The 72089-nt window shown below is 40.7% G+C and overlaps 3 protein-coding genes across 4 annotated transcripts in view; 1 reads left to right on the forward strand and 2 right to left on the reverse strand.

The window, feature by feature from the left end:
* The window catches only part of LOC131704972 (T-cell immunoglobulin and mucin domain-containing protein 2-like), a 5989-nt gene extending 326 nt beyond the window's left edge, over positions 1–5663 (reverse strand). The window contains exons 1-3 of the mRNA XM_059006776.1: positions 5525–5663; positions 1631–1975; positions 1–368 (exon numbers count right to left, since the gene is read on the reverse strand). The exon at positions 1–368 is cut by the window's left edge and continues 326 nt beyond it. Coding sequence (XP_058862759.1) covers positions 148–368; positions 1631–1975; positions 5525–5591 — 633 coding nt within the window. The 5' untranslated portion in view covers positions 5592–5663 and the 3' untranslated portion in view covers positions 1–147. The remainder of the gene's footprint in view (positions 369–1630; positions 1976–5524) is intronic.
* Positions 5664–31321: 25658 nt separating this feature from the next.
* Positions 31322–43669, forward strand: LOC117433255 (meiosis-specific coiled-coil domain-containing protein MEIOC). Its single transcript, XM_059006623.1, has 7 exons — positions 31322–33208; positions 36347–36513; positions 39098–39202; positions 39299–41150; positions 41480–41614; positions 42546–42726; positions 42955–43669. The coding sequence occupies exons 1-7, from the start codon at positions 33140–33142 to the stop codon at positions 43161–43163; spliced, it is 2718 nt and encodes a 905-aa protein (XP_058862606.1). The 5' UTR covers positions 31322–33139; the 3' UTR covers positions 43164–43669.
* A 1797-nt stretch (positions 43670–45466) lies between these two features.
* Positions 45467–50728, reverse strand: LOC117433511 (coiled-coil domain-containing protein 43-like). Of its 2 annotated transcripts, none has more exons than XM_059006624.1 (5): positions 50444–50728; positions 49007–49100; positions 48557–48731; positions 48086–48162; positions 45467–47556 (listed from the first exon to the last, which is right to left on the reverse strand). In XM_059006624.1, exons 1-5 carry the CDS (start codon positions 50672–50674, stop codon positions 47369–47371), a joined length of 765 nt encoding a protein of 254 aa, XP_058862607.1. In that variant the 5' UTR covers positions 50675–50728; the 3' UTR covers positions 45467–47368. The 2 variants fall into 2 exon arrangements, with proteins under 2 accessions (XP_058862607.1, XP_033911719.2); XM_034055828.3 differs by having other exon boundaries at positions 48086–48144; positions 48596–48731; positions 50444–50724.
* Between the last annotated feature and the right edge of the window lie 21361 nt (positions 50729–72089).

Genomic DNA, 72089 nt, shown 5'->3' on the forward strand with positions numbered 1-72089 from the left:
GGGTTACAGTAACAGCAATACTCTTTCACAATGGACTATACTGGCATAGGAAACCAGCAGCAGCAATACACAGGAATAATTGAACTTCCGCTTAACTCACAACACTCACTAAATACAGGTACATGCAATCCAATTAGAATCCAGTTATCAAAGCGGTTTCATGCAGAACGATCTCCTCTGTGCTGCTGCATTCCCCTGCTGGGTTGGGCATGGGCTGGTTTTCTGGGTTGCTGATGGTCTAGTTGTCGGGGTTGCTGATGGTCTAGTGGCCGGGGTTGCTGATGGTCTAGTTGTCGGGGATGTTGATGGTCTAGTTGTTGGTGTTGTGGTCATTGTTTTTGAAGTAGTTGAATCTCGCTTTGGAGGTTCTGTAAGCACAATTCAATTTACATACAAATGATGCCTTAATATCTGACACAGCAGCCAGTACCTTCTACACAATTGACCACCGCCAAAGACAAAGGGCCCAATTCACGTCCCAGTGGTAAAACTGGAGTGAAGACTGGAGGTGTGTTATTATCACTCCTCAAACTTCACTCCTTGCTCCCGCTGTAATTCACCAACGTCCTCATGGCGTTTTTTCCATGTCATTTGATCTGCTCTCATGAATAATTACTTAGTGTTAATACCACCCTTTATACCGTGATAGTGGGACTCTTAAATCTTACAGACAGGACACTAAAACAATGAGAAGCATCTTGAAAACTACACCACATTATTACTGTGTCACTAATTCAATCACACATACTGAGCTGTGTGGGTTACATCATTTGCTGAAGGGTATCAGCACTGATATTAAGACAGAAATGGTACCAACGCCAACAAAAACATTCTGTGAATCAGACCCAAAGTCAGTTATCTACAGGTAATGGCCGCTGCAAAGGGTACTAATGCTGTTCTAGACATTGTGTGTATTTAAATGTGTTTTAAGCTGTTTGAAATGTATGTCGCTGTTTAAAAGCGAGTTTCAGGATTTTAAAACTCCAGTCGCTTTAGAGGTTTAGCTTTTAAAAGTCCCATTAGCTTAATTTACATCTGGGATAATGACTGAACTCGCTGTGCTTAGAAACTGATTGACTGAGAAGATCTGTGAGCTTTACAATATGGGATAATGAAGGGACTTTTAACACACAGCTTCAATGGTAAACACAAGGGTTTGGTGTTGGCAGCCCTTCTCAGGTTCTGTAATCTAGTTTGCTTTTGTTATCAATGTGTGGATGTTATTTGAAATTATACTGCATGTTATGATTCTACCAGAAACCCCTGTGTGTTCATCCACAGGGTATACATTACACAAAACAACCAATCAAAAGAAATCAACAATCTAAACCCAAGCAGTCAGTAAGTTGTCAGTAAGGACTGCAGCTGAAATCTGCCTAGCAGAGGTCCAAATGCCAGTGGAGCAGAAGAACATTTTGTTCAGCAAGAAAAAAACAAAACAAGAGAGCTGTAACGTAACTGACCAGCAGGAAAATGACCCTTAAACAAACCCCATTGTCTGTGTGTGCTGAAAACAAGGCAGGGTGTTCATGTAGTCACACACAGGACCTTGAGTGGTTTCAGCAGTTCAGCACATATTCTTAATTTTAACACAAGTACTCACCAACCAGAACATGTTTATTATATTTACCTTGAACTGTCAGTTTAACAGCCCTGTGAGTGACACATTCCCTGTTGATCCCCACTATACACGTATAATCCTGAGTGTCCTCCAGTGTGAGCTCAGAAATTAGCAGAGAGGCGTTTCCAGAGGAGACTTCATCAGACAGCTTCACTCGACCGCTCCACTGTGCAGGGATGGGTGCGGAGGGGGTCTTTGAATTGTAGATTAATAGAACACATTCTCCCTGATATTGATATGCATACCATGTGACTGCTACATCCTGCCCAGGGGTGGGGGTGTAAGAACAGGGCATCACTGCTCTCCCCCCAACTGAGCCAGAGACATCAACATGGTCTAGAGGAGGGCAATCTGCTATAAGAGAGAGAAGAGACAATAAACTCAATGGAATAAACACCTACATTCTTCTGTTGATGCTATTTCGGTTGTTCGCTTGTATTTATGTTTCAGATCTTTCAAAGACAACGCTATAGATGAAAGGTTGCTGCTGCTTCCACAGTCATGTTCACCACAGTGGGAACATGACTGTGCTGCAATTGCGAGTGAAGGTGCACAAAGCTGTATGTGTATGATTTGTGTGAAAGTCCTCCCTAATAAAAGTTACAATTGAAATCACACAAACCATCCAGAATACAAGGACGTAAACCCGCCGCACAGCAGAGCCACACAGAAACAAATACCAGATCTGAAAGCCAGTTTGAGTTTCAACAAAGCACAATTGAGATTTTTTTTTAAGATGATGTAAACAACAAAGACTAGGCAAACGTCATTAGTTAACAGTGGCCAGCTCTTTACAGTGGATCAGATGTGCTGTACACCTAACACAGTCCCTAATCACTTCCTGTGTTGTTTTCCAACCTGCTCCAATGGTCTAGCAGCAATCTGACCATGTGACCTGCAGCAAAGGTACCAGGATGCAGTAGTCAAAGGGCTAAGCACAATAGAGGGTGTGAAAATGGACTGAAGAATTGGTCAGCACTTCTAGAAGTAACAACATGAGTAAGAAGAACAGAGATGCTCAGGTTGTTCATGAGGTATGATGTGGGGTGTGATGCAGCATGTGGAGCAGCTCTTGTAAGACTTGTACTTATTATTATCAGCTTCATTCAGTTTTGGGAAGCTAAGATACACTACTATTGTTATCTCTCTAGCTTTCAATCACACAATCACCAATACATTGTACGAAACTTTTCCTCTGCACCCACTGCCACTAAGTACTGTATTGTACTGTAAACATCTGGGTAAATGAGGGCCAGTATATTGAAAGCAAGGGCTTCCAAACAGGTGTGTCTCATGCGTTAATTAAGCAAATAACATCCCAGCATGCTTAGGGTCATGAATAAAAATGCAGGACAGGCCTGGTTGCCTATAATTATGGCTAGCATGGCTGCAAGGGGAGACCTCAGTGACTTTGAAAGAGGGGTGATTGTTGGGGCGCGTTTGGCAGGAGCTTCAGTGACCAAGACAGCTCAACGTGCTGATGTTTCACGAGCAATGGTGTCTAAGGTGATGTCGGCATTGAACTCCGAGGGAAAGACATCATCAGCAAAGGGCAACAGCAGGGGGAAGCGCATACTCCAGGATCGTGATATCCGTGCTTTAATTCCAAGTGCAAGGCAAAACAGGCAAGCAACTGCAGATCAACTGACTGCACATTTCAACCTGGGGCATGAGCAGCCAGTTTCATCAAAAACGGTCCATCGAGAACCCTATTAAGTGACTTTACATTGGGGTTTCCATTTTTTTGTCCACTACCTGTATATGGACTACATTAATGTTTTAGGTGGGGAATACATTCGTTTGTTTTGAAGGGCTAATCTATCATAATCTTGTTTATGTATTTTTATATTGTAATCACATAATAACCGAGATTTGTATTCAAGTTGAAATTGTATTACAGCATAAGGAACAGCGTGTTATTGAAAACAATTTAAATGGATAAGTGACTGATTCAAATGACAAAATTAAACATGACTGATGACAATAAAGGTAAAACTCACCCACGTTCAGAGAAACGAAATAAACGTGGCCGTCTTCTACAAGAGCAACATTGGACCAAGCGCTGTGACAGCCGCAGGATCAAGCCTGGTGCTCTCGCAAGAGCGCTCAGCACCATTGAAAACACATAGAGCTGCATTTACCCAGCAGGCAAGCACACCTTTTCACCACAGTGGGAACATGACTGTGCTGCAATTGCGAGTGAAGGTGCACAAAGCTGTATGTGTATGATTTGTGTGAAAGTCCTCCCTAATAAAAGCTACAATTGAAATCACACAAACCATCCAGAATACAGAATCCACAGTTGAATAAAGTTTTATAGATACACGAACAGATGTTTTATCTTCTGTTGCATCTTCTTCAGCAGTCGCAGCTATCCCAGATATAATAGATTTGGTTACATTGTTTCGCGTCAGGAGTTTAAGCATGATTTAACTGCGCAGCAGATTCCCCAGTTGGATGATGAGCTGATAATATCTCTTTAGCAATGAAGCAGGCACGGTGACGTCACCATAATGATAAACAGTAATGCCGCGGGAGTTTTGTACTAAAGCAGGGTCAGCTGCTGCAGGGAAAACAAAGTTTATTTCTGAAACTGACCATTTTAAGAAATGTGAAAGCAGAACGCACAGAAATACTTGGGACTGTAATTAGGAAGTGTACTGATGAGAAAAAAAATGAAGGGAATTCAAATTGAAATGTACAGCAGATTACTCGATGGCAGAAGAACAAACGCCATTCACTAAATTTAGCTCTCAGATTGTACCAATGAAAATATCTAAAATATATGACAACGCGCTTGCGGTGGTGTATTTAATATCGTAAATAGCAGAACAAACACGCTGCGATTTAAACTTGTTTTTACTGAACAATAAACAGTAACATGTAATCATAAGCGCTGTCTGTGTTACATGCTGTCAGATCAGGACTTCACTAACACTGAGCATGGGAGCTGCTGTTTCCCATTACAACTGTACACAATTACAGGCGCGATCACCAATTCCATACACAACACCTGCAAAATATATAAAATACAAACATGCTGAGTTCATTGCAGTCATCAGCTGCATAGATGAACCATTCAGCAGAATGAGGCAACAAACAAGTGAGTACAGACTCAACACACCTGGCTGTAAGATTGCACACAGTTTAAGATTGCACACAGTTACTGGTACACCTGGTGTTGGAAACACTGGTACTGGAGAGGAAAAGGTTGAAAACCACTGGTCTAGATGGACCCTGCATAATAACTGAAGGCTCTGGACAAAACATCTTAGAAATGTCTTCATGGAGAAAGAACAACATGAATAAACAGACTTTTGTCTTTTGCTGCCAGTATCACATTGCTCTCATATTTCAAATCTGAAGTATCTATTTCTGAAACGTCTGCTTCAAAATGATTTGTACCCATAAGGAACATGACATGACAAAGAATACAATCTACATACTGTTATAAATATCTCAGCTTTCTGCATTAGAATTGTTACAGTTTACAATTTTAGAAGTTAAAACTTACAAGAGACTAAGTCAAGTAGACAGGCGTTTGGCTAGTGCCTTCATTACTGTACCTGACTCGTTTGTTCTTTCAATGCTAAAATGTAATTAAATGCTGCCTTTTGCAATTACAAATCCATTTCACCTGAGAGAAGAGTTTGTTGCAGTTTAAAATATTGTGGAGTCTTCCCTGACATTTCACATATTTTACACTGTTAGATGTACTGTTAGATCCATAATCGTCTTACAAACAACATGTTAGTGTAAAATGCTGCTCCCTGTATAGTTTGTAATATAACAGTGTTTGTGTTTGTCCAAAGCTGTTAGTGCTCTGTAGGGAAATCCCTAAACTGCAATGTGCCCCCTACTTTAGTAGAGGTTGTGAAGCACTGCTCTGAGAGAATCACTTACCTGCTGTGAGGTGAGCGCTGTTTAAGATCAGTAGCAGTGCCAGAGCTTGCTCAGTGCTCAGAGCCATTCTCCTCTCCTCTCTCTCTCAGTTTCAGCACAAAGTCCAGCACTCGGGTTAAACTCTATTTGTGTTTGATGCTCTCAGCTCTGTGACTGCACTAAATGCATATTTCCTGTACTGTTAGTTTTACCAGAATGATCTATATGTGTATTTTTACACACCTGCATAGCGTACTGACCACCTCCTGTTCTCAGTGTTGTCTGTGGTTTCAGTAGGACACAAACAGCATGGGTTTCAAAATGGATGGAAGTATTAAAAACCTACATTTAATCTAAGTCTTTTAATTTGCTTTGGTTTAGTTCTGGACTGGATTTGGAAAGTATATTTTCCCAGAAGGATTTAACGGTTTTAATCTGTTCCAGTTTGGAAAGTCTTTCATGATCTCATGAATTCACTCTTTTGTTCTGTTAAGGTACTTTTTAAGGTATTGTACCAGTATGTAAAATGACCTGTTAATGACCCAACAGCAAAATGAAATCAAAATGTTACCCATGCACAGAACTGCGTACAACATAAAAGGAAATGCAATTAGAAAAAAAAAAAATACAGTTTCCAGAATTAAAACCGTATCCAAAGTCAGTATTGAAAGTTGCAGAATATAGTGCTCGATAAGGCCCTAATGTCACAGTTCACTTGCAAATGAAAATGCACAAAAGCAACAACAGATTTAAACAAATATACCTCACAGTATCTAACACTGTTCAATGATTAACTGTTTCACATTCCAGTAGCTGGTCTCGTTCACTTTGTTGTTGCTGCATTTCCATCAGGTGAAACTGGAGGAAGCGCTGTGTAACTGCACAATACAGACACACTGAAAAAAGCAGGCTGTGACGGATAATCAAATAAATTGTAATATTGAAGAGATGGGCTTTGTATCAGAAAACTGGTGGAGGAAACGGAAATGGCGAGTGACGGGTAAGTGCATTCATTTGTGTGTGTGTGTGTGTCTATATATATATATATATATATAATATGGGAATTGATTTGTTTCTTAATACAAGGACGGTAAAACGCGACTGACGTGTATCTGAATGTCGTATATCCCAGTGCTGACCATGTCAAGTTTGTTTTAAATACTAAATACTAAACAATAAATTGGTGCGTTGGTAATTCATGAAGCTTTTCTTGTGTGCTGTTAAGCATTAAGAGGTGAAGGGGGTGTGATTAACATGAGATATTATATTAGCTGTCTCTGCTCTATCTCCATACAAGGTGTGAAACAAGTTCTTTATCTCAAGCGTCACACATTCTGCAGTACGCCTCAGCCACAGTGTGGTCAACTTAAGCCTCACGTCATCTGCTTTAAACATTTAGGACACACGTCATGTGATAATATTAGAATCAACCATCAGTTCCGTGTGAAAGTATATTTAAACTTGAATTCATCAACTTAGTGAAAGTGAGTTTGCAATGAATTGCTATGGAATAAACCCAGCATGATCCCTCTCCGTCTACCTGCCCATATGAAAGCTCAGCAAAGTTCAAGAACAGTTTTGTGTGGTAAATGAGAGGCAAAGAGGGATTCAATAGCATGGTGAAGCACAGTAAACTGCAGGAGTACTGTGCAAATTCCTCACGGTTAAACATTTTCAGTTTCTAATAATCTGCCCTTTAAAAGCTTTCCGTTGCTGTTTCTGACACAGGAAGTCTATCCAGAAGTGTCTGTTTTGTTCAGAGCAGCACAGGGCACAGAGCAATCTGATTGTGAACACTGTTACAAAGGGAGAGCATATGGGGAAAAAAAGATTAAGCAGAATTGTATCACCCAAAAAATAATATATAAAATATAACAATAACATATGAAATATAAAATCAATTGCAAGTTGTTCTTTGCTGTTTTTCATCTTGATTTTCACCACTGCTGTACATGACCTGTGTGATCCCACATTCTACTGAGATAGCTGCTAATTATGCCTCAGGATCAGAACCTGTGCTTGTATTTATTTCTGCATACAAACCATGAGCGTCTTATATCAGGTTAGAAGTGGATGAAGTCTCAATAGAAACATCAGCAGTCCCTGTTTACCAATGAAAGGGCTCTGCCCATCATCAATGGTGCTGTGCAGTGTGTGCTGTGCAGTATGCGTGTGCAGTGTGTGTGTACGTGCTGTACAGGTATGTGTACTGTACAGTGTGTGTGTGTGTACTGTTTGTGTGTGTGTGCTGTTTGTGTGTGTGTGTGCAGGTGTGTGAGTGTGCAGTGCGTGTCTGCTGTTTGTGTGTCTGTGCTGTTTGTGTGTGTGTGTGTGTGCAGTGTGTGTGTGCTGTGTGTGTGTGTTCTGTGCAGTGTGTGTGTGCTGTTTGTGTGTGTGCTGTTTGTGTGTGTAGTGTGCAGTGTGTATGCTGTGCAGTGTGTGTGTAGTGTGCAGTGTGTGTGTGCTGTGCAGGTGTGTGTGCAGTGTGTGTGCTGTGCAGTGTGTGTGTGCTGTGCAGTGTGTGCACTGTGTGTGTGTGCAGTGTGTGTGCAGTGCAGTGTGTATGTGTGCAGTGCAGTGTGTGTGTGTGCACCATCCTTTCGTATTCTGAGCCCTGGCGGTGAGATGAGGTTCAGAGCTCTGTAAGCACATCATGCAACATATTCACACCACGCATGTGTTGCTCTTTTGCATAGTGGTTGAGATGCTCGCTTGTGGTGTGTGTGGTTACTGGTTTACACCCAGTCTCTGTCATGTTGTTTAATGTTGTGAATCGGATTCAATGATGAAAGGAAATATTAATTATTAAAATATTAATATTTGTGAGCAGCCATGTTCTTACTGTCAGCGCTGCACTCTAGGGACTGTCTACCAATTACAACACTGTCAGTACTAGGGACTGTCTATCAATTACAACACTGTTAGTACTAGGGACTGTCTACGAATTACAACACTGTTAGTACTAGGGGCTGTCCATCAATTACAACACTGTAAGTACTAGGGACTGTCTACCAATTACAACACTGTTACTATTAGGGACTGTCCATCAATTACAACACTATTAGTACTAGGGACTGTCTACCAATTACAACACTGTTAGTACTAGAGGCTGTCTATCAATTACAACTCTGTTCGTACTAGGGACTGTCTACCAATTACAACACTGTTACTACTAGGGACTGTCTATCAATTACAACCCTGTTAGTACTTGGGATTGTCCATCAATTACAACACTGTTATTACTAGGGACTGTCCATCAATTACAAAACTGTCAGTACTAGGGGCTGTCCATCAATTACAACACTGTCAGTACTAGGGACTGTCTATCAATTACAACACTGTAAGTACTAGGGACTGTCCATCAATTACAACACTGTTAGTACTAGGGACTGTCTACCAATTACAACACTGTTAGCACTATGGACTGTCTATCAATTACAACACTGTCAGTACTAGGGACTGTCTATCAATTACAACACTGTCAGTACTAGGGACTGTCTATCAATTACAACACTGTAAGTACTAGGGACTGTCCATCAATTACAACACTGTTAGTACTAGGGACTGTCTACCAATTACAACACTGTTAGCACTATGTACACACAACAGCTTATTGACAGATGACCATGTATTCAATGTCATATCATTGCAGCCTCTACACTGTTATATACATCACATCCAGCCTGATTGTGGAGCTGCTGCAGAGTTGTAAGCTGTCCTGCCCCTATCGCCTCAGTCCATTGGTTCCAGGCTCTCCCACCTGATCCCTATCACAGATAGCCCCTGCTGGGCTACAGTACATGATGCAGCAATGTCCACTGATCAGAGCTCCTTACACTATTCCTGGATGTGCTATCATTTAGTAGGAACTCAGCAACTGGATGATAGTGAGATTTAGATCCACATGATTTCAAGGGCTGGTTTTCAGAAACATGCATGCCATTGATAAAAACAATGCTCTTGTTATGCTATGATGGGGTATTAATATTTGTGTAACACTTTGTGTAGGCCAAACCCAGGCATCATCCTCTAGTGAACTGTATCCCACAGCACAGCGTTGCCCAGTGATAAGGGTGCTTGTGTTTATAAGGAATATTAACTATTGATTTAGAATCATCCCTCGTGCTTCTTACTAGCTTTATTAATATGCCTAGTCCCCTTTTCTGTGCTGAGAATCGTTTGTTTTATTATATATTTTTGTTTTACATTTCAGATATCCTGTTGTAAGAGTTTCCCACAGTAAATCTTGACTCAGCCACTGACTCACTGTGTGCGCCCCTGAGCAAGTCACTTAACCTGCTTGTGCTCCGTCCTTCGGATGAGACGCAAAACCAGCAAGTTCCTATTGGAAGGGACTCTGCAGCAGCAGTTGTGATGCAGAGTTCACCCCCCTAGTCTCTGTAAGTCGCTTTGGACAAAAGCATCTGCTAAATGACTAATTAATAATAATAATAATAATAATAATAATAATAATAATAATAATAATAATAATAATAATAATAATAATAAATAACAGATCTGCACAGTGATTGCAGTTGGAACACTGGAGTAAGAATTCCAACACATGACATCACCGCGTTCCAGGAAGCAGGAACAACTTTGCATCTCTAGTGCTGTCTTCAGCAGAGGAAGTAGGTGGAGCAGTTCCTAGAGCTCATGAGATCTGAGAATCATTGCAAAGCCTTGGTTAGCAGCCGATTCAGGATGCAGACCATCCTTCCCAGCAGTCCCTTACAGCAGCTTTGATAAGCGTGGCTGGTGTTCCGTGTGGTTTTGACTGCACTTGATTTGTCGTGTGCTGTGGCGCAGAGCTGGGATTGACCCCATTCCCCCGGTTAGGAGTGCTGTGCTCTGTAAACCACACTGCGCCCTCTAGAGGAACTCCGCTTCAACTCTCTGTATTTCTGCATCCGTCTCCTGACCGCTGTTATCTTTCACCATTAAAGAGCACATGAAAGACTGTACTAGTGTATGAACGAGAGGACACCATTCATCCATCCTAGTAGCTGATTGATCTCAAAGCATTGTCAAGTTGTTTCTTCAAGGATCCCAGTGATTCAGCATCAGCAACATGGTTAGGTAACCCTTTGTAACACTTGGTAACTCATTCCACACCCTCACCACTCTCTGTGTAAAGAAGTGTCAGCTACCCTCTGTCCTGAGTCACTGCACTTCATGAAGCTGTGTCCTCTGGTCCTGGTTTCTGCGCTGTGCTTAAGATTGTAATGAACTCAATGATCTAAATGGTGGCAGGTTTAATACCACAACCATAAAACTAGGACATTGTTTCACGGTGCATTCACAGCATTGAGTGACATTGAAAAGGGATTTATTATAAATCACCCTGACTCAGAAAAAATACCAGAGCAGTGTGAATAATATAGTTACTAATTCAACAGTATCCTCTCCATTAGTTTAAGAGATCACAATACAACCCTATGGGTGTTTTCGGGACCTGTGACTCAGGCAGCGTTTACTGGTGCCTGTGGAATCTAGGGAAACAGCACCACCTGCTGTCGTAGAGCCGCCAGTGCTCTTGTCCTGCTGCTGGTATCAGCAACATTAACCATCGCCGCGGTGCCGCAGAAATCTGACAGAATCGCGAGTAAAGCGGAGGGAACACGAAGCCACTTCCTGCCATGGAAGTTGGTTTCAGGCCACTGCAGGGCACACCAGGGGAGGCTTGGGGTTTGATACAGGAACCTCAAACTAGGCCTCCCAGTCTCCTGGAACCAGGTTTCAAACCACTGGTCCTGAAAAAGTGTTTTCGTGTTCCTTCAGCTTAAGAAAGGGGTGGAGCAGCTGGGGTTGGATGGTTCACATTATTATATTTGTTCACGTTTTTCTAAAACGAATGTGTTTTACTACATCTGCAAAAATATTAAACAAACTACAGTTCCCACAGAACACCGCGGCGCAGATTCGACGCATAGCCGCGTCGTCACGCTTGCATCGTCATCAGTGTTCAGCCGGAAGCAGCATGGCCAGCAGGTAGGTGCGATACATAAAGTGATGTTAATAAAAGCAGCCAGCGCAGTCCTGTTTACTGGTGCTCTGAGTTCACTGAATGCTATTGAGACAGGGACTGGAGTCAGGAAAGATATTATACATGATATTCTAATAGCATTCAATGAAGGTGCAGTCAGAGGCACAGATATTATATTAGCACGGGCACCAAGCCATTCTGGGGTGCGAGGTAATGAACAGGCGGATTTGATGGCAAAAAATGGGTTATTGAGAAAGGAAGTGGATATGGTACTCCGTCTGTGCCAGGCCGAAATAAATGCAATAACTAAACAAAAAATCAGGGAATTATGACGAAATCAATGGGAACACAATCCTAAGGGAAGGTTTCATTACGATATACAGCCAGGTCAGGTCAGGGAATGAAACATCTAGAGGGGAAGTGAAACTGTATGAACAGATTGAGAACTGGACATACGGCATTGAGTCAGCATCTGTTTAGAACAGGGAAACATGCAGATGGGTTATGTGGAGAATGTCAAAGGTTAGAGACTACAACATTATATATTAGAATGGAATTAATTCAGGCAACAAAGAGAGCTATTAATAAATCAGTTGAAGGCATTAGAGGCGGATAATTTATCAATACACAGAATATTGAAGGAGGGGAAGGGAAAACAAAAAGGAAAAAAAAAACATTCATTACAGTGCATACTGAGGGCTGGAAAATGGGGATGTATCTAGACGAAGACATCGTGGAAGGGCGTTAGGGGGCGCTCGTCATCTGTTATTAGATGACATGCGCCAACTCCCTCCAATCAGAAGCAGCAGCAGCAGCAGGAAGGAGAGCCAGTGAGAAATAGACCCTGTTGCTTTAATTGTAGAGTTCAAGGGATTTTTTTTTCGACCCGAACCGAGTCAGAATCCGGGAGACGGTATCCTATCACGTAGCGCTTACGGTAAGCAAATACAATGTTGTCCTAACATGTCTAACTGTTGCTATAGCTACAGGAGCGACGTCACACCTGTAACCACGTGACTGGGGGCTCCTGCAGATATGTAGGGGTCTACCTAATTCGCAGAAATCTGGAAATTGAGGGGTCACATCGCAGTTCACCTCGTAGGGGTCATGCATACCGGACTAGTACAGAGAGAAAACAATGATCTGCTTTAAATTAACTACTCGCCGCAAGCGATGCAAACTACGTATCTTAATTATGTAGTTAGGATTTTTTTTCCCTTCCTGTGTGCATTACACTTAGGATTAAAAAATACCTTCGACAAATAACATAAAAAAAACAAACTCCAAAGCGGTTAACTTTCTTGTTTGCTGTTCACATGACAAGTGTTGTAATCAGCCTATCAGTGCGTCTGCACTGGCTTTTCTGTGATCCTGTACAGAAGGTGGTACAAAGGCACTGTTGCATTGCTGTTTTGATTCAGGTTGATAAAATCTGCTAGTTTTCAGCTGTGGAGGTAAAGTACAAAAAAATGGACGACAAAGCAAAAAAAAAAGCAAAGTGTATTTCGGCCGAGGATCGTGTCGAGACATTCCCCAAAGAAACTGTGCATGCAGATGGAGCTGCCTTCCTGACGTCACACGCAGCGTGTCGGGACGCGCTTGAAAAGGCGGGACCGCATTCCCGAACAACACTGCCGCGCATTATCACTTCAGAGTTATGAGTCGACTGTAAAGCTGTCACATTATGCATTGATTTTATTTGATGTTATTATTTCTTGCCACGACAACACACTAATTTTTTTTTTTTTATTTATTTATTTATTTATGTATGTATGTATGTATGTATGTATTTATTTGTGTATTTATGTATGTAATTATTTTAAGGTAATAAACAAATTATAATTATTTCATTATTATTTTACATCTCATTAAGTTGTGTGTGTGTGTGTCTCCTCTCATTATCAGTGACACTGTGTGTGTGTGTGTGTGTGTCTCTTCTCTCATTATCAGTGACACTGTGTGTGTGTGTGTGTGTGTGTGTGTGTGTGTGTGGCTCCTCTCTCATTATCAGTGACACTGTGTGTGTGTGTGTGTGTGTGTGTGTGTGTGTGTGTCTCCTCTCTCATTATCAGTGACACTGTGTGTGTGTGTGTGTGTGTGTGTGTGTGTGTGTCTCCTCTCTCATTATCAGTGACACTGTGTGTGTGTGTGTGTCTCCTCTCTCATTATCAGTGACACTGTGTGTGTGTGTGTGTGTGTGTGTGTCTCCTCTCTCATTCAGTGACACTGTGTGTGTGTGTGTGTGTGTGTGTGTCTCCTCTCTCATTCAGTGACACTGTGTGTGTGTGTGTGTGTGTGTGTGTCTCCTCTCTCATTATCAGTGACACTGTGTGTGTGTGTGTGTGTGTGTGTGTGTGTGTCTCCTCTCTCATTCAGTGACACTGTGTGTGTGTGTGTGTGTGTGTGTGTCTCCTCTCTCATTATCAGTGACACTGTGTGTGTGTGTGTGTGTGTGTGTGGCTCCTCTCTCTCATTATCAGTGACACTGTGTGTGTGTGTGTGTGTGTCTCCTCTCTCATTATCAGTGACACTGTGTGTGTGTGTTGGCGGGGGGGGGGGGGGGGGGGGGGGTGAATCATTTTCACATCAAATGAACCATTAAGAGTAAACACCAATATAAAATATTCAGTGTATTAATGATGGCTGATCTTTTTGAAACGTCTTGTATTTACATTTCTCTGGATGATCTACCTGTAGAGTCAGTTTGATGTAATTGATTGATATTAACTTTATTGTAACATTATACTCACTTTATCACAGATTTAGTGCATTACGTTTGTTTAAATAATTGATTTATTTCTTTATAGTGTTGACGTGCTGTTCACGGCGTCGCTGTATAATACGATGCCGTTCGCCTAGGCTAACAGAGCCAGCAGTAGTTTAGTGGTTATCTGTATCACGATTAGCAGCTCACTCGCTCGCAGTAACTTTTCAAAGCTGCGCTGCGCTGTGCAGAATCTGCACAGATTTCTGCGGGTGGGGTTGAGTGACAAATCTTCTTTAACTCATTATTTTTTTATTATCTATTTTGATTAGTCAAGTACAGTTCTGTAGGCATGAAACCAACCACAGTTTAGAACATTTTACTGAATCCATCTAAACTTGACAGATGTCTTTAAATGATTCCTGATTCAAGCTTTGTGACTTGGGCCCTTTTCATTGACTGATGTAGCGTAGAGTGTTTACTGACTGACTCTCCCTCCCAGGTCACTCCTCTACCCCGCTGTGCTGTCTCCTCGAAGGATCCAGGCCCCGCCACTGCTGCCCCCTGCTGGAGAGACATTGCTGTGAGAGTCTGGAGTCCAGGATAGACCACTTTGTGAAGAGAGTGAGACTGCAGAGGGGAGAGCGAGTCATGCAAAATAAAGAAGTTTGTTTTGCTCATTTGCATTTGGAAATATTTATTTTGCATAGGGAGCAGCACAATATAGGTTTGTACTTTCATTTATGTCTTCATAACTACCTTCCTCCATTTGATGAAACTTTGTAATGTCATTTTTTACAAGAATGTGTCCCCCGTACTGTGTGTGGCTTTTCTCTCCATACTGGTTGAGTTTTACTGGTTTGGATTTAGTAGATGCTGTATTTGATATGCAATGCTGTTGTGCATGCTGTGGGTGTGGTGACACAGTGTCAGTTCAGGACAGTGAGTTGAATGGTTGTTTAGTGATCTCAACCTCTTCCCCATTAGTCCACAAGTGAATCCCAGCACACTACTTCATCCTTGCTAGAGAGAGACCCAGGACTGGACGCCAGCCTGGAAACCTGTTTGAATTGCTTCACTCTGCTCCCCATGTCTCCCCTCTCCTGTCTCCTCTCTCTCTACTTAACTATCTCCTGGTAATCAGCCAAGAATGCACATATAAATAGTTCAAATGTATATAAAACCTTATACTTCCCTATTTTCAGATGAAGTTACAATATAACTGGCATCAAGCTTATGGTAATTCCCAGTCAACTCAAACTGGCAGTTTTTTATGATGGTGTATAATTTGTGGAAGCGCCTGTCCCTCAAATCGAGACACAGCCTCCTATTGTTTAGCTGTTCCTTATCATCACTTCTTTATTTTCAGATGAAGCCCAGAACAATATAACTCACATCACGCCTCTGGAGGTATTGGGGCCCCACAGAGGTGTGGATGTTGTAGGATCGGTCCTGTTGGCTCAACCCAGATTGAAAATAGAAACAAGTACTTTAGCAGTGTTACTGGCAGTGCAGGCGTTTGAAATGGGTTGTGTTTCTGTAAATACCCTCGTCTGTCTTTCTCTTTCTCTCTCTCTTGCTCTCTCTCTCTCTCTCTCTCTCTCTCTCTCTCTCTCTCTCTGGTGTTAATGTGAGTACAGTTTCAATGATGTCATAGCAATACAGGTGTAAACACTTCAGTAGAAAAATCCCTTTTATCCATGTAAGAATTAAACAAGGTTTCAAGACTTGTGTGTGTTTAATAATCCGACACAATGTTTACAGCAGCTTACTGTTGAAATGTGTAAATTAACTCAACAGTAAAAAAAATGCACGTCTTTAAAAGTAAAAGTATGATGAAACATTATGGGATAGAAGTCAGCTGAGTTGTCTCCCTGTTCAGTAACATCCATAGGCTCCTGGAAGACAAAAGCATTAACATTGAGCTGGTTTTGAGCAATGCTCTATAGACGATCACATTTCTAATGGAATATTATTTACTTGATTACAGTAAACCTGTCCATACAGCCTCCTGAATGGAGCAGTGAGCCGCAGTTGCCTCTTGTTGGAGTAACTTTGCAAAGCTTCTGTCAGATCCTCATAGACTATTGGAGGTACTTGCCTCGTGTTTGTTTTATTAACACTGCCGGCTCTTGTTTTCGGTACCATGACATTGACCTATGACCTGGTATGGATGCGCTATTGAAGCCCTGTGGATTTTTTGGTTTCTGCTTTTTAGAGGCTTGGAGTTCTTATCGTCCCAATTGGAGGTTCAAATCCTGACTAGCAAGTCACTTAACCTCCTTGTGCTCCTTCTTTCGGATGACACGTAAAACCGAGGTCCTATTGGAAGTGATTCTGCAGCAGCAGTTGTTGATGCATAGTTCACCCCCCTAGCCTCTGTAAGTCACTTTGGATAAAAGCAAGTTAGTTGCTGGCAGGGCAAACTGATTCCTTTTGTATCCTAGCAGGTATTGTATATCTGAGTGTTACTGAGTTTCGAAGCTAAGCTTTGTGGTTCCTGATTCACTTTTCAGACAGCAGCTTAAACTACAGTATATTTCGGTTTCCTTTTTCTCTCTGCTTCACCAGAATAAATCCTAGTTCTGCTGAATTAAATCCAGCAGTAGGTTTTCTAAGTGGCATTATGTTTATTAAAATGTTTACTGCTTTCAAAGCCTTGTTGCTGGTTCACAAAAAAAGTAAACTAGTTCCTGTAGTAATTTAAATGTTTTATTAGGTATATTATTATTGTTATTATTATTGGTAAAAAATAATAATATACAGTCGATAACTATTAATGAGTTCCTGCAGCTGCACCACAATTCTCAGTGGAAATTCATATGGATGTTGCATTCCTAAACTTACCTCTTGGTTCGCCCTGGCTTGCTGTGGGACTCCTGATGTACCTCCAGATCCCACTGCTGGACTGATGCGAGTCTGGGAATATTCAAAGAAACAGGGTTACAGCTGCTGTGTTTATAGAGTATGTGTCATGAGAAACCGTGATGCACAGGTTCACAGGGGCAGAGTTAGCTAGTTGTGAGTTTGGGCTGCTGCGCTATTAGAAAAGGCCAGTGTGTAAAATAGTTTTACCTGCCATGCTCTCGTTGGAGTCCTTACTCCCGAGTACCTGGGGCGACGTCTTTGCGATTGAATCGTATTTTGTCATACTTGTACTTGCTAGAACCAAAGTCATTGTATTTATCTTGCTCTTAATTGTATTATTACTTGTACTGTGATTCTTGAAATGTATTTTTGTTTACGACTGTAAGTCGCCCTGGATAAGGGTGTCTGCTAAGAAATAAATAATAATAATAATAATAATAATAATAATAATAATAATAATAATAATAATACTAATAATAATAATAATTGAATGTACTTGCGCTGCAATGAAAAAAAGATCTGGTCACTAACTTATCATATCATAAAAATCACTTGTGGAAATGTAGCCACAAAATAGTTTTTATCTCACTGGAAATACAAATAGCAAGAAGTCATTGTGCTGAAGAACTATGTGTAGGTTGCTTATGTACTGAATACAGTTCGTAATTCTGCTGTAGGAGTCATACACTAAAATATATTCATCCACAATGTGGAGAAATCCAGCACTTAACGAAACTAAATAATGTAATGTAACGTTTCGACTAGGAGTCTTTCTCAGTGTCGTTTGTCTTTTAAATTATTACGTTTATTTTAGTAACTTTCAGCACTATTGAGAGTTGAAACCTCGGATGATGGGTTGCAATTATCTTGACAACGATCCCTCAAGTAATATTACCTAGTCTGAGATCACAGCTAATCCCGAAGGTAATATTACCTAGTCTGAGATCACAGCTAATCCCGAAGGTAATATTCCGCAATCCGAGATCACAGCTAATCCCGAAGGTAATATTACCTAGTCTGAGATCACAGCTAATCCCGAAGGTAATATTACCTAGTCTGAGATCACAGCTAATCCCGAAGGTAATATTACCTAGTCTGAGATCACAGCTAATCCCTAAGGTAATATTACCTAGTCTGAGATCACAGCTAATCCCGAAGGTAATATTACCTAGTCTGAGATCACAGCTAATCCCGAAGGTAATATTACCTAGTCTGAGATCACAGCTAATCCCGAAGGTAATATTACCTAGTCTGAGATCACAGCTAATCCCGAAGGTAATATTACCTAGTCTGTGATCACAGCTAATCCCGAAGGTAATATTACCTAGTCTGAGATCACAGCTAATCCCGAAGGTAATATTACCTAGTCTGAGATCACAGCTAATCCCGAAGGTAATATTACCTAGTCTGAGATCACAGCTAATCCCGAAGGTAATATTACCTAGTCTGAGATCACAGCTAATCCCGAAGGTAATATTACCTAGTCTGAGATCACAGCTAATCCCGAAGGTAATATTACCTAGTCTGTGATCACAGCTAATCCCGAAGGTAATATTACCTAGTCTGAGATCACAGCTAATCCCGAAGGTAATATTACCTAGTCTGAGATCACAGCTAATCCCGAAGGTAATATTACCTAGTCTGAGATCACAGCTAATCCCGAAGGTAATATTACCTAGTCTGAGATCACAGCTAATCCCGAAGGTAATATTACCTAGTCTGAGATCACAGCTAATCCTGATGTAATATTACCTAGTCTGAGATCACAGCTAATCCCGAAGGTAATATTACCTAGTCTGAGATCACAGCTAATCCCGAAGGTAATATTACCTAGTCTGAGATCACAGCTAATCCCGAAGGTAATATTACCTAGTCTGAGATCACAGGTAATCCTGATGTAATATTACCTTGTCTGAGATCACAGCTAATCCTGATGTAATATTACCTAGTCTGAGATCACAGCTAATCCCGAAGGTAATATTACCTAGTCTGAGATCACAGCTAATCCCGAAGGTAATATTACCTAGTCTGAGATCACAGCTAATCCCGAAGGTAATATTACCTAGTCTGAGATCACAGCTAATCCCGAAGGTAATATTACCTAGTCTGTGATCACAGCTAATCCCGAAGGTAATATTACCTAGTCTGAGATCACAGCTAATCCCGAAGGTAATATTACCTAGTCTGAGATCACAGCTAATCCCGAAGGTAATATTACCTAGTCTGAGATCACAGCTAATCCCGAAGGTAATATTACCTAGTCTGAGATCACAGCTAATCCCGAAGGTAATATTACCTAGTCTGAGATCACAGCTAATCCTGATGTAATATTACCTAGTCTGAGATCACAGCTAATCCCGAAGGTAATATTACCTAGTCTGAGATCACAGCTAATCCCGAAGGTAATATTACCTAGTCTGAGATCACAGCTAATCCCGAAGGTAATATTACCTAGTCTGAGATCACAGGTAATCCTGATGTAATATTACCTTGTCTGAGATCACAGCTAATCCTGATGTAATATTACCTAGTCTGAGATCACAGCTAATCCCGAAGGTAATATTACCTAGTCTGAGATCACAGCTAATCCCGAAGGTAATATTACCTAGTCTGTGATCACAGGTAATCCCTCATGTAATATTACCTAGTCTGAGATCACAGCTAATCCCGAAGGTAATATTACCTAGTCTGAGATCACAGGTAATCCTGATGTAATATTACCTTGTCTGAGATCACAGCTAATCCTGATGTAATATTACCTAGTCTGAGATCACAGCTAATCTCGAAGGTAATATTACGCACTCCATTCTGCACTTCCATTAGCTACAGAGGTCCCAGATGTGCAGTTTTATAAGAAACACATGTTACAGCAAACATGTCATTTCAATTGCTGTGCCTTTTAATAATAATAATAATAATAATAATAATAATAATAATAATAATAATAATAATAATAATAATAATAAACTGCACATTTGAGACCTGTGTTAGGTACACTTTAAAGTCAGTAAACCTGCCGGGTGACTCTGCTGTGTGTAGGCAGGAAAGGGTTCTGCCCATTAATGACAGGCTGCGCTGGGTTTTTTTTTTTCAAGAACATGTTTTTGATCTGGCTTTCAATCATGAATGTTTGGGCTACATGTGTTAAAAGTGCCCTCATAAAAGCCTCCCATAGTAAAAGCATGGCAGTGTGATAAAGCACAGTGAAAGCATTGAAGAATTTGAATATTTGATGGGAGATTCACTGATACATCTAATCAGGGGCAGATCAGACCAGCTAAACCAGGTAAACCTGCCAGGTGGGAAGTGGCAGCTGTGCGTAGGCGAGAAAGAGAAGCTGCCCATTATTAATGACTGTTTAAAATAAAGTATATGGGCAAGCTTCTGATAATAATGGATTCCAGGTCTAATAGTCAAAGAATGTGTGTTTACACTGGCAGAGAATTGGGGTCTCATGGCATTGTAACACTGGCAGAGGATTGGGGTCTCATGCCATTGTAACACTGGCAGAGGATTGGGGTCTCATGCCATTGCAACACTGGCAGAGGATTGGGGTCTCACTCCATTGTAACACTGGCAGAGAATTGGGGTCTCATGGCATTGTAACACTGGCAGAGGATTGGGGTCTCATGCCATTGTAACACTGGCAGAGGATTGGGGTCTCATGCCATTGCAACACTGGCAGAGGATTGGGGTCTCACTCCATTGTAACACTGGCAGAGGATTGGGGTCTCACTCCATTGTAACACTGGCAGAGGATTGGGGTCTCATGGCATTGTAACACTGGCAGAGGATTGGGGTCTCACTCCATTGTAACACTGGCAGAGGATTGGGGTCTCATGCCATTGTAACACTGGCAGAGGATTGGGGTCTCATGCCATTGTAACACTGGCAGAGGATTGGGGTCTCATGCCATTGTAACACTGGGCTTGGGTAAAACAAAACCCAGAAGTGTCTGTGGCACTCCAGGACCAGGGTTGCCTACCCCTGGTCTAAACAATGCAAACTGTCAGTCAGACTGGTCTTTCTCTTTAATGAAGTTGAATACAGGGCTTTTTTTAAATGACAGGCCTCTTTCGTACTGGTTTAATAACATGTTTGTGCTAAATGTGTTAGAAGTGCCCTGATAAAGGTTTCCCATAGTAAAAAAAGCATGGCAAAGTGTAATAAAGCATATCCATAGCATAGACCAGAGAGGTGTGGTAAAAGCATGGCAAAGTGTAATAAAGCATATCCATAGCATAGACCAGAGAGGTGTGGTAAATGCATGGCAAAGTGTAATAAAGCATATCCATAGCATAGACCAGAGAGGTGTGGTAAATGCATGGCAAAGTGTAATAAAGCATATCCATAGCATAGACCAGAGAGGTGTGGTAAATGCATGGCAAAGTGTAATAAAGCATATCCATAGCATAGACCAGAGAGGTGTGGTAAATGCATGGCAAAGTGTAATAAAGCATATCCATAGCATAGACCAGAGAGGTGTGGTAAATGCATGGCAAAGTGTAATAAAGCATATCCATAGCATAGACCAGAGAGGTGTGGTAAATGCATGGCAAAGTGTAATAAAGCATATCCATAGCATAGACCAGAGAGGTGTGGTAAATGCTTTTGTATAACCATGGGAAAAGCAACGTGAAGTGAACTGGCGGGCGAGGACAAGAAAGAAGCGTGTATCTGTTTAGCACAGTGTATATACTGTGTGTATATATATATATATACAGTACTGTGCAAAAGTTTTAGGCAGGTGTGAAAAAATGCTGTAAAGTAAGAATGCTTTCAAAAATAGACATGTTAATAGATTATATTTATCAATTAACTAAATGCAAAGTGAGTGAACAGAAGAAAAATCTAAATCAAATCCATATTTGGTGTGACCACCCATTGCCTTCAAAACAGCATCAATTCTTCTAGGTACACTTGCACAAAGTCAGGGATTTTGTAGGCATATAGTCAGGTGTATGATTAAACAATTATACCAAACATGTGCTAATGATCATCAATTCAATATGTAGGTTGAAACACAATCATTAACTGAAACAGAAACAGCTGTGTAGGAGGAATAAAACTGGGTGAGGAACAGCCAAATTCAGCTAACAAGGTGAGGTTGCTGAAGACAGTTTACTGTCAAAAGTTATACACCATGGCAAGACTGAGCACAGCAACAAGACACAAGGTAGTTATACTGCATCAGCAAGGTCTCTCCCAGGTAGAAATTTCAAGGCAGACAGGGGTTTCCAGATGTGCTGTCCAAGCTCTTTTGAAGAAGCACAAAGAAACGGGCAACGTTGAGGACCGTAGACGCAGTGGTCGGCCAAGGAAACTTACTGCAGCAGATGAAAAACACATCATGCTTACTTCCCTTCGCAATCGGAAGATGTCCAGCAGTGCCATTAGCTCAGAATTGGCAGAAAACAGTGGGACCCTGGTACACCCATCTACTGTCCGGAGAAGTCTGGTCAGAAGTGGCCTTCATGGAAGACTTGCGGCCAAAAAGCCATACCTCCGACGTGGAAACAAGGCCAAGCGACTCAACTATGCACGAAAACACAGGAACTGGGGTGCAGAAAAATGGCAGCAGATGATGAGTCAAAATTTGAAATATTTGGCTGTAGCAGAAGGCAGTTTGTTCGCCGAAGGGCTGGAGAGCGGTACACGAATGAGTGTCTGCAGGCAACAGTGAAGCATGGTGGAGGTATGGTGGAGTAGAACTATCTTCAGCGTAAAGAAGAACAAGGAGTCCTGGAAGTGATTGTATGGCCCCCACAGAGCCCTGATCTCAACATCATCGAGTCTGTCTGGGATTACATGAAGAGAGAGTAGCAACTGAGGCTGCCTAAATCCACAGAAGAACTGTGGTTAGTTCTCCAAGATGTTTGGGCCAACCTACCTGCCGAGTTCCTTCAAAAACTGTGTGCAAGTGTACCTAGAAGAATTGATGCTGTTTTGAAGGCAAAGGGTGGTCACACCAAATATGGATTTGATGTAGATTTTTCTTCTGTTCACTCACTTTGCATTTTGTTAATTGATAAATATAAACTATTAACATGTCTATTTTTGAAAGCATTCTTTACAGCATTTTTTCACACCTGCCTAAAACTTTTGCACAGTACTGTATATATATATATATATATATATATATATATATATATATATACACACACACACACACACCTTACAGTACTCACCTGGGAAATGTCGCGGTGAGGAGCTGGGTAAGGTGTCACACGTCTGCGGTGACGTCTCTCTCTTCTAAATCTGTGGATATGGGAATAACAGATGAAGACAGTTAGTGTAATATATAGGCTATATATATATATATATATATATTGCAGCTAAGCTCTGGTTTTTCAGTCGTTTGTTTGAAAGGGAGAATCACACCAAATTCCTGTGTAAAGCGTTTGATCAGTGTGTTGAGGATTATTTGATTTTTATTTTCTTGTGCTCATGAGAAAGGTGTTTTATTCATTCTATAATTCATCTGACTCGTGCCTTTATTTTCCATTCGTTTGTCTCAGTGATTGGTTTATTACACTGTGTGAAAATGGTTTGAGGAACACAAAACAAAAGTCCTAGATCCGAATCTCTAGTCATCTGAAACGGTTTTATTTTGATGTATAATTGTGGAAAGACCTGCAGTATCAGTCACATTTACTGTTAAGAGTGAAGGGGAAGTTCTGTGGCTGTAGAAGATGTGAAACCCCCACTGCTGATGTTATATTACTCACCTGCTGCTACAGCTCAGGCTTTGTGCACGTTTGCAAAACATTTGATGGGAAATTCACTGACAATTTAGGCTCTTTTTTTAACAATCTAAACAGTGGCTTCACTATATATCTTTGATCGGTTTATATTATTATTATTATTATTATTATTATTATTATTTATTTCTTAGCAGACGCCCTTATCCAGGGCGACTTACAATTGTTACAAGATATCACATTATACATTATTTCACATTATACAATATATGTTTTCATTGTTCAATGGGTTGGCTTTCGTGATCGGTCTGTCTTGGTCCACTTGTTCAGATCAGCTCAAATGCATTTCCTGCACCTTCTGATTAGTAAGTGACTGAGTGCCATTGTGTTCTGTTGCTGCTGTCTAATCAGGTGCAAACCGAATGTCTTTTCATCCTTAACGTTAAGCCCATGCTGCTTCAATGCAGACTTGTGCTTTGTTTATTATTTCAGTTTTATTTTGCAGTACCGTAAGCTGGGCTCTGTCTCCTCTGATGTAGCTGAAACCAAGTTTGGGGTATATTACTGTAAAATGACCATTTTAAAATTAAAATGGTCAGTGTTGCCTGTAAAAAGCCTAAAGGGTTAAACAGAGGCGAGGTTTGACAGTTGATATGTTGAAACAATGCAGGAGTCATCATAGAAACTGAAATGAGGAAGTATCTCTCATTTGAATAAGGAACAAACTCTTGAAATATCAGTTTGACAACTATAGACAGAGCTGGAAGGTAAGTTGAATTTTTTGTCCTGTGTATTTTTCATGTATAATAAAATATTTGAATAATTTAAACACGACAACATTGTCAGCCTACTGGAATATGAATTCAGTATATATTTTATATAGAATATGAAAACATATTATACTTAAGGGCAGTTTGTGTTGAAACCCTGTAGTTTGAGAAACTCAGTCAGTATATATAGCTTTCTGAATGTGTTTACAACAGTTAATTAAATACTTCAGTAACCTGCAATGATGTGAATTTTAAAAAATAATTATTACAAAACATAAATGGACATGTTTGCTAAAGACGAGTCTTTAAGCATTGCAGTTTCTTATTTTTTAACATTAGGTGTGACCCTCTTTGGATCCTAATAGCAACACTTGAAGGAATAGTTTAGAAATGTTTTTTTAATTATTTTGTAAAGGTTCTCTGAGGTTAAACAGTGCTTTAAAAATCAAGATTAAACTCTCAAAAGCAGTTGCAAATGTGATTTCATGAAATGCAAACTTGATTGAATTAGTCAAAATATTTTGTTTTTTAAAACACCTTTACGAAACATTTCTTAAAACATTTCTTTGAAGTTTGTGAATGGGACTCGGCAGGTGCAAGGTTTTTGCAGTTGAAACAGATCAGTTGAGAAGTGTGTTGGAAGTGGTGAAATTGGTAAAAATGTTTTTTCAAAGTGTTTGTTTTAAAGAATGAATCGCACCAAATTTCCTTAAACAGCTTTAAATCAGGGTTTTGAAGTATTTGGTTTCCTTGTTAGATTGTTCGGTAACCTAGCCCCAATGGAATGGTGTTTTTCAGGGCACAAGGCATCTGACTTGTGGATTTAATAGTTTTTAATTTGGTTTAATCCATCAAGGTGTTCTGTGTGTCTCTCTTCGACCACTAGGGGTCAGTATTGTTCTGGGCTGGTGGTAAAAAGAAACCGAGAGGGGAGGAGGGGAGGAGGGAGGAGGGGAGGAGGGAGGAGCGAAGGAGGGAGGAGGGAGGAGGGAAGGAGGGAGGAGGGAAGGAGGGAGGAGCGAAGGAGGGAGGAGGGAGGAGGGAAGGAGGGAGGAGGGAGGTGACGAGGGCCCTTTTGTTATAGCGTGGCCATTTTGAATCAGACTTTTCTATACCGTTGTATGTGGTTGAATACAATAAAATTACAGGTGTTATTAGAGATGTATGTTTTTTTATATGTTATTCATATTACAAAAATATTGTGATTTTTGTTGTATTTAAATGAACTCTTTATTATTACATTTCTTATCTGAAATGCCGGCTGCAATAACCCTGCCACGTGCTCTCCCCATACATATGATATGTGTGTTCATTCCCAGTATAATGTTGTCTGTTTTACCCTACTGAAACAACGTGCTAACTAAATATCTTTGCATCCCAGATAACTTAATTATCATCTATTATTATTATTATTATTATTATTATTATTATTATGATTATTATGATTATTATGATTATGATTATGATTATTATTATTATTATTATTATGATTATTATTATTATTATTATTATTATTATGATTATTATTATTATTATTATTATTATTGTTATGATGATGATGATGATTATTATTATTAATATTATTATTAATATTATTGTTTATTTATTTATTTATTTATTTATTTTATTTTTTATTTTTTAGCAGACGCCCTTATCTAGGGCGACTTACAGTTGTTACAAGATATCACATTATACACATTATACATTATTTCACATTATACAGATATCACATTATATATATTTTTTAATCTTATTAAATATATTCCATAGATTTCTACCAATGCAGTATTACCCGCTAGCTGTTAAGATGGCCGCCTAGCTTAAGCGATTAAGGTTAAATAATAGAAGCTATTATACAGACCTGTTTTACCGAACACTAACTCCGGTGCAAAAAATGCCTGTTTCATCAAAAATTGTTGTTTCTAATTTGTAATTCAAAGACTGTTCAGTACGTAAAAATAAAAGCATGTTACCTTGTCATCCTTGCGCGCAAATTCCTTATAGTCCACAGCGTATTTATGTGCAATCCGGAACTGAGCCGGATATGACCTGACTTGTGGCCTCCGGTTAAGCTTTTAAAGAATATCTTTTAATATATTTTATTTTACTATTTTAAATACATATAAAAACACCTGTATTTATTATATATATATATATATATATATATTGTGGCAGACGCGGGAGGGAGCGAAACAGAACTACATCCCCCAGAATGCCACGGGACTGAGCCAGGAAGAGGTTTAACAGTTAAACAGCTTAGCCGTCCGATGTTAGTTAGTACTGAAATAAAAAGTTTAGTTACTACTCCATGTGGGAGTTTTTGTGTTTTGTTTATTTTTGTAAATAATAAAAGTGTGCAATGACGCTAAACTTTACGTTCTGTGTCTGGGTCTGCTGTGTGAAAATAAACCAGAGCCGTAGGGCTCCGTTACAGTATACATCTGCATCTTGTGAAGCGCGTTGTGATGGTGGTCCACTATGAAAGGCGCTATATAAAATAAAGATTGATTGATTGATTTTGGGATGCATTAAATAGGCAGTGCACCAACATTTTTTCCCCTGAAAATAATACAATTAATTATGAATTTAAATACAATAATCTTTTTTTTTTTTTTTTTTTTTTTTTTATGAATAATATATTTATAATATACAGCTGTAATAACTAAGGCTGGGATCAAGTCACGATGGTCATGGGAGTCATGGATTCTTTGATTTTTGTTGAATTTCTGGAGCATCACTTATCCAGTTGTCATCAAACTTGGTATTACAATTATTGACCTAGAGTTGAAGATGTGTTAATTAAGGTTATAATCAACTCCTGCCGGTATATTGTTCACATTGTTTTCTGTGTTAAGATGTTGTTCAAATTTGGAGCTACAGAAATGTACAATGCGGGTTTGAAATAATTCACTAGCCCTGCTACACTAGTATTGATTCCCTTGCTATTCTTTGTTGTTGTTATTAGTATGATGGGTAAAGCCATGTTTAAAATGATTGATTTGTTATTTTTAGCTCTCTTTAGATATTGCAGTTATATTAAGTGATTAAGCTTAACTCATGAAGGCACAGGGCAGTTAGTGTAAGCTGTTGAATTCTGATGTGATTTATTGCTAAATTCATATTCATTTCCAAGCCAAGTACAATGTAAGCCTGTCGGGTGATAAAGGGACATTACTGGTTAAAATTCAAATGTGAGCAATGGAACAAATGCTTTGTCTGTCTGTCTCCACTCCAGAGAGACTGTCTCTGTCTGTCTCCGCTCCAGGGAGGCTGTCTCTGTCTGTCTCCGCTCCAGGGAGGCTGTCTCTATCTCTAACTCCGCTCCAGGGAGACTGTCTCTGTCTGTATCCACTCCAGGGAGGCTGTCTCTATCTCTAACTCCGCTCCAGGGAGGCTGTCTCTGTCTGTCTCCGCTCCAGGGAGACTGTCTCTATCTCTAACTCCACTCCAGGGAGGCTGTCGCTGTCTGTCTCCACTCCAGGGAGGCTGTCTCTATCTCTAACTCCGCTCCAGGGAGGCTGTCTCTGTCTGTCTCCGCTCCAGGGAGACTGTCTCTATCTCTAACTCCGCTCCAGGGAGACTGTCTCTGTCTGTATCCACTCCAGGGAGGCTGTCTCTGTCTCTGTCTCCGCTCCAGAGAGACTGTCTCTGTCTGTATCCACTCCAGGGAGGCTGTCTCTGTCTCTGTCTCCGCTCCAGAGAGACTGTCTCTGTCTGTCTCCGCTCCAGGGAGGCTGTCTCTGTCTGTCTCCGCTCCAGGGAGGCTGTCTCTATCTCTAACTCCGCTCCAGGGAGGCTGTCTCTGTCTGTCTCCGCTCCAGGGAGACTGTCTCTATCTCTAACTCCGCTCCAGGGAGGCTGTCTCTGTCTGTCTCCACTCCAGGGAGGCTGTCTCTATCTCTAACTCCACTCCAGGGAGGCTGTCGCTGTCTGTCTCCACTCCAGGGAGGCTGTCTCTATCTCTAACTCCACTCCAGGGAGGCTGTCGCTGTCTGTCTCCACTCCAGGGAGGCTGTCTCTATCTCTAACTCCACTCCAGGGAGGCTGTCGCTGTCTGTCTCCGCTCCAGGGAGGCGGTCTGTCTCTGTCTCCACTCCAGGGAGGCTGTCTGTCTCTGTCTCCACTCCAGGGAGGCTGTCTGTCTCTGTCTGCCTGTCTGTCTGTCTCCGCTCTTTGTCTTTATTTGCAGTCAAGTGAAGCAAGATGCTGGCAGCATACAGACACGCTTCTTTAGGTCTGTCCTTCACACGCAGCTCACACACAAGGTGTAACACACGGATTGTCACCCAGGTAAACAAGGTGCTGTTCAATGATTTTGGAAACACTTTGACCTTCAACCTCCAGGCCTTGGCACTGAACACCAGAACAATCACATGTTCCTGAAGCTCTCACAAGAGAAGTAGAGGCGATGATCAGATATGGATAAACTCTTGTACACTTAAAGTTGGGTTCAGCTTTGGGTGCTATTGAGCACATTCATGTGCGGAATGAAAATCAATAATGACAGACATCAGAAACAGGCCAACAGTGTGCTTTGCTTTTCTCTAAATAGCAGTAGAACTGATGATCCAATTTCAATACAATTTTGCACAAATACACAGTAAAGTACACATGTGTTTCCTATTAAAAATGAACAGTGGTGATTTTACTAAAACATCTTTAGTATGCTTCTCCTTATAACAGGGCGCCCCGTAATTAATACCAGGAGAGCTTCAAGAGCCAGACCACACCCTGCCTCAAAATCTACAAGTCAATATCAAGGGAAGTGTTTTCTATATTACTTTTAACAATGTATGTATTATTTTACTGCTGTTTACTGAGAAATAAAATGTAAAAAAAGAAGAGTTTTTGTTGCGAGTGTGTTTTGTGTGCCTGGTATTAATGTTGCAGGGGTAGGGGCTCCAGGACTGAAGAGACATTGTGCTTTACAGTGAGATTGTTTGGGGGTCAATCACATTGATTAGTGATTCATGGTAAAGATGAGGTTTCTGTGTTGATGCTCTGTTCAGAGACAACGTGCAAATAATGCTGCTGCTTCTCCCACACCTCCAACACATTCATCTGCTGCTCAACACAGCACTGAACCCCAAAAACACAACCTGGACCTGCTAACGATGTCCTATCACCCCCCTCTCTATCCATCCAGTACCGCTGTCAGAAAATATATGTCCGTCTGTCCCCTAGTATTTCTACTCCATGTATGTTTTTTTTGCATGTAAGTCTACATCCAGGCACTTTCAACTGAAACCTTAATTTTAAGTTCACTTTCTCAAACCCCAACCCTAAACGTGTACCCTGCAGTCCCCTCTGACAGGTCCAGTCTCACCTACAATAATATATGAGAACAGCCTGCAAACATTGCTCCTGTTTACCAGCATCGAGAGGAACGGTAGTTCCTCACGCAAGTTACAGAGAAGCGTGAGAACTGCCAGTGACTCTCTCTATACAGCACGGATAGTTTACGTGTGGTCAGGGTACTGGAACAGCAGAAGTAAATCAGCCAGAAGCACCATTTCACTTTTAATTTGTAGTTCCCAACACTCTTAGGTGAAATGTAGAAAATAAAAGTCAATACCTGTCATACAGTAAGAGAAATGAGTCGCCAAAGGAAGGTATAAATGTCCATCTCCTCCTTTTTCTCCCAATGTATTTTTTGCAGACCCCCAGGCACTTTTATCCATGTATATGTATATCTGAAACAAAAACACATTGCAAATGTGAAAAAACGGCAAGTTATCAAAACTACCCAGCCATTTAAATAGAGATATCAAAAACTCAAGTCAAGTTTCAAGAAACTATAGGCACAGCTGTAAAACTGATGAGGGACAAGGTTGTCCCAATTGTTTCTACGAACTTGGCTTGTTTTTTTCATGCATTTGATCTGCTTTTACTGTGCCTGAAAAACACAAGCCAAGTTAGTAGAAACAATTGGGGCAACCTTGGCCCCCATCGGTTTTACAGTTGTGCCTATTTGCTTGGTGCTGGGCAAGGTTGCCCCAGAGGTTTTTGGCAACTTGGCTTGTGTTTTTGATATCTCTACTTTAAATGGTTGGGCACTTTTGATAACTTGATGTTTTTTCACATTTCCAAATTGTTTTTGTTTCAGATTACATATACACTGCCCACCTAGCAGGGTATTACACAGGTAAGAGATTACAGATACAGAACCCACCTAGCAGGGTATTACACAGGTAAGAGGTTACAGATACAGAACCCACCTAGCAGGGTATTACACAGGTAAGAGATTACAGATACAGAGCCCACCTAGCAGGGTATTACACAGGTAAGAGGTTACAGATACAGAGCCCACCTAGCAGGGTACTACACAGGTAAGAGATTACAGATACAGAACCCACCTAGCAGGGTATTACACAGGTAAGAGATTACAGATACAGAGCCCATCTAGCAGGGTATTACACAGGTAAGAGATTACAGATACAGAACCCACCTAGCAGGGTATTACACAGGTAAGAGATTACAGATACAGAGCCCACCTAGCAGGGTATTACACAGGTAAGAGATTACAGATACAGAACCCATCTAGCAGGGTATTACACAGGTAAGAGGTTACAGATACAGAACCCATCTAGCAGGGTATTACACAGGTAAGAGATTACAGATACAGAGCCCACCTAGCAGGGTATTACACAGGTAAGAGGTTACAGATACAGAGCCCACCTAGCAGGGTATTACACAGGTAAGAGATTACAGATACAGAACCCACCTAGCAGGGTACTACACAGGTAAGAGATTACATATACAGAACCCACCTAGCAGGGTATTGCACAGGTAAGAGATTACAGATACAGAACCCACCTAGCAGGGTACTACACAGGTAAGAGATTACAGATACAGAACCCACCTAGCAGGGTATTACACAGGTAAGAGATTATATATCAAACAAGTAGATGATATACAAGTGCCTACAATGTTCTCAACATGCTTTACAATACAGCCTTTCAGAGCATCTGTGGCCTTCAGAAAGATCACGCGGTCATTGAAATACAACAACAATTCACTTTCTATAGCGCTTCACACACGCACACGCGCACCCACACACGCACACACAGTCCCTGTTTTTCACTCTGGAAATCTGGTAATCTTATTATTAGTGCAGGACTAATGAGGGCCTTCTATTAGCTCTGTACCAAAGCCTGTTACCAAAGTTCTGTCTGGCCCATAATGATTTAAACTAACTTGCAGCTTTTATATAGTACAGAATATATGCCAGGGATGTCAAGCATGTGTATAACAAATACCTGTCATGTGAAGGGCAGCTCATGTATGGGAGGGAAAAAAGTGTGCTACACATCACAGGTGTTTATAATTGTCTTTCAAACTCAACCTGTATATACAGTAATAGACTAAAGCAGACAAAATGGACCACCTTAGTCCACAGGTTAACTTTCCAAAGCCATATTGATTTTTTAAATGATTATTATTATTATTATTATTATTATTATTATTATTATTAAAACTTTATGGAACACATAACATGTGTAAAGTAAATCCAATACACATCACGACATTACATTAATAACTTATAAGCTATGAGAAATTCTAATTATTGTAAATAATGGGAAATAATAATAATCACATACTGTAATGGACATTTTGGAAGTCGACGTCATTCTTGGAAGTGGTCTATACTTTACACTGAGGAGCTTGAGCAGTGACGTATGCCACCTGCCCTCCTATCTGAAGCCGCTGTCTTGTCTCCGGGCCGCCGCTGGCCAATAAGGACGCGGCGAACGTGGTGCCGGGGCGAGAGAGTGAGAGCGTCGCGCGGAACAGAACCGCTCGAGAGAGCCCCCTTCCAAATGTAACGGCCGCGCTCGAGCTCGGCCAGCCTTCGACGAAGAAGACGAGAGAGCAGGAGGAGAGAGTGAATCATGGTACTCAAAACTGATTAATTATCATCAATAACAGCACAAGCGACGTAAAATCCGACCAAAATTAAGAACCCGTATTATAATTCGAATAATTCATGGAGGTAAGTCATTTCGGAGGCTGTGTGTAGAGTTTAGACTTAGTTACCAAAGCTACTCTCAAAAAAATGTGGCCTCGGATTTTTTTTTTTTTAAATGAGAAAGTAAATGGCAAATATTTGTTATGTAATGTACAGAAGTAAATAAGTGAATTTGAATGAATATATTTAGTTCATGCTGACATATTTACCAAAGACAGTACATTTCTCTCGAGAATTGTATTTTTTTTATATTGGAGTATTGCAAATACTGTATAAGTAACGGTATACGATATGATAACACAGTCATTCAGAGATTAAAGTAGAAACGCTTTGTGATTTTAGATATTTAAATACCAGCGTATGAGTCGAGCGTTGTCACAGTTTTGCTCTGGTCAGATATAGTGTAGCACGTGTGGCCTACCAGTAGCAACTACCAGTCACAAGAGTAGAGGAGTACTTGGAAAAGTCAGCGGTGGGTTACTGCAACTCTACATGCATGCAGATTTTTTTTGCAAGGTATAAACAGTGATTGATAGTTTAATGTTTGTATTGTTAACATTTTTTATTTGGTCTTTTACTAGCCTAAAAGTGTGCTGAAAAGCACAAACCGTTATTACACTGGTCCAAGCAGTGGAAGCATGTCTCTCGATGTATTTAACAATGCAATGGCAAGCTCGGATTCTTTCTTCACGCCCTATAAATTACAGGTAAGATGACTTTTTCATTATTGCGCAGTTCAATAAACAGGGCTATTGTAAACATATTGGGTCAACTGCAGCGTACCAGTGCTTTAGTTCACATCAAGTGAACTAGTAATGCGGACTAGAAAATCCTGCAAATCTGTAATAACTTGATTGCAGCGTACCAAGCAGATGGACAAAAGTTTAGCATCACACTAAACCATTTTGCTTCATAACGTTGAATGAAACCTGCTCAGTCATGTTACGTTAATATATTAAATTGCATCGTGCTTAGTATTTTTTCTATATACTTTGAAATTGAAAAATGTGACATTTCAAAATCTAACATGAAATACCGACTTCCGGTAGACTTTTGCGACATCATTTTGTAGTTGATTACATGATTTAAATTAAAGATCTAAATGATGTTCATATAGTTATGTCTCGATCATAAAATTCTAGGTGATGCAAAGCTTTTGGCCATAGCGTGGGTGAAAGTGTTCCATCAAAATGGCTTCCAGGTCCGTTCATATTTGAAATGCCACACACAATGGTGGGGGGCAGGGCGGGGGTCTGCTGTGTGCAAAGTGCCGAGCAGCGAATCCTGCTACTTTCGAAGCTCCATCAGTGATATAAAAATAAACGATTTTTAGATCAGCGAACTCCATCTATCAACATGCGTGCAGTTTATGACACAGGAGCGCTGCTGTTAAGATATCGCAGCCGCACTCGCACTTCCAAAGCAGTGAAATGGCTTGTACTGTGATTAATGCAAGCGCCGTTTTCAACGTGAATGGCTGCAGAAACACGACTTTTCAAGAGGTCAGCAACAGCATGTAAACGTATCTGTTTGCCAGCAAGACCAAAACAGTCGTGCCTGCCTGATTATTATTATTATTTATTTATTTCTTAGCAGACATTATACAGATATCACATTATTTTTACATACAATTACCCATTTACACAGATGGGTTTTTACTGGAGCAATCTAGGTAAAGTACCTTGCTCAAGGGTACAACAGCAGTGTCCCCCCACCTGGGATTGAACCCACAACCCTCCGGTCAAGAGTCCAGAGCCCTAACCACTACTCCACACTGCTGCCTGATCCATCCATTGGTGATCCATTCGTTTTGAACTGGAGAGAGAGAGTGACAGATCGAGACAGAAATGCGTACTATTTGTTTAGTTTGAAGTGTATACTTACCGTTAAAGTGCAGTACAAGTCTTGAAACGTAAACCACAGCTCCAGCACCTTCATTTTAAAAACACTACATTTTTTAAACGTCATCTTTACTTTTATATGAATAATGTACGTCAATATATAACTTTTCAAGCTATTATGCGTGACATTTTATTTACTTATTTTAACTAGCGCTAATTATTTTTCAAATAACGTTACTTAACATATTAACAGTATAGATTGCGTAGTAATTTTTCTTTTTTTGTTCTTCAGAAACACAAGGTCAGTATACAAATACTGTGGTTGTGCTGAATTGTAAATCATAAAACATATTGACCCCCTCATTAAAGAAAATTCTTGTTATTTATTTCTTAGCAGATGCCTTTATCCAGGGCAACTTACAACTGTTACAAGATATCACATTATTTTTACATACAATCACCCATTTATACAGTTTGGTTTTTACTAGAGCAATCTAGGTAAAGTACCTTGCTCAAGGGTACAGCAGCAGTGTCCCCCACCTGGGATTGAACCCACAACCCTCCAGTCAAGAGTTCAGAGGCCTAACTCCACACTGCTGCCCCATATCCCTAGAAAATGTTGGTAGGGAGCCAAATTGGTCCAAAATCAGTAAGTACTGGAGCAAACATTGCATTTAAATGCTTGTAACTAGCTACATGTGAATTTCTTTTTCTACAAAGTCAAGTTCAAATGCTCTTCTGAAAGTGCTCCAAAGTGGTTCAGAATGCCCGGCCTAAAGATTGGTTTGCCCCAGGAGTTTCAGTCAAAATGATCATTGGGCACTTTCACCCATGCCATCGCTGCATAAACCCTTCTTTACTAATCCGATCTGCGGAATTCAGCGTCAAATATATAAAGGGATCCCTGTACAAAAAGAAAGACGCATTTTTATTACATCAGACATATTTAAGTAAAAAATTAATTTCATGTCTTTTTGCGCACATTTCAAACTGGCAGATCATACACGACATTGCTGCATATTGTGTGATAATAGACCATTCGTTGTCTATAGTTAAAGCATATTCATTTAAATGTTATTGCGTTAAACTGAAAACGGTAGCATATATATATATATATATATATATATATATATATATATATATATATATGTGACCTTATTGTGCAAGACTTTATTCTCACAGATGTGACGGACATAAGAAATGTACAGAATAACGTTTTCAGATAATGTACTAGTCATTTCAGGGGAAAAATGCAGCTGTCTCTGCAAAACATTTTAGGCAGTAAATGCTTTGGACGAGCAAGCGTATTAAGCTAGTCTTATCTATGACAGTACTAAGTTAATCCACTTGAACAGGATCATCACAGATTACATTTGGTACGTTGCAATTGACCCATAATGTCTGCAAAGTTTTTAAATAGTTCCAGGCAGAAGTATGTTTTTGTTATTTTACTGACAAAGATTTTTTGTGATAATACATTAACCATATAAATATCCCTACCCTATTCAAATTCACTGTTTCTGCTTTAACTATTATTAAGTTGTTTTTCATTGCACATTTATTTAATTCTCTCAAAAAAAATTAAATAAATAATGTATACAGGCATGTTTCTGTGGAAGGTTAACTGCAATATAATATTGACTTCCTGGTAACCCTTAACAATGAGTGGTAAGAATTTAAATGCAATTACACTATTAAAACATATTTCCTATTTAATTTTATTTGTAATTAATGATTCATTTCACACATGTAGATGTGAAAGAGAGAGCGATAAGACTCCCATTGAGTATCAGTTTGATTTTACTGAGAGCTTAATTAACCGTAGTTCATAGGTAACAAGCTCAGGTGAGTCTCAATAAAACCTTGGATGACTTAAACTGCTATGAAATGTAAATATTTTTCATCCCTTTATCTAGAGCCTTATTTAAATAAACAGTGTATGAACATGTATGTGTTAAAGTATAACTATTCAGAGTTTTAATTTCAGTATGTTTATTTATCAAGGCAAATCAGGCTGCTGATAACTTAGACCCACTTCAGCCGTTCACGTCTCCACTGGCTTCTGCTGATTTTTCAATGCCTATTGAATCTCCCCTGCCCTACGCTCCTTGGTCGACGCAAGAAGATGAATACAAGCAGTTTGGTTGTTCTCAGAGCTATATCAAGAACAGGTACCTCAGCGATCCATTTTTCTTTCACAAAATGTTTAGATTATTGTTTACTGGATTTGCTCTTATCAACACCCCCAATTTAGTCATGGCCCTCCACCCACCCGACTCAAATATGGCAAAGTGGCATCAGTACAAGCTTGTAGATCATCACTGACTGTAAACACATGGGTGAAATCCGTCAAAATGAACTCTTCCTGGTCCATTCCTAGGATTCATGTAGAAATGTAATAAAAATCGGGGGGGGGGGGGAGTGTATATATACATATATGTGTATATTTTTTTATCGTGGTAAACTAAAATGTTTTCGCATGTATTTGATTTTTGTGACCTTTTACAGTTTTATTTTTCTCCTGTTGAACTGTTACTTGATTGAGACCATAGGCGCCTAATCCATAAGGCACAGGGGAGACAAACTATATATTTTTTTCCTGTATGTTTTTTTTCTGTATGTATAGATACTATTATTCTGTGTTTTGTTATGGTTTTGCCTTTAAACTGTTTAAATTGTAATACAAACAAACGGAAAGTCATTCAGAAGACGCCAGAAGTCCAACATTGATAAATTTTAAAAAACACACAATGAAACTCACCCTACAAGAACATTGGTTTGACCCATAGTCCACACTCCACTATTTACAACAGCTTACGTTGGCAGCGGTGTACCGAGGATGCTGGGCAGATTGTGGAAACTACAGAAATGATGAATTAAATATAGGCTAGGTAGTTGTTAGTTTAGTTTGTTTTTATTCTCTATTAATAAATGATATGCATTTAAATAAGAAAGTTAGTAGGTTCATGTTGCTGTGTTCAACACCAACTTTAAATAAATTGTTGTTACTGTTATTAAACACTAGTAACTAGTAATAATTTGAAGCTGTGGTTTTTCAAAATACCAGAAGACTGTTTTTATTTTAGTGAAGTAGGCTAGAATGTTATGGGTTTTTTTTTTTCATTAAAAACGTGCCGTACGTTGCCGGTTCGAGTCCAGGCTATTCCACTACCGATCGTGGACGGGAGCTCCCAAGGGGCGGCGCACAATTGGCTGTGCACCACCCGGGGGGGGGGGGAGCTTAGGTTGGCCAGGGTGTCCTCGGGCACCAGCGACCCCTGTAGTCTGGCTGGGTGCCTGTGGGCTTGCCTGTAATCTGCCCAGAACTGCGTTGTCCTCCGACGCTGTAGCTCTGAGGCGGCTGCATCGTGGGTCTGCAGTGTAAAAAGAAGCGGTCGATGACACTTCGGAGGACAGCGTGTGTTCATCTTCGCCACTCCCGAGTCAGCTCGGGGATGGTAGCAGTGAGCTGAGCCTAAAAATAATTGGCTATTCTAAATTGGGAGAAAATTATAATTAGAACAATTGACGACTATTGAAATACACAAGTAAACAATACGCGTATCAATGCCCCAGAAGCAGCTTACATTATTGTTTAAAGTTATTTTATTATGGGAAAACTTTGCTCTCTAACTCAATAGACCATATTTAGAAGCAATCACAAAAGCAGAGACACAATTTCTTAGACGAATAATAAAACAAGAAACAACTCTTGACTGGTCCTTCCTGCAACTACGTTTATGCAGTTAAATATATACTACTGAAATTGTTTTATTCAGCAAAAAAAAAAATAATAATATAATATTTGCATTTGCATCAGAATGAAGTCTTTTATTTATATAGTAAACCAGTGCTTCTGACATTTTGAACGGTCTTACTTAGGGAATACTTACCTTTAGAAGAACAGTGCTTCTTTGTTTGTTTAACCCTTTCCTTTAATAAACTGTATGTGGGAGTTCTAGGTGCAGCACTGTGGTGCTGCTTGCATGTATTTGTAATTAATGCATGCTCAGTAAGTACATAGTGAAAATGTTATGCTGAAAATGCTAGGCCCAATGTTGTCAGTTTCCAATTACAATAACTGTAACATTTAAAAAACTATGTTTGTTAACTAACCTCATGTGTGGTTTTGTCAGGTTGATCCATCTGGTAAAATGACAAGTTCAATTTTGCTTCTGAAAGTAGTCCAAAATGGCTCAAAATGCATCTGAGGGCATGTACCCCAGAGCTTCGGGGGGCCTGACCCTCGGCCAAAAGATTGATTTTGCCCCAGGTGATTGAGTCAAAATGATCATTGGCCACTTTCACCCATATAAACACAAACCTTAAATGAAAAAAAAAAAAAAGCTGCCGTCTACTAAGTTATATACTTCCCAGGCTGGACTGCTTGCAGGCTTCAATAACTTGATCTGCTGCTAGATTTAGCGACAACAGGACCAGAGGTTGCCTGTTGATCTTCAGTCCTATGAGTGTAAAATTGATTCAATTTGATGTAAAAAAAATACACTTTATTTGCAATAAAACTGTCTTCTGAACCGAACAGCTGTAGAATTAATGCAATTGTCATTTTTTACATTGACGTGCAATGGTGAAGATCTGAAACCATACATTGTCATGCATTCCTAAATAATTCTTAAAATTTGTATTTTTAATATAATATATTCAGAGAAAACTAGAATGCATTGAAGGTGGCTCAATTTGTTTAGTTGTTTAGTGTATCTGTACTTTCAACATTATTTGTCTTTTCCTGTTTAGGACTTTGCTCGATGGAAATGAATGTGGCAGTGAAGCAGACCTTTATGGATTGGTGTCAAACATTCTGGAAGAACCAGATAAAACAGAAACCTTCTTTGCTGAAGGGTTAGTCAGTCATTTTCTGCAATCTTTATATTTATAAAATGCGTCTGCTTTCTGAAACCGAAATGAACTTATACCTTTATTCTTTCATTTTTGTAGGAGTGCTTCCTCCAATTTAAAATCAATATGGTCATCAGACTCAAAGAGGGAGGTCAGCAAGCAAGACTTTCATACTGAAACTAAAAAGCCATTAATTTCATCCTATCCACAACACTCATTGTGCCCAGAGCCATTCACCAGAGCCAAGAGTCAGTACCTGAACGATGGCTATCTAGGATCACAGCAGAAGACTGATGAGCTTTATCAGAGATTTAACAGTTTTGATCTTACAGATCAGTGGCTCTTTCCTTCCAGTGATGGAGATACTGACCCTTACTCTTTGCAGACCCAGGAAAGTCACCAGAGTGTCTCCTATGCGGGTAATTCTTTCATGCTGCAGAGCAGACTGCCCAGTACATTGAAGGAATCAGAGAGGTCTGATGTTCATACATATAGAAAAGATACTGGGTTCAGCAGCACTGATTTACTGCCTGATCAGACAGCAGATATCGCCTCATCTCGTTTTCTGCCAAACAAGATTGATGATGAGTTCAGTGGTCCTTACTCTGAATTCTCTCAGTACAGTAGAGTCAAACAAAGTAAATTCATGCAATTTTCATTGCAAGAAGGGAAGAGAATGGCCAACAAGCCTGCAGTACCAACTATTGAACTGGATTATTTCAGTAAGGGGTCCCAAGCAAAGCAGACAGGACCGAAACGATTTGAAGACCAGATTTCAGACCAGCAGAATTTTAAATATCCCAAACCCTTTGCTGCTGACACTCAAGAAAAGCAGTTTAAAAAAGAGATAATGTTGGGCAATGACTTTGGATTGAAAAGCACACCTGATTGTGGATTCAAGACACAAACACTAGGTAATGATTATGGTAAGAAACAGTTATCAGAATTTAATCCACAGCATGCTGAATATTTCAAGCCACCAAGTACTCTGTCTGGTTCAGTGTACACAGGTGGTTCTTTCCAAAGCAGACAAGCCTGGTCAAGCATCCAGAAATGTAGTAATGTCACAACATATCAGAACCAAGGCAGCCAGTATCAGAATCAAGGGAATCAGTTTCAGAATCAAGGAAACCAGCCAAAGCCAAACAGCCAGGTGCCCAGTCTTTCAAAAATGCTGTCGCATTCCTTGTCAGAGTTTGTACCACAAGCTGCCCAGCAGTCTCCAAGGAGCATCTCTTACTTCCCAGAGTACAGCCAGGATGAAGATTCCAAGTTCTGTGGCACAGAGTTCACCTACAAAAGCACCAGCCAGGGTCAGTCAGCTGCTAATATAGAAGGAATTAGTAAAGCAATTGGAGAAAGTGAGATGCAAATACAGTCTGATAAGAAAACAAAGCAAGGGAGTCTCCTCTGTGAGGGATTGACTTCTCAACGATACAGTGCCTACGACATTCCTGGGAAACAGAACCCATCGAGGAAGAACCCAGGCGAGGGGGAGAATAGACAGGGCTTGTTGAAGAATCCCTATCTTGATTTTCTAGAAGGTTATTACAGCCCTCAAAGGCAAGCTGGTGGAGACAACAGCTTAAATAGCCATGGAAAAAAACCTCCAAATTTGTGCTTACCTTATCTGTATGCAACAGCTGACACCAGGCAAAACACCAGCCACCTGCAACTTGGCCCAGGGAGTTTTCCCTCGAGGTCCAACCATCCTTACAGCAATTCTGTTACACCTATGAATCTGAATGAGCTGCTTCCAGTTGATGAGTTCAATCACTTTTACCCCTATTTTAATGATTTTCTTTGTGGGGATATGCCTTTTCCCAGCATAGCGCCACCTGTTAGATTCCCCAGACTGCTAAAGAACCGCAGCGGGCCTGCAAATGAACTTCATGTTCGGCTGGAGGAGTGTTATGAACAGTGGAGAGCATTAGAAAAGGAAAGAAAAAAGGTATTTTTCATATTCCAGTTATGATGTTTTATTTCATTGTTTAAGAAGGAAATGTAGCTCTTTACATCAAAATACAATTTGCACAACTTTTAAACAGAATTAGTAACAAACAAGTTAGTTAGAAAACTAGTGACATTTAAACAGGGAATCCTTAGAATTTAGTTTTTTCGAAAATGTTCTTAATCATATTCCAAACAGGACCTCTCTAACACTTTATGTTTAATTTCGTGATCCAAGCAGCACATGTGTATTTTCTGTTAATACAAATGCCACAGTTTTTATTACCTAAAGCATTTTCACTGAATACACTGTGGTTGTGTTTTGTACAGACCGAGTGTATTCTGGCAAAGAGCCATCCTGGAAAACGAGTGTCAAGTGCCAACAGCAGTTCCGCTCCGAGGCTCCCCTCTAACCCTTCACGGGTCGATCGACTGATTGTGGATCAGCTACGGGAGCAAGCCAGGGTATGTATTCACAGTGAATCTGTAGGGCCCTATGAAATCCGTTTTATTAATCTGAATTTTTGGATTTACTTTTTCCTGATTTGGGATTTTTCGGTTTTAAAAATCTGTAATTTGTTAGTTTGTTTGTTTTTGATACATTGACAGCAGTGATGAAGCTAGAAATGCATGAAAAAATTTAACAAAAAAAAACCCTTTCTAAACGGTTTAAATCAAAGTGCTATCAGAAAAAAAGGTACAAATTGGCACAATGTAATAAAATCAAACTAGGAACATTGTAAATTTAAAAAAAAAATCAAAATGTAGGCTTTTTTAGTAGTTTTTCTTTTCAACACAAGCTGAAATATAACTTTTCAAGATTTTCATTAATAATTAATGACAAACAATGTAAATAAAAGCCTAACTATTTTGATTTAGTCTAATATAATAAAAAGGCACTTAGTAACATCTCCCAGAGGACTTTGGTGGCTGAGAGGTGCAAAAATAGTTATTTCATGCGTTCCCATGATGTGTGTTTCTTGAAGCCTCTTGTCAAACAAACACTGTGCTATTTCAATGTAATTTTTAAAATACGTACATATATATATTTTGTTTGTTTAAACTGATTTTGTGGTAATGTACTGAAAAGCCTAATTCGTTTTTTTTTCTTTGAATTTCGCGATTCCGTCCGAGGTCTCCACAACGCGGATTTCATAGAGCCCTAAATCTGTTTTTAATTTAGTCTCTGTTCGAGTTTTTACTGTATATTTTGAGTTTGCTAGCATGATTATCTCAGTTTTATGTATTAGCTAGCATAATTATGTGTTTAATTGTAATTTCCATTTTTGCTATAAAATTAACTCAATTGACGTACAGGTGTACTGTTTTGTTGGGATAAATGTGTCTTAGGAATTCAATTATCCCAGTATAGATGAATGCGTCTGGTTTTCTTTAGGTTGTGGCTCTGCTGGGAAAAATGGAGCGTCTGCGCAGCTTCCCTCTCCACGCCAACATTTCTACAGCACTGGATAGACACCTGGAAGCCATTTACATCACACAAGCACGGAGAAAAGATGAAATTATCAACACATCCAATCGCCAGCGACAAGGAGCACCTCGGTGTCAGGAGGACAGAGGTGACAAGGCATTCGTATTCTGTATGAACAAAAAGAAAAGTACATCTGTATGGCCTTTTAAAACCTTATCATCAGTGATATTACAATAATGGTTTTGGTGGCATCATTATTTTTTTTTAAACCAAACTAGTTAAAAAGTCTGCAAAATTACCTTTTTTTTGGTGAATTTGGCCCAGTTTCTGCTTTTTCAATGCCAAGGGTTTTTTTAACTTGTTACTCTTTTATTAGATGTGCTAGGGCTGGCGGCAGCAGTAAAGGACATGAGTGCAGCTACAAGGAAATCTCGCACCGCACTCTGGTGTGCGCTGCAGATGACACTGCCAAAAACTGTGACAGGTAACAGAGAGGGACAGACAGACATGGAAAGCATATCACAGGGAATAGCAAGCTGTGGAGAGGAGAACTATGACAGTGTCTGCAGTACTATCAGAGAATAGAAAGAAGTGATCTGTTTGCAATCCAGGCAGACAGAACCTCAGTGTAAGAACAATTAAGACACATGATTTTATTATGCATAATATGAATATAAATAATCAGAAATTATCCATTACTTAAAATGTTAGTTCATGCTTGACGTTTTAAGTAAGTGAGGACTGAGGAGGTTAAATAACAAGTAAGGAAGCTGATGTTGCCTGCTGTGGTTTTAAATATTTATTCGATTTTGAATTTCATATTTCATGTACAGCACCTTATTTTTCCTATGTAATCCTGAATCTGATTAAACTCCAATAAGACATTTTTAAGGTAAATTCCACAGTGGCTGTTTGAACACTGCATTATTAATGCAACTAAGCTAATGGTCAGACAGATTCTAAGCCAAAATGAAAAGGTATACATTTAGTCATATTGTTGCCAGAAATAAATACATAAGTAGTCAAATTTAAAAACACCTGCAATTAAAAAAAAAAAAAAAATTATAGAATGCAGAAATTATTGAATCAGAGATTTTGGATATACTTTTTTTCTTTTGTAGTCTGGCAATACTGTGATAAAAGAAACACCTTTAAAATATAAACATGATTAAGCTGGTGTTCTTCAGAACGTACAATAAAAAAAAAGGAAATCTGCTGCACCAAGCTTCAGTACCTGGTGTTGTGATTGCCAGGAGTGTTCTTGCTTTAGTCACTGCACTAAAAGCTTGTTTAAACTTGCGGTTTGATTAATAATTTAGGTACTTGCCTTTATATTTAACCATTTGAAGAAATGCATTATTAATTTAAGTTAATTCATCTGCGAGGTGTCTGAATAATTCCTTTTTTTTGTGTGCTTGAGCTGAATTGAATTAGTGACACATTAAAATGCAGTGCAAGCTGTACACTTTAATTTAAATAGTGCAGGTGATTGTCAGTAGAAGTAATTTATTTAAAATAATTCTACATTACTATTTATTACAATATAAAAACTTATCAGATACAGGTTATGAAATTAAGATTTAACCAATGAGCAAGAAAGTACAGTTGTTACAGACAGTTATTTTTGGTTCCACAGCTGTAACAAGACTATAAATGAGTCCCCATGTTTCAAAAATTGTAAACATTGTTAGGATCTGTACTGGTTTATGTCTAAAGTAGTTTCTGTAATTTATTCTTATGCTTGTTATTTAGCAGTCCTGTTCAAATATGCATTGTGGAGCGTTCTCAATTTTAAAGCATACGACTTGCTCTGTTTAACTGCATGCCAACATTACTATTATTTGTGTGGCATCTGTGAAAAAAAGGTTACTCATAACTTACAGTGTAATATAACATGTTGCTATTATGTTGTGTCTCAGAGAATTCAGCAGTTCAGCATAGCTGTGCCTATAATGAATATGAAAACAAATTTCTGAAAGGTTAGAAATGTGATTGATGTACATTTTGAGTAATGTCGGGCACAAGGTTGAGTGTGTTATATAAAATCTGTATTTAGAATGATGGGAAGGAAGACTCAATTGGATGGCTGCAGTGTTGAATTGATTAATTAAACTGTAAGGAGCTAGTATAGCTATTTCTGAAATATAGGCAATTTCTGGATCCAGTCTTGAGAGTTGTATAATGTAGTGTTGCTCCTTTTCGTCTAATTAAAAATCTTATACAAAATAAAAACAACTTTGCATATGCAGTAGACCCCATACCCCATGTAAAGACCAGCTCACCAATAAGACCAATCTATTAATTAACTGTTATTTCAATCCCTGTTACCCAGTTTAAGTGATACGAACAGCAATGAATGAATCTAGCCCAATGCATTGAAACTACAGCTTATTCATGAGGATTGTCCTTGACAGTAGTCTTGCCCTATGTTATATCACTATGTTTACTGTAGGATTTCTTTAGATAAAAAAAAAGTTCTGTTGACACTGTTTGTCACTTATTAAAAAAAATGTGTCAAAGATGATTCTAAATGGAGTCCATATGTATGCCATCAGCCTTAGCCATGACCTGTACTTTTGACAAGTCCCTTTTTATCCTGGATACTCCTACAATGTAGTTGGAATTACAGAATATTTCATAAGATGAACACAATTGTGGTCTGGATACAAAAGGGGAATCTTGCAAACAAGTCTTCAGTTTGTCTTACAGTACCGGAATGCTCTCTGTAGAAGTGTTATTATTATTATTATTATTATTATTATTAAATCTCCTCCACATTGATTGCATGCAAAACAAGTGACAGTGAAAGGCCAACTCAATACAGTGCACGCAGATGGCTAAAGTTGCCACTGTAAAAGCGGGCCACACTAAAAAATTTAAAAAATGACTCAAATAGCAAATGCATTTTATTAGAAAACAAACAAAAAAACATACTGTGATGTTGCATAGTAATATGCCGTATCTACTCCACAATTTGCTTTTTGAGATTTTAAAATCTTTTAAAAATACACCTTTTGAAAGTGTTTTTTTTTTTGGAAAGTAGCCTTACAACAGCAATTTGTTTATATGTCTGTGTCCTGCAACCTATACGCAAGTCTGAGAAAAACACGTTTTTCAGAAGCAGCATATAAAAACAGTCCAGCAGCATGGTGCAAGTTGTTCTGTGTAGCAGCCTCTAAGTCACCATTGTCTATGTACGTAATTACGTTTGCACTGTTATATTCATTTTCAGCAGCAGTAGCGACATAGTTTCATTGAGCAGAAGAACAAAAAAAAAAATCAGCTGTGGGACAAAATGTCAATATGACAGGGGGCACAGAAAAGCATTTTTTATCTGTCCAGAACCAAGAAACAAACAAATTTAATCAATTTGCAAAGCTTGAGTATCTAACAAGACGCAGTGATTGTATCATAAACAGAAGACTGTTGAGGTAAAAGGTCTGAAAATTAAAAATATTGTGAGAAGGATTTTATTTAATTTAAAAAGAAATTACACCTAATTTGGCACATACTTCATAATTTCTAGTGAAAAACCCAAGTACAATGGTAACCCACATTTTCATCAAAACAAACAAATAACATGCTATTCTACAGTACCTGCATTAGCAGATTGCACTTGCCTTCAAGCAGTAACAAGTTACTTTATCTCACTCAAAGGTGGATGCCCCCAGGTAACAGACATGTGCTTCTGGTTGACTTTTTCCATTTTAATTGCCTGATAATATGCTTACAGATTAGCACTATATTGTTAAAAAAAAAAGCCTTTTATTGGAGGTGCAAACCCAATTTGTGTTAAAATACAGATAGATTGGGGGCTCCCAAGTGGCGCATCCAGTAAAAGCATTTGCGTAGAGTGCAGGATGCACCCTATAGTCTGGACATCGCCAGTTCGAGTCAAGGCTTTTCCTTTGCCGACCGAGGATGGGAGCTCCTAGGGGGCGGCGCCCAATTGGCCGAGTGCTGCACGTGGGGGAGGGAGGGTTAGGTCGGCCAGCGTGTCCTTGGCCCGACCCCTGTGGTCTGGCCGGGCGCCTGCGGGCTTGACTGCAAGATGCCCAGGGCTGCGTTGTCGTCCGACGCTGTAGCTCTGAGTGGCTGCATGGTGAGTCTGCAATATGTATTTTAAAAAAAAAGCGGGCGGCTAACGGCACATACTGCTGAGGACAGCGTGTTCATCTTCGCCCCTCCCGAGTCAGCACCTGGGTGGTAGCGGTGAGCTGAGCTAAACAAAACAAAATAATTGGACACTACTAAATTGGGGAGAAAATAACAAAAAAAAAAACTAATTGGCAACTACTAAAAAAAAAAAATACAGATATATGCTCTGTAGTTTACATTTCAATTGATGGGTGCATGGATTTGATAATTTGCTCTAACTAAAATGTTGTTTTTTTTTTCCCCTCAGAACAACTTTTATTCTGATTTACTGCTGATCTGAACATATCTTGTTCTAATAGTCTTGAATTACACTCCGCCCACTGCTCTTTGTGGTTTGTGGTTAGCATGGGCACTTTATAATAAAGGTAACTCATATGTTGACCCATGATGTCAACTTCCCTAATATCTGCAAAATACATAACATATTTGAAAAGGATTAAAATACAAGCCAAAATATGAGCCAAACTAAACAATGCTGGTGGCCACCAGGACCTCAGATTTTATATAGGTTAGGTGTACAAGTTCTGAATGTTTCTTACTGAACACGGATTGTTCAGTAAATATCTTAATCCATTATCGACAAAGCATATTACTTTATGTGAAAATTTTAAACCAAGTTCAGAAACACCCTTTTATCTCTTGCGCTCTCCTTTCTGAGTCCGTTTCTTTTCCTTGTCTTTCCTCTCCTGTTTGAGTAGTTTGTCCTTTTCCCTCTGCATCTTGTCCTGTTCTTTCTTCTTGTGGGAGTCCTCTCGAGCCTTTTCCCTGTCCACTTTCTTGGCATTCATCACGTCTTCTAGGTTTGTGTTTTTAAACAGAGCTGATTCAGAGTTAAAGGAATGAGTCACAGAAAGCAATAAACAAAAATGTCCACACCTGGCTCTAATTGTGCTTGAATGCTTTGCTACTAGACTTGAAGAATACTGCAGACTTCAAGAGGCTTTTTACACACTTTATCCAAAAGCTGTGTACTAGTAATGATGTGCAACACTGATTGAGTAATTGAGGTACTGTGTGTTTTGATGTAGCTAGCTGCCCTTCTTTCTTTTAAAGTATATGGTACTATCCTTAGGATTGTTTTGTAATCATTACTTAAAAGATATAGCACTGTTTATCAAAACATTTTGGGCATATACAGTTTTTTTTAATTAAATCTCTATTTTCTGTTACATTTAAATAAGAACTCACTATGATCGGTATGCCACAAAGACCCTTAGAAAGCTGTGAATCATGTTATGTTATGACACAACCAAAAAACCTTATTGTAATATATTTGAGTCCAACATAAAAAAAGGTTATTCCTATGAGATTTACATTTGCTCCAGTAACAAAGCCCCTGCAAAGGATACACTTGCTGGTGTCAAATGTACAGGCTGCTGCTCCACTCTCCTCTGGTCCTGCGTCTTCAGTGCTTGTGTTAAAGAAACTAGCAGAATTGATGGATTTATATACAGGGTCTCTATTCAAGTACAGTTCTGGCATATGTCAGCTTAAACACTGCAACCGTCCCCCAGAGCAGTTTCTAGGATCAGAGTTCAGCTTTACTCAACTGTAGCTGGTCTCGTCACTTAAGTATGAACCAGCCTTGAAAGTTCAATAAAACACAAACCTCCATTTATTACAACCCTATTCTAAACAAGTCTTTGGTTTGTTACTGATCTTTTTTTCTAGATTATAACTTGTTTTTTTTTACTATGACACAGGAAATAACAAAAAGTCTGTTATATACACCTTTAAATAATCTACATAAAGTGATTGATCTATGTACATCAGACTATAATTGCAAACCAAAAATACTAGGAAGTAGTATGAACAAAAACCTGGACTGGAAAAAAAAAAGAACGGCAGATAAAGGATATGCCTCATCATCTGTGATGTTGGCATACTGGGCGAGGAGTGCTGCCTTCCTCTTCTTTTCCTCCTCGGACACCTCTTTCTGCTTCACCACAATCTGGGCCTGCTTCTCAATAAGGCTAGCGATTGCCTGCACCTCCGCTGGAGACATACATGGGGATGGGGATGGGGGGAATCAGGGCACTGAATTTAAGCTATTACAATTTTATTAAACAGATTACTGGGTCTTAGACACACCCATTCATGATTTGCAGAGATCCATTCCAATTAGGCACACAGTAGAACAGGAAAATATCAAATCAAAGCATTCAGATTTACTAAACCTGCAATAAGATGCATTTGATATTCTAACTCTTTGCTAGTGAATTTAATCGTGCAATTCCCACTGTACTACTATAAATAAGGGAGATACATACCATCTACATGATCGTTCTTGGCTTTGGACCCAGCACTGCTGTCCAACCACTGTTTAATAATTTCTGTGCAGACATCTTCCAACGCATCTTCTTCCTGAAGGGACACAGAAGGGACATTTATAAGAACAGGAAGGAATAAAAGGTTATGGGAGGCTTGGTGGTCCAGTGGTTAAAGAAAGGAGCTCGATACCAGGAGGTTTCCAGTTCAATCACAGCCACTGACACTGTGTGTGACTCTAAGCAAGTCACCTTTGTGCTCCGTTCTTCGGATGAGAAGTAAAAACCGAGGTCCTACTGTAAGTTCACTCCCTAGTCTCTGTAAGTCACTTTGGTTAAAGGTGTCTGCTAAATGACATTGTTATTATTAAAAATAATAATAATACAGGGATGTTGCTGCTAAACACACAGATGAACACAGGTAAGAGGAGGATAGGACAAGGGTGTATCAAACATTCATATACCCCATAAGAATATACTGGACTGTTCACACTAGCGTTTCTAATTAAAGCTGTGCCATTTTAAATGAGTTAGTAGTCTTTAATATATAGCAGGTTTAACAAAGTATACCATTAGGGCTGCTTGCATATTTCCATATTACTGTTCCTGCTCATTATTTACCACGCTATATTAATACCTGCTTCTGAAAAACCTCGAGTGAGGTGGTTTTAGAATTGACCAAATCCCTGCCCAAACCTTTGACGTTTTTCGCAAACGGAAAACGTCAAATACAAAACCACACAGAAATAAAGCTGCACGCCTCCTCGTTTTTTAAAACCCGCACACTTCCCAAAAATTCAGCTTTTAGAAGCACGCTCAGAAGACTAAATCGGTTGTTTAAACAGGTAAAGGATTTCATATTGTTAAAAAGTAGAGGACACCTCCCTTTAAACATTCCTTCCAAACACTATCTCGATTGCTCGGGGTGACAGCTGATCTATTTTGGAGAAGCAGGTCTTAAGATTGATCCGTTTCCATCTTGGAAACGAGCGCAGTGGGGAGATCGTGACATCTGCGCAAGCACAGGAGCTATATTGGAACTGGAGTTAGGGGACACCAGCCGATGCTAACTATAGTCTATAGCACACAGTGTCAGTACCATAGGAGGGATGGCATTCTCATCCATGTGTGGAGTGGGTGCGGCACGTTATGGAGAACAGTTAATGCTCTAAGTTACCCTAATCATGAAAAAAAGTCACTTCTAGTCTACACAGTAACAACAACAAACCCGATGCATTAACATCAAATACACTTTGTAAAAGTTTTCGTGATCTTCTTGGTGGTGTTGTTGCTGCTGCTGTACTAGCCATGTAAATGCTCGAGTAACGAGAATCCTGTTATTAATATTATTTTACACAGCGTGAACACCAAGCCGCCTCCAGAACTGCAAAAGCAACGTGTGTCACAGCATGCCGGGACCGCAGCCGGGGTAAACCTCACCAGAAACGCCGACAGAATGCCTTGGATGGCGTCCATCTTCTCGTCTTCGCTGTCCTCCTCCTGTAGCACCCCGAGGATGTAGGATCCGTACACATCCCTGTCCACTTCAAGCGAGTCGAGGCGACTGTTTAACCACCTCTCAAACTCTCCGGGCGCTGCCATGTTGGCTCTGTGGGGTCCTGTTGCACGGCGCAGATGTCTGCACTGAACGCCTGAAGGATTTCCAGACATTCAGAGCTTACCGGGGTAGGGGACTGCTAGGTTAGAGACAGACTACAGTCATCCGAAAGGATCACTGTTATTATTATTATTATTATTTATTTCTTAGCAGACGCCCTTATCCAGGGCGACTTACAATTGTCACAAGATATCACATTATACATTATTTCACATTATACAGATATCACATTATTTTTACATACAATTACCCATTTATACAGTTGGGTTTTTACTGGAGCAATCTAGGTAAAGTACCTTGCTCAAGGGTACAGCAGCAGTGTCCTCCACCTGGGATTGAACCCACAACCCTCCGGTCAAGAGTCCAGAGCCCTAACCACTACTACACATTGCTGCCCCACTACTCCACATTGCTGTACAGTAAATAGGACACGGTTTTATTTATTTATACGCCAGTGCATAACATGTTGTTATATTTATAATATTACAGCATTTACTGTACAATCAAATTGATTTAAAATTCATTTGCTCACAACATACTTAACTTGACAGTAGACTGCGTGTCCGTGATAACCTCAGCAAGACAACTAACTAAGCACACGCAATGCATTTTTTTTAATGCGTGTCCGTTTGCTTTAAAACATCCTGCAAAACTAGTATTGAAATGTTTTGTGGGTGTCTCTCTTGTGTCGTGACTCAGTGAGAGAATATCAAATAAAGTACAGCACGTTATAACAAAACACACTTTTGAAAAAAAAAAAAAAAAACATTTTTATTTTTAACGTTTTGAATACTGAGATACAACTGCAATAATAATAACCCCCAACTGCTGAATGAAAGTAACATGTTACAACCGGGAAGTCGCTTTGTATTCCACTCAGAATAAACTACTGACCCTAACCCAACACCTAACCCTAAACCTAACCATTAAAAATCATCTGATGCCCTCAGGACACTCAAGTAGGTATTCCTTTGTGCTGCGGATAGCCAGCCCCTTTCATAACTTTCTCTTGATAGGACTAGCAAAAACACGCCCTTTATCTTCTGTTGAACTTCGTTTGGTTTCTTTGCTTGTATTTTAGATTTCTGGTTGACCTAGGCAGATGATCAAAGACAACGTATAGATTCAGACTCGCTGTGTTGCGGTTCAAACTCAGCCCAGTGGTTTAGCTACAGTCAAACACCGTGTTCTACATCAAAAGTACCAGGATGCATCTGTCTATAGTGTTTTGTTTAAAATAGTGTCATCTCTGGAATTAATGTAAAAAAAAAAAAAAGACGTTTGCAGTGATTCTTATTGCAATAGCTGAAATAATATGTTTTTATTTTGAATTTTAAAAATGAACAATGCAAGAAAGTGTGACAGAAATTTGAAGCTACTAACTCCAATGCTAATTAAGAGGTACGAGTTGAAAACTTCAGATAACTTGGGCTGCCGTCTTCTGTCTGCTGTCTGGTGTGTTTGTGTCCACAGTAAAGATGTCTCTGGTGTGTTCGTGTCCACAGTAAAGATGTCTCTGGTGTGTTCGTGTCCACAGTAAAGATGTCTCTGGTGTGTTCGTGTCCACAGTAAAGATGTCTCTGGTGTGTTCGTGTCCACAGTAAAGATGTCTCTGGTGTGTTCGTGTCCACAGTAAAGATGTCTCTGGTGTGTTCGTGTCCACAGTAAAGATGTCTCTGGTGTGTTCGTGTCCACAGTAAAGATGTCTCTGGTGTGTTTGTGTCCACAGTAAAGATGTCTCTGGTGTGTTTGTGTCCACAGTAAAGATGTCTCTGGTGTGTTTGTGTCCACAGTAAAGATGTCTCTGGTGTGTGTTGTGTCCACAGTAAAGATGTCTCTGGTGTGTTTGTGTCCACAGTAAAGATGTCTCTGGTGTGTTTGTGTCCACAGTAAAGATGTCTCTGGTGTGTTTGTGTCCACAGTAAAGATGTCTCTGGTGTGTGTTGTGTCCACAGTAAAGATGTCTCTGGTGTGTTTGTGTCCACAGTAAAGATGTCTCTGGTGTGTTCGTGTCCACAGTAAAGATGTCTCTGGTGTGTTCGTGTCCACAGTAAAGATGTCTCTGGTGTGTTTGTGTCCACAGTAAAGATGTCTCTGGTGTGTTCGTGTCCACAGTAAAGATGTCTCTGGTGTGTTCGTGTCCACAGTAAAGATGTCTCTGGTGTGTTCGTGTCCACAGTAAAGATGTCTCTGGTGTGTTCGTGTCCACAGTAAAGATGTCTCTGGTGTGTTCGTGTCCACAGTAAAGATGTCTCTGGTGGGGCTGGCAGGAGGGATAACCTCTGGGAAGAGCACCGACTCTGCCATGCTGAGAGAGCACCGACTCTGCCATGCTGAGAGAGCACTGACTCTGCCATGCTGAGAGAGCACTGACTCTGCCATGCTGAGAGAGCTGGGCTGCCCTGCCATCGACGCAGACCTCATCGCCAGGCAAGGTACTTTCACAACTGCTTCTGCACTCAGAGATGCTTAATAAAGTCATTAGTGTCTCTGAGCGAGCATGAGCAAGGTGGGATTTCTGTAATAAGGCCAGTATAAAGACCACCACTAGGATTGCTGTAATCCCAGGGGGGTAGGGAACCCTGGCTGTTGCAGACCATTCCATTGCAGGACTTGGGTTCGAGTCAATTCCTTCATTATTTAATTGAACCTGCTGCTGACGACCAATTCAATAATTAATGGAATGGACTGAGAGTAAGCCTTCTCCTGGAATGTTTAATGCTTACTCTGTCAAACGTAGACTTCCCTCATCTTCATAAACCCAGAGAAGAACCGGCTGCTCAGCGCCATCACCGACCCAGAGATCCAGAGAGCCATGATCAAGCAGATCCTGCCGCACTTCCTGCTGGGTGAGGACAGCGTCCCCTACCTGACAAGAAGGGAACTTAACTGGCCATCAGCCATCTTGTATCCCAAAGGCTAGGGAGCACAGCTCAATTATTATCCTTCATGTAATTGTAGCTAACCAAGTTATGTCTTAAATCTTCCAATAAATAACAGCTTATTGTGCTCACTGTGGAGAAGCACAGCCCTGACTGACCTCCGCTCCCCTGAAGGACACTGCTGTGTGATTCTGGAACGTGCCGCTGCTGTTTGAAACCAGGAGACTGACTCGCTTCCTCAAGCACACTGTGGTGGTGTACTGGTGAGTCTCCGTCCTCCCTTCATGTGCTCACAGGCCTAGCATCACATCTTGGGCAATTCAGCCAGGACTACACAAACACAAAGTTAGTATACTACTATTACTACATTAATAAGAAGAAGAAGAATGTGGAAATTATTATGAATCCCTGTCATCGTTAGTTTCTCGATCGATTTTATTATTACTTATTAATATTATTATTTAATTCTTTGCAGACACCCTTATCCAGGGCGACTTACAATTGTTACAAGATATCACATTATTTTTACATACAATTACCCATTTATACAGTTGGGTTTTTACTGGAGCAATCTAGGTAAAGTACCTTGCTCAAGGGTACAGCAGCAGTGTCCCCCACCTGGGATTGAACCCACGACCCTCCGGTCAAGAGTCCAGAGCCCTAACCACTACTCCACACTGCTGATTTATTTCAAATATGGCTATTTCTATTATTATTATTATTATTATTATTATTATTATTATTATTATTATTATTATTATTATTATTATTATTATTATTATTATTATTATTATTATTATTATTATTATGCAGTGGTATCAAAATACAGGTGTGTTATGTTAAATGCATCATAAAGTGGAGTAGTGGTCAGGGCTCTGGACTCTTGACCGGAGGGTCGTGGGTTCAATCCCAGGTGGTGGACACTGCTGCTTGTCACTTTAAAATGTTGCAGCCAATTTGAATTGCAGCATTGTATTTCGTGGAGGCGGATGGTAGTCAGTCTTATGACAGCTGTTTATCGGCCCAATACTGTGTATACTTCCATCAAATATTGTTTTGCTACGTTGTAGTCACAAGATCTATGCTAAGGTACTGTGCACACCTGTTTAGTATGTTTAACTGTACTTACAATAACTTAGTTTATGCCTGCTGTTATATAATATACATTATTTTGCTTTTCATATCGTGTCAGTACATTTTAAACCCTGTTTCGTGCCCCTCACTGCAGAAATAAAGTCAGCATTGTTTTTATGAGTGGGACTCTCGTGTCCCTTGTACTTTAAAGGATTAAGAGAGTTTGCACAAGAGCACACAGCCTCACAGTATTGCAGCTTCAAAGATCATTTTCTTATCTTATTTTTCTTGTTTGTTTTATATAATTTTGTATTCTGCTCTCTTGAAAAGTTGCCTTTTGCACTTAGTTAGTTAAAAAAAAAAAAAAAAAAAAATGTTTGCAAAATACAGTTTTTGGATTGGCCACTAGATGCTGCACTGAGCTAAACTAAGCCTAAACTAAACTAAGACACAGATCATTATCAACCAGTGACTTCACTAAGTGAGACACACAGCACTAAGTGGGTCCCACTTGCATTAAAAAGCCTTTCTGTGTCCCCTGCTGCCTCAAATGCCCTGTGATGGGTGCCTAGCTCTCATAATTTAAAGGGAGGTTGACTGTGGTTTAATTGATACGATGTTGATCTGATGTCAAGGTCTGTGTGTAACTAACATGGATTTCTGAGGCTTCCTTTGTCCTGATTTGAGTGACAACATGTTAAAGGGTACTTATTAATGTGCAGTTTTGAAAGAAACACAAGATTTATCAGACGTGTGTTTGTTTTTGTCTTTTAAAAACACGAACCAATTTAAAACGGTAGGAGATACCAGCACACCGTATCTCACAATTACAACTCCTATCATCTTTTTTCCTTACAGTAATATTTTGACTTGTTATTTTTCATTTCCTCAGTTTGCAATTGAGGGTTCATAAAATTCAAGATTCACAATGGCTGTAGAACGGGACCTTCTATTATCCACAGGGTGGCAGTCAACTCCACATTGGTGTATAATGAAAAGTTGACATCATAAATCATACCGTGAACGTCTAAGAGAAACAGTGAAAACAAGTTTGAGATCGCTAGGTCCCAGTGAGACATGAACATGGAGCAATTGTTCACCTCCCTTGGTAAAGACGCAGAGCACAAATAGAGCTGTACCCAAATCAATATGAACTGAACCAAGAACAATACATTGAGTTAATTCTGATTCATGATGGTGCAAAGAGGTATTTGTCTCAATGCTGTCCCCCTATACACAACAGAGGCTGAGATGTGATTAACCAAGGAATGGAAAGCCGTATTCCAGTTTCTTATTAATGTAAGCTCACTTATCAATGCTTCTCTTTTCATTGTGATAAAAAAAATCTTATCAGCTTTAATTCAGCCTTTACAGATGTATCGAACGCAATGCTTCCTGGTTCCTGTGCTGTAGTCCAGACTGCAGCTGGACCATGAATGTGAGTTTGACCTACAGCACAGGAAGCAACTAGATACCAGGAAGCAGCAGCAACTTTTACCCTCTCCAGCAATTTATTGTTAAATCTTCATATAAAAAAAACAAGCAAAGAAAGACATGCGATCTTCAACCAACGATTGCCTGTGCTCAAAACGTCTCGGAAGAAGGGCAGACACGCAGAAAAGTCACAAGGCATTGGAAAAGCAACAGCTGGTTAGCGAGGAGTGAACCCAGAGCCTGGAGCCAAAGGACAGTGTGATTTGGGCTTGTGGTTAGGGCTTTGGACTCTTGACTGGAGGATTGTGGGTTCAATCCCAGGTGGAGGACACTGCTGCTGTATCCTTGAGCAAGGTACTTTACCTAGATTGCTCCAGTAAAAAACAAATATATAAATGGGTAATTGTATGTAAAAATAATGTGATATCTTGTAACAATTGCAAGTCACCCTGGATAAGGGTGTCTGCTAAGAAATAATTAATAATAAAGTCACGCTAAATTATGACCTAATTGCTAAATTAGTAGAGATTAAATGAAGTGTTTTAGACAAGGGCAAAGCGACAACGCAGGACAAGAGTTAAATAAACAACAGAGTGTGATTAGTGAAGCTATCCTGATCGCAGTCTCGCCCTCTCTCCAGACCCTGTGGTTTTCCCTGGAATACACAATTCAATTGCAGCTCCTGGACAGACGGGCCTCTCATGTGTTCTGCAGCGCTGATTAAACTCCAGGATCGATTCCCCTCGCTGCCCCGCTGCTGTTTACTTTCCATCACCAGGGATCACACAGAGACTGCCTTCTGAATGCCAAACCCTCCTCGACTCAGCCAGAAGCGCAGCCTGGGACACAGAGCAGGTCTTCACATTCATAGGGCAGCAGTGTGGAGTAGTGGTTAGGGCTTTGGACTCTTGACTGGAGGGTAGTGGGTTCGATCCCAGGTGGGGGACACTGCTGCTGTACCCTTGAGCAAGGTACTTTACCTAGATTGCTCCAGTAAAAACCCAACTGTATAAATGGTTAACTGTATGTAAAAATAATGTGATCTGTATAAGATGAAATAATGTGATATCTTCTAACAATGGTAAGTCGCCCTGGATAAGGGCTAAGAAATAAATAATAATTCTCTCGTTATTTATTTACTAATTCATTAGTGTCTTTATTGGATGCTAGTGAATGTAGTGCTCAAGACTAATAGGATCCTACCTGAACCGACCTGTCCCCACTTACTGTACATGTGACAGGGATACAGTGGAGCCAGTCGCACACACATGTGCCGCACTTTGAGCCTTCTTTATTTTTTTTATTTTTTTTAGCAAACGCCCTTATCCAGGGCGACTTACAATTGTTACAAGATATCACATTATACATTATTTCACATTATACAGATATCACATTATTTTTACATACAATTACCCATTTATACAGTTGGGTTTTTACTGGAGCAATCTAGGTAAAGTACCTTGCTCAAGGGTACAACAGCAGTGTCCTCCACTGGGGATTGAACCCACAACCCTCCGGTCAAGAGTCCAGAGCCCTAACCACTACTCCACACTGCTGCCCTGCTTCTCTGGTACACCTGGAAGATGACTGTTGCTGTTTTCATTTCCACCACCGGGTGGCACTGTATGTTACGCTGGGAGCTCAATTAACACGTTTCTTGCTTTGGTTTTTAATTAGAAACGCCTGACAGCACAGGGAGTTGGGAACAGGAAGCTTACTAAAGGTTTTTATTTTGCAAGCAAGAGAACGAGTGAATGGTTGGAACATGCTTGAGCGTAGGGAATGGGATAGACATAGCTACAAAAAAACAAAATCCTGCTCAAAAATAAGCTAACTCAAACAAATATGCTGTGCTGTGCCAATATAGCTGCTATTATGGGATGGAGTTCCAAAGGCAGGGAGCAGAGCAGCTAAAATCTCGCCTGAACCCTCCTGATTTGAGACTTCTACGAAGGACCAAACGTTCAGCCTTCGCTGATCTCAGGGTGTGACTGGGAAGGTAAGGCACCAGCAGTTTCTGTAAATATAAAGACCCAAAACTTTATAAGTAGTGAACAGGATTTTAATACCAATCCTGAATTGAACTAGGAGCCAGTGCAGTGCCGTGTTGTGAACGGCGTGTGTGAGTCAGCACTCCGGCTGCAGCATTGTGAACCACTTGGAGTCGACGCAGTTTATAATCAGGAAGGCCAGCAAACAAAGCATTGCAATAATCTAGCCGAGAAATAACAAAAGCAAGGACCAACATCTCGGCACCTTTATCAGATAGAAAGGGGGTCTGGCAGCGTTCCTCAAATGATAAAATGAGAGCTTTATAACTGAGCATCCAGTTCGATTCCATATTAATTCCCAAGTATGCTTTGTCCTGTGCTTATTTCTGAACCTTTTAGGTCTGTTGTTCAAGTTTTTAATCATAGTGTATCAGTGTGACTTGGACACATGAAGAAGTAGCATTGTATGTATTTGGGCTGTGTGGTCCAGTGGTTAAAGAAACAGGCTTGTAACCAGGAGGTCCCCGGTTCAAATCCCACCTCAGCCACTGACTCATTGTGTGACCCTGACCAAATCACTTAATCTCCTTGTGCTCTGTCTTTCGGTTGAGTTGTAAGTGACTCTGCAGCTGATGCATAGTTCACACACCCTAGTCTCTGTAAGTCGCGTTGGATAAAGGGGTCTGCTAAATAAACAAATAATAATGATGTATTTCAGTTAATATGTTTAAATAGAGAGCTGTGTTTTCTCTATATGACCTCTCCATTCTCTTTTAATAATAACATCAGCTTTATAAAGAGGCTCATTATACAGTGGTACAGGTTAGAAAGTGGTGTGGGCGTGGCTGTCTTTTCCACCATAATGCTACTACCTTGGCACTTGTGTTCTCGTTATCAGGACAACACACATTGCCTTGCCTGTGGCTCATGACTCCAGCATTATAAAGGTGGAGCGTTGTGTCGATATACAGTACTGCTGCTGAAAACCACCACTGGAGCTCTACTGGCAGGTGGATCTGGACTAGAGGGACTCCAATCTGTGGATAACGGAATTCCTCGGAAATCACGGATCTGCGGGAAAATATGTAAGAAACTGCAGAGATTTTAAGTAGATATCTGCGGAGTGTTCTGTGGAGCATCTTATGTGTCTAGTGTTGTATTAATAACGGATTATAAAATAATCAGCAGTGTGGAGTAATGGTTAGGGCTCTGGACTCTTGACCGGAGGGTCGTGGGTTCAATCCTAGGTGGGGACACTGCTGCTGTACCCTTGAACAAGGTACTTTACCAAGATTGCTCCAGTAAAAACCCAACTGTATAAATGGGTAATTGTATGAAAAAATAATGTGATATCTTGTAACAATTGTAAGTCGCCCTGGATGAGGGCGTCTGCTAAGAAATCAATAAAAATGTCAAGCAACTCTACCTAATCATATCAAACAATGCTATGGGTTAACTACTTCCAATTGAATATTACAAGCATGTTGTCTGTAAAATCTTAAAAACTGTTAAACAAAAACATCACATCACATGAGATTCCTTATTGGGCCACATTTCCAACAAAACCAGAACCGAACAACTCAGTTCTGTATTTCAGGTCCCTTCAGCAGTCTGTTTATGATAATTATGACGATGATGTAGCTGCAGAATATGAATCTGTGGAAGACTGCGAATTCCACAGGAGCCTGCAAATTCCGCGATTTCCGAGGAATTCCGTCATCTGCAGATTTGGACTCCCTCTACTTATATAACGCAGTGTGTTTCTGTTTTGTTCTAATCATTATAACCCCTGTGTTTACTGAGCGAGTGTGTCCTGGGCGTGTGACCCGTCTCTTTTTTTCTTTACACTGCAGCTGTCTAGCCTTGTCAGCAATGCAGATCCGCTCACAGTGCTGTCTCAAATCGTATTTGTATCAGAGTCTAGCAGATTGATGTGATGTGATGTGAGTGGGACAGGGGCCCAGAGGCATGAGGGGGTGGGCAGCAGCCGGAGTCAAGCCGTCTCCCTGTCCCTCTCCCTCCCTCTGCCTCACTCTCCTCTCCTTCTCCCTCTCCCTCCTCCTCCTCTCCTCTCCCTCTCCTTCTCTTCTCTCCTCTCCTCTCCCTCTCCCTCTCCCCTCCTCTCCTTCCCTCTCCCTCCTCCACTCCTCTCCTTCCCTCTCCCTCTCATCTCCCTCCCTCTGCCTCTCCCTCCTCCTCCTCCTCCTCTCCTCTCCTCTCCCTCTCCTCTCCCTCCTCCTCCTCTCCTCTCCCTCCCTCTTCTCTCCTCTCCTCTCCCTCTCCCCTCCTCTCCTTCCCTCTCCCTCTCATCTCCCTCCCTCTGCCTCTCTCCCTCCTCCTCCTCTTCTCTCCTCTCCTCTCCCTCTCCCTCCTCCTCTCCTTTCCTTTCCTCTCCCTCTCATCTCCCTCCCTCTGCCTCTCCTCTCCTTTTCTCTCCTTCCTTCTCCCTCTCCCTCCTCCTCTCCTCTCCCTCGCCCTCCTCCTCTCCTCTCCCTCTCCCTCCTCCTCTCCTCTCCCTCTCCCTCTTCCCTCCCACCCTCTCCCCCTCTCTCTCCTATCCCAGCTGCCCCAGGCCTCTGAAGGCAGCAGCTGAATCATTTGTCGACTTGAATAGAAATAATTTTAGCCAGATCCACTTGACTAAACCGTCTCTACAACACAGGTGAAGGTATTAACATTTACTTTTACCTTCGAAAGTTCCCATTAACTATATCTAAAGAATACACTTAACTGCAGCTATGCCATTCATATCATTTACAGTAAGATAGTACTTCAGTCTGTTTTTCTTTCTCAGAAGCTGATGAAAAAGTGGCGCCGAGTATGTAGCAAGACCTTCAGTCCTAAATGTCAGGATATGACCATGCATTTAAACAGAGTATTACCAAATCTCGCTCCTTATTTCTTTATATCTCACTCATTTGGATGGTCTGACCTTGGCATTTCTTATTTTATTTATACTTATTCTCAATAATACAATGTTTAAAAATCGAATTGGTTTTTACTTTTAGGCTTCGTTTGTCTTTCAAAGGAAGATGCCGATTATTGAAATTGCAAACAAGTTTATGAAAAGTGCATTCTGCTCCAAAAAACTTTTGACACGATAAGGGAGTGAAAGGGCTGCTGGGAAGGGTCTGGTCTGGGGTTTGCCCCATGCGATCATAAAGGGAAAATGACATCAATACTATAAAAGCAGCAAGGAACACCTGTCTTAATACTTAATGCTATACTTTTATTTTATTTTTATTTTTTTTACTGTGATCTCAAGGCAGCGGCTGGGGAAGTGGGGGATCAGTCAGTGAGAAGTCTGGGTGATGAATCCATTTATTCATGGAACTTTGTTTTCTGTACATTTTTAGCTGTCAATTTAGTGTAGTCACTAATTTAAAGAGTGAGGAGGCTGTGTGGTCCAGTGGTTAAAGAAAAGGGCTTGTAACCAGGAGGTCCCCGGTTCAAATCCCACCTCAGCCACTGACTCATTGTGTGACCCTGAGCAAGTCACTTAACCTCCTTGTGCTCCGTCTTTCGGGTGAGACGTTGTTGAAAGTGATTCTGCAGCTGATGCATAGTTCACACACCCTAGTCTCTGTAAGTCGTCTTGGATAAATAAACAAATAATAATAATAATATATTGTAAGGGTCTCGATCAGGCTTAAATGTTAGAAGTTAATGATGCATCTTTGTAAACGTTTCACACATGGTGTTTAAAACATATTTAACTACAGAACTTCTAAAACTGAAACACAGTACCCTTGAGCAAGGTACTTTACCTAGATTGCTCCAGTAAAAACCCAGCTGTATAAATGGGTAATTGTATGTAAACATAATGTGTACAAACTAATGTAATTGTATGTAAAAATAATGTGATATCTTGTAACAATTGTAAGTCGCCCTGGATAAGGGCGCCTGCTAAGAAATAAATCAGTTTTTTGAGAATGATGCTAAAACAGGACACTACGTGATAATGCAAAATGCGCAATCAAAAACAACTTTTATTTCTGAGTCACAGTGTAACCCGATTTAGATCAGATTTCATCATCGTATAGAAGAGAGACACAATCTTAGTGCGACGCTGGGACAGGGCTCTGTGGGACTCACTTTCTGTCCCACTTGTATTATTTGTGTAACATTACTGCTCCCTTTCAGCGCAATTTCCCACTGACATGTAGAGTCCGTGCCTGAGTCTTTTTCAGGTTGCATTGAGCAAATACCCTGAAAGAAATAAAGAGATCCTTGCAGTTTAACACCCCTGCTGCATGCGAGGGAAGGGGTGTGTGTCGGGGAAGGGGGGCTGTGATTAATGCAGACAGGAAAATCTCATCTCGCATCGCCTTGTCAAAATTCTCCAACCCTCTCGGGTCCTGAGAGGCTGTCTGCGAGCCAGGACTGCTTTTTAATCTGCCTTCGCCAGCCTGTTCACAGCGCTTGAAGAATTGCATCTGAAATGAGATACGTGTCTGTGAATACCTAGAGCAGGAGACTCAGGCTGCCGGCCGGGGAGAGAGTCTGGGAGCTCCTTCCAGGATCAGAGAATAGAGGAGCAGCCTGGAGATGGATCGTCACTCCCAGCGACAGCCATCCATAACTCTGAACACTCAATCACACACTCAGAGGGAAATGACAACCACGACAAGCACAGCATTCAGTCCATGACTGTTACCACAGAGCACACTACACACTCCAAATAAACCCAACTTTAACTGGACCGTCCAGGCACCTCGCTTCAAGAGAAGCCTGTCCAAACAGAATTCATAGCTCAGGTATGAAATGTCATCATAAACTAATGTTCTCCTCTCGAAATGAATCTAAACAACGAGAAGAAAACATTAGCGAAGATAGTGGTGATATTCCGTACGCATACCACATTAGCAACTTAAAGCATTGTTGAAACGAGGCCCAGTTTTATAGTGTTGAAGTAATGTTATTGCTTTTGTGCCTGCTTCAGAATGGGATCATAAGTCAAGCTGGTAAACATATTGGCTAATGCCTTCTTCAGGGGGTTGGGCATTTGTTTTTAAGAAGCGGCTTGTGTCTGCTGTTTTATTTCAGGCATCCGTTTGGACACAGGGGGGAGCTGTTGAGTATCAACGGCAGCTGTGTGTGGAAGCTGCTGACAAATTGACTCTAAACACACTGCTGGGAGAGATCGAATTGGCTCAAGACAGAAAACGCTTTTCTGACTTTAAAGGGCACGGAAGGTCAGAAAGAAAAATAAGTTAAAAAAAAAAAACCTATTGGAGCTGGCGGCTGATGAATCAGTGAGGGTGAGAGTGACTGGAGCCTTGTGGACGCTCAGAGTCAGCTAGGAATTTAAAAAAATGTGTGTTTGAAGAAAGAGGAGGGGGGGGAGTCTTTCATCTCCGGGGGTCTGGGTTCTAATTAGTTCTGAGTGCCGTTTGTAATTAATCTCCTGCTAGCGGCTGATGAGTTAATAATACAGCTAGATTTAATAAAGAAAACACAGCTGAAAGTTTACAATACAACACAAGGCGAGCTCTAGCCTCATTAAGAGAGACGTCCCACTCCAGGAACCTACTACACTATGAAAGGTTTTATATAAATTCTAAATATTTATATGTGCATGTGACAAAGATCGAATGAGTCTTAGTGTTAGATCTCCCTCTCGACCTGTGAGAGCACGGTATACGAGGAACAGAGTACCCTTAATGAAATGGCACGACAATTTATTCCGTAGGGTAGATGGAAGTCGGTCAGTTCGGAAGGGGGCGGAGCCAAGGCACCCGAGCTCAGTGACCCAGACGGTAAGCGGCGTGGCATCCGAGGACTGGAGGAGCGGATGCGCTCGTTAACCTCGGGGTCATGGGCGAGGGTATAAATAGGGGGCATGGCTTGAGTGATCTGTTCCTTTGCATATGGTTAAATTATATGACCAAGAAGGAGCCCGTTTGTGAAATCGACCGTGAGTGTTTTGTGTCTGTGTCCTAACACTGTGTGTCTTGTGTGTTGTTGTCTCACTAAAGATTACTGAGCACGATCCGGAGCTGCAGCCGCAGGCCAGCGAAAACCCGGACTTCACCACTCACCTTTTCACTACTGGAACTGTCTTTTGTTTGCACCTTTTAGCACTTGAATCACGCACTGTCTTTGTGTTTGTGTTTAGTATGGGTGTCGGAACGGGACTTTGGGGTTGCGGGTCAAACCCGAGGGATTATAAATTAGAAGTGATACACGCCGCTGTATCACTTCCAGCACTATTATTATTTACAGGTTTTGCCTTGAGGCTCTGGACATTTATTAATTTAAATAAACACCCTTGCACCTGTACCAACGTCTGTCTGTGTGATTATTCTGCACTGCACTCACCTGCACGTCATTACCACTTTGCCACAGTGCACTTTTAAAAATGTAATTAACAGAGATTATTGAAACTCTGTTTCCAATTAATGTTTGGAGTTTCAGAATACTCAACACAGTCTTATTTCTGCTGGCCTCCGAAACATTCTGTGGATTATCTTATTTTATCTGGCCTTGGGTGTAAGTGGATAGCATTCATTCCTGGAGGGGGCATGAATGGCTGGTTAAATTATGTGACACTCAGCTTGTAAAGCAGATAGAGAGGCGAAGGAGAGAGGAGACAGTGGAGGAGGGGGTCAGAGTAAAAGTAATTTAAATGTGTTTTTTTTTTAAGAGAGCTGAGATAGGAGAGAAGTTTTTATATGGTTTTAGGTGTAACTGTTGTGTGATTTTCTGCACATAGACTTGAAATGTGGTTGTAAAGCTGATATATATACAGTACTGAGCAAAAGTTTTAGGCAGGTGTGAAAAAATGCTGTAAAGTAAGAATGCTTTCAAAAATAGACATGTTAATAGTTTATATTTATCAATTAACTAAATGCAAAGTGAGTGAACAGAAGAAAAATCTACATCAAATCCATATTTGGTGTGACCACCCTTTGCCTTCAAAACAGCATCAATTCTTCTAGGTACACTTGCACACAGTTTTTGAAGGAACTCGGCAGGTAGGTTGGCCCAAACATCTTGGAGAACTAACCACAGTTCTTCTGTGGATTTAGGCAGCCTCAGTTGCTTCTCTCTCTTCATGTAATCCCAGACAGACTCGATGATGTTGAGATCAGGGCTCTGTGGGGGCCATACCATCACTTCCAGGACTCCTTGTTCTTCGTTACGCTGAAGATAGTTCTTAATGACTTTCGCTGTATGTTTGGGGTCATTGTCATGCTGCAGAATAAATTCTGGGCCAATCAGATGCCTCCCTGATGGTATTGCATGATGGATAAGTATCTGCCTGTACTTCTCAGCATTGAGGAGACCATTAATTCTGACCAAATCCCCAAATCTATTTGCAGAAATGCAGCCCCAAACTTGCAAGGAACCTCCACCATGCTTCACTGTTGCCTGCAGACACTCATTCGTGTACCGCTCTCCAGCCCTTCGGCGAACAAACTGCCTTCTGCTACAGCCAAATATTTCAAATTTTGACTCATCAGTCCAGAGCACCTGCTGCCATTTTTCTGCACCCCAGTTCCTGTGTTTTCGTGCATAGTTGAGTCGCTTGGCCTTGTTTCCACATCGGAGGTATGGCTTTTTGGCCGCAAGTCTTCCATGAAGGCCACTTCTGACCAGACTTCTCCGGACAGTAGATGGGTGTACCAGGGTCCCACTGTTTTCTGCCAATTCTGAGCTGATGGCACTGCTGGACATCTTCCGATTGTGAAGGGAAGTAAGCATGATGTGTCTTTCATCTGCTGCAGTAAGTTTCCTTGGCCGACCACTGCGTCTACGGTCCTCAACGTTGCCCGTTTCTTTGTGCTTCTTCAAAAGAGCTTGGACAGCACATCTGGAAACCCCTGTCTGCCTTGAAATTTCTGCCTGGGAGAGACCTTGCTGATGCAGTATAACTACCTTGTGTCTTGTTGCTGTGCTCAGTCTTGCCATGGTGTATGACTTTTGACAGTAAACTGTCTTCAGCAACCTCACCTTGTTAGCTGAGTTTGGCTGTTCCTCACCCAGTTTTATTCCTCCTACACAGCTGTTTCTGTTTCAGTTAATGATTGTGTTTCAACCTACATATTGAATTGATGATCATTAGCACCTGTTTGGTATAATTGTTTAATCATACACCTGACTATATGCCTACAAAATCCCTGACTTTGTGCAAGTGTACAGTACCTAGAAGAATTGATGCTGTTTTGAAGGCAAAGGGTGGTCACACCAAATATGGATTTGATGTAGATTTTTCTTCTGTTCACTCACTTTGCATTTAGTTAATTGATAAATATAACTATTAACATGTCTATTTTTGAAAGCATTCTTACTTTACAGCATTTTTTCACACCTGCCTAAAACTTTTGCACAGTACTGTATATATTATGTATGTTGTTGTGACTCTGCTCAGAAATGAAACATCTACACTGATGCCAGCTAGCTCAGACATACCATCTCTGAAGCCATGAGGTCTCAGCACACCATCAAGCAAGCTCACAGAAAATACCACCTACAGCCTGCGCAGAGAAGCATCTACTCTGAAACCAAGGCTGCTGGAGCCACTGAATGACGATCTCCGTTGCTGTGTCCAATAATCTGTTCTCTGCTGTTTCCACAATAAAGACTTTGATAGTTTTGACAATCTTTCTCCAGACTATTTTATTGTAAAGAAGACAAACTTTACAACTGTGAAAACCATATCTGTGCTGTTTGGGATCAACATCCCCTAAACTAACCCGCTGCTGTTGCTCCTGAAGTCCCGGGCTCCCAGCGACTGCGGGTCATGGCGACGGTCCTGGCTGAGCAGAGCCTTCACAGGCACCGTCTTAAGAACATAAGAACATAAGAAAGTTTACAAACGAGAGGAGGCCATTCAGCCCATCTTGCTGTTTGGTTGTTAGTAGCTTATTGATCCCAGAATCTCATCAAGCAGCTTCTTGAAGGATCCCAGGGTGTCAGCTTCAACAACATTACTGGGGAGTTGGTTCCAGACCCTCACAATTCTCTGTGTAAAAAAGTGCCTCCTTTTTTCTGTTCTAAATGCCCCTTTATCTAATCTCCATTTGTGACCCCTGGTCTTTGTTTCTTTTTTAGGTCAAAAAAGTCCCCTGGGTCGACATTGTCTATACCTTTTAGGATTTTGAATGCTTGAATCAGATCACCGCATAGTCTTCTTTGTTCAAGACTGAATAGATTCAATTCTTTTAGCCTGTCTGCATACAACATGCCTTTTAAACCCAGGATAATTCTGGTCGCTCTTCTTTGCACTCTTTCTAGATGTCAACAAAGCGCCCCTCTGTGTAGCATGGCGGTGCAGTCGCCCCGAGCTGTGGTGCGGACGCCCTTTGAGCTGCGTGCAGCCCCTCCCTGGACACACCCCTCCACCAATCCGGACCTCCTGATCAGCTCAGTGACAGGCAAGCCTACCTGCTCAATTAGTTGCCTAGCAACGAGTCTCCTGTTCCGCTTCCCAGCTGCATACCCTCCCCCTCAGAATTATTATTATTATTATTATTATTATTATTATTATTATTATTATTATTTATTTCTTAGCAGAACCCTTATCAAGGGCGACTTACAATTGTTGTAAGATATCACATTATTTTTTACATACAATTACATTATTTTTACATACAGTTACCCATTTATTATTATTATTATTATTTATTTCTTAGCAGACGCCCTTATCCAGGGCGACTTACAATTGTTACAAGATATCACATTATTATTATATACAATTACATTATTTTTTAAACATTATTTTTTTACATACAATTACCCATTTATACAGTTGTGTTTTTACTGGAGCAATCTAGGTAAAGTACCTTGCTCAAGGGTACAGCAGCAGTGTCCCCCACGTGGGATTGAACCCACGACCCTCCAGTCCAGAGTCCAGAGCCCTAACCACTACTCCACAATGCTGCCCTATTTATACATGCATTTATACAGTTGGGTTTTTACTGGAGCAATCTTGGTAAAGTACTTTGCTCAAGGGTACAGCAGCAGTGTCCCTCATCTGGGATTGAACCCACCACCCTCTGGTCAAGAGTCCAGAGCCCTAACCACTACTCCACACTGCTGCCCTGGCACCACCGGTACATTCAGTATTCTTCAGCTGGTTCCTCTTCTGTTTGGGGGGGGGGGGGGTGGTGGGTGTTGGGAGGTCCAGACATGATGGTGGGGTGTCTGGAAGCATGGGCTGAGGGAGCTGACCCATAGGTGCCAGATTGGAGTGCAGGAGTTGTGGTCAGGGCTGTGGTGGAGCTGGTCTCCTTGACTCCTCCACCATAGAAACACGTCGCTTCTCTCTTTCCTCACACTCGGGGATGGCAGCTCCTCCTCCTCCTCAGGCTGTCGGGACAGTAGCTCCTCCTTCTTTGGCCTTCGGGATGGCAGCTACTCCTTCTTGGACCATAGCTCCTCCTCTGGCTCTTCAGACAGGCAGGCAGCCACTCCTGTTCTGGACTTTGAGGACAGTAGCTCCTCCTACCTTAGTCTTTGAAAACAGTAGCCACTCCCACTTTGATCTTGGAAGACAGTAACTCCCCCCCCCCTCCAGCTTTCAGGACTCCAGCTCCTCCCTCTCTGACTTTTCACCCAAGTCTCCGTTTCTCCTTCCGCAGAGCCTTCCGTTGGCTTCTGATCTTCACCTGGTTCATGTGAAACCCAGCGGACCCCAAGACCCTCGCTGTGTGTTTACAAGGACGAGTCAATTTAATTCGGGTTATCAGCTTTATGTTTCATTTGGATTAGGGCAGCAGTGTGGAGTAGTGGTTAGGGCTCTGGACTCTTGACCGGAGGGTTGTGGGTTCAATCCCAGGTGGGGGACACTGCTGCTGTACCCTTGAGCAAGGTACTTTACCTAGATTGCTCCAGTAAAAACCCAACTGTATAAATTGGTAATTGTATGTAAAAAATAATGTGATATCTTGTAACAATTGTAAGTCGTCCTGGATAAGGGCGTCTGCTAAGAAATAAATAATTATAATAATTAGTTGGGAAGAACACACAGATCATTAGCAAAGCAATCTCTGAAATTACAAACAGGTACAGTAATCAGACTCAGCCGATCTGTTTAATCTATTCCATTAAAGGAGAGCTGTTTTAAAATCAGGATAACTGGCATTTTAGAAAAGTCATTACCTGGCTGTTCTGGAGTTTTCCTTATTTGCAGACCGGTAGTTATAAATGGGTGCATGGGGCAGTTGATAGAAAGTCAATAATTTGTGCATGACATTTTAAATAATATTTTAATAATGATTCAGCCAAGCTGCAGAGAAATAGAGGTACAAGAAATTAATAATCCGACAAAAGACTTTTGATAATTGGGAGCACAATGCCTTGGTGATCTCCTTTATAAAAGACGTATTTTTAAATGTTTTTTTCTATTTCTGTTGAAACTTCTATCATAGCTCCCAATGATTGTTTTAGCTTGCCAATTATTTTACCCCTCTTTTTATCTCGTTCCATTACAGCAGCAATCACCGCAGCTCAATAGAACTGAAGATCATGGATGACCCTGTGATCACACCACACAGCCACTCTGCAGCTACCACCCTCTAGAGGACAAAGGCTGAGATTAAATTAACATTTTAAATTGGAAAAGGCATTTTAGGAAATCTATATTTTTGGGAGGGTTGGCTGTGCACAATATACAGTTTTCCCAAACAGCCAATTCTGGAAATGACTATGGATTTATTTTTCTCAGTTTGAACTTGTTAGCACGCCATTCTCCCCAATTGGGGGGGGGGGGGGGGGGGGGAGGGGGGGCTCATTGAAAAGCATACATACGCCTCTTTTTTTTTTTAAATGTCCCCAGTGTTTTAGATCCTACTCATTCATCTGGTTGGCTATTCCATGCATTTATTATTATTATTATTATTATTATTATTATTATTTATTTCTTAGCAGACGCCCTTATCCAGGGCGACTTACAATTGTTACAAGATATCACATTATTTTTACATACAATTACCCATTTATACAGTTGGGTTTTTACTGGAGCAATCTAGGTAAAGTACCTTGCTTAAGGGTACAGCAGCAGTGTCCCTCACCGGGGATTGAACCCACAACCCTCCGGTCAAGAGTCCAGAGCCCAAACCACTACTCCACACTAACTCTCTGTGTAAAAAAAAAGTGCTTCCTCCCGTCTGTTCTAAACTTACTTTTACTCCGATTTATCTCTTGTCGCGGCACAAAACGCGTTTGAATGGAATGGGATCTGCCACTCGTGAACGACAGGGAGCTGTTGCCCTGCCTTGGACTTCAACAAAATCTTGTCTCTTGGCCTGTTTGACAAACAGCCCCAGGCTTAATTTTATAGAAAAAAAGCGAGCGAGAAAGAAAAGTCAGGAATGAAATGCATCGTTCAGCCATTCAGAATTGGGTTAGAACACACATCATACTTAACACTGAGCTATGTTTAAAAATAGCTGAGTAGTTCATTTTTTAGTGCTTTATAAGAAGGGTTCCATAGGTCCCAAGTTTCAGACTATTAGCTGTGGATGAACGGGAGTGGGGTTCGGGGTACCCCCCTTTCTCGAGAACGTTTCGGACAATGATTAATCTGACCTGAATTATTAAAATTACATTTAATAAGGAAACCACAACGCTGGTTCATTTAAAATGATCTCATTTGCAGCTTGAATTATGAACAGATTAATGAACGGAGTGTACATGCAATCATATGTGGATAATGACAACCTTCAGTTTTTAACTTCACCCAAACAGTTTCATCCACTTTCTGGATTCACATACTTATTCAGACTCTATTCTTGTGCTGTGCATTGAGACCAGCCAAGATTGACCTTAATTTGAATCTTACATATCTGCTTTATTTTGCTGGTTGTACAGTGACTGTCGTGGGTCTGCAGGTTTTATTGGCAATGTTTAATGTCACTTGGGTGGTCTGGCAGGGGTGCCAATTGGGGGGGGGGGGGGGCTGGGGGGGGGGCAATCGCCCACCCCCAGCCTCGAGTTAACCGTAGTTAAGTTATGCCAGGAGCGAGCAACGTCAAAGCATTCAGTGCACTGTAATGTACCACAGCGAAGGTGAAACTTCACTACCATTAAAAGAGAATATATCATTATAATTTTTGCTAAGTCTTTATGATCTTGCATAAATTGTTACTTGTGGATTTTGTTTGGATCAGATTTATTTTGGTTTGTTTTATTAAACCTTGGTGTTCGTGCAGCGTATTGGGGATTCGTTGTTACTGTTTTGTTATTCACAGTAAAGGGAGAGGGCTCCTAAAAATGTGTCCAGTGAATGTGTGTTTGAAAATAAAACAAGATTATTGCATTTCCTAATCCCAGAACAACACTTTTATATCAGGGATTTTTAGCCTCCCTCAATATCTCCTGATCAGCAGACGCTTTCCCTATCTTGTTCTACAGTAGTGTGACTGGGATGAATTTAACAGTGGAAAGGTCGCTGTGAAATAATGCATGACTGTGGGGTTCTTTGTGCTGTTTGTGGTGGGGGCTCGTGGCACTGGGAGAGCTGGGCTGTGTGACAGGGTTCCTGGGGGGTGCAGTGCTGAAGGCCAGGCTTGTTCTGTGTTTGTTTGAGAGCGACAGGGACCTGACTCTCTTCTCTTAGATTCGTTTCTGTGTCTCTGGTAAGAACAGGATCTTCCTCTGATAGAGATCTCTCAGTGAATGTTATCGCTGGCATTTCGGTTGCCATTCTCTGTTCGGCTGCAGTAAGAGAGAGAGAAAGAGAGATGATATTCTTCTGCTTTGAGCTCTGAGCCCCCAGCCTCCCGAAGGACCAGAGCCACTCAGACTGAGCTGCACTAATTAGGAAATATTCATTTTTTTGACTGAAAAATAACTTAATTGTAAGTCGCCCTGGATAAGGACGTCTGCTAAGAAATAAATAATATTTTCATTAATTAAAGTTTATAGCTCACAAAACCTTTTTCAGCTGCTTTAGAAGTTTATTCTCAGTTTTTCAAAGCACTGTCTAAACTGAGAGAATGTTTTAAAACTTTCCTTCAATGAGCTCCTGAGTGGCTCACCTGTTCAAGCATGGCTACATGGTGTACAAGGTGTCATACAGTCAGGGTAGCAGAAGTTGGCTTCCTGTCTGTGTGAAGTCGTCGGTCTTCACTGGGAGCCCT

The sequence above is a fragment of the Acipenser ruthenus genome, chromosome 33, assembly GCF_902713425.1.
Source record: "Acipenser ruthenus chromosome 33, fAciRut3.2 maternal haplotype, whole genome shotgun sequence".
Lineage (NCBI taxonomy): Eukaryota > Metazoa > Chordata > Actinopteri > Acipenseriformes > Acipenseridae > Acipenser > Acipenser ruthenus.

What these genes read in the sequence shown, in the direction of transcription:
- LOC117433255 (XM_059006623.1), top strand. Translation starts at nt 33,140, where the DNA reads ATGTCTCTCGATGTATTTAACAATGCAATGGCAAGCTCGGATTCTTTC. An exon ending in GAAACCTTCTTTGCTGAAGG is followed by an intron (nt 39,203 to 39,298) that starts GTTAGTCAGTCA and finishes TCATTTTTGTAG; the next exon opens with GAGTGCTTCCTCCAATTTAA. An exon ending in TCGGTGTCAGGAGGACAGAG is followed by an intron (nt 42,727 to 42,954) that starts GTGACAAGGCAT and finishes CTCTTTTATTAG; the next exon opens with ATGTGCTAGGGCTGGCGGCA.
- LOC117433511 (XM_059006624.1), bottom strand. Translation starts at nt 50,674, where the DNA reads ATGTCTGGAAATCCTTCAGGCGTTCAGTGCAGACATCTGCGCCGTGCA. An exon ending in GCATTCTGTCGGCGTTTCTG is followed by an intron (nt 49,101 to 50,443) that starts GTGAGGTTTACC and finishes GTGTCCCTTCAG; the next exon opens with GAAGAAGATGCGTTGGAAGA. An exon ending in CAAGAACGATCATGTAGATG is followed by an intron (nt 48,732 to 49,006) that starts GTATGTATCTCC and finishes GTATGTCTCCAG; the next exon opens with CGGAGGTGCAGGCAATCGCT.